Here is a 72,089-nt window from a genome sequence, read left to right as displayed (position 1 = left end):
TTGGTGGGGAATTGTAGTGTACAATGATGTATCAACAATCAATCATTTAAAAACCTAATACTACACAAGCATATGATTGATTGGAAGGAACAAGAATTTCAAACACAACCAAATCCAAACCATCAATGAAATGTTTCATTAGAATTTGATAAAATATAAGGTTTGTTTTGGAGATGCCTCAGTCTTGTTATGTGGTCGGCTTCACTTTTTGGTCATTGGAACTTAATGACTAATTTGTCCACAACACAACAAATACACCCATTGCTTACAATAATTTTGAATCCAATTGGGTCGTGGTGTTGCATTCTTGCTTTACCAATATTTTCAAATGCAAATTGGCCGTGATACTTGATTTTCTTGTTGGCCCACTAGTATGACTATGAAGAATTTGTTCATCTATCATGATTCGTTATCGTATTATTTGCTTACAAGTGTGCCATGGATTGGTTGCCCATTGTTGTTTTCACTTTATCTTCATGGTCTTTCGTTGACATGTGAAAGGGAGTTTATGAGGTTCAATGCATGTGAGCCAACCAATCATAACTCTTTGACCATCCTTATGGTTCCCATAAACAGCTTCACTTTGCCCATTTGGACACCAAGATGAATGCATTCTCCTTTTGTTGTGCCTTAGATTATGACATGACGACCATATATTGTTCATCAATATGCAAAGCGAGTTTATACATTTCAAGGTCAAATTACCGATTGATTACAATATGATAGTCATATTAGTGCTAGAATTAGAATTAGAATTTTTTATCATCCATAAAGAGGCCAATTTTGACCTATGGGACTAGAGTATACATTCATTGGTGTCTTAAGTATGGCACTTAAGCTATCACTCCCTCTTAGTATGTTAGCATATCTTGAAGCTATCACTCCCTCTTAGTATGTTAGCATATTTTGAACGAAATGCACTATATGTTGAGCATGTGAAGAGCAAGTAACATTCATCCTCTACCATGCCTTCATTGTATATTTTGCATGTCTTCAAATTAGTTACATTTTGATACCATGATGCAACTTCAATACCTAACTTGTGAGATCGAGTGTGAAGTAGTGTAAGGGCTCTACGAGCATTACTACTCATATTGGTGATGAGATAAGGTTGGATATGATCAATAGGCACGAACCCATGACCTTATGTTATATGGGTCGAGCTCTTGACCATTATACTATCTATTGTAATACGTAAAATATTATTTTCATTTAAGTTTTGTAATAGGAAATTAATGTATATTCTAGATTTCTCTAGAACATTCTAGAAGCTTCAGGACTACTCTTGAGAACACTATAAAAGGAGACACAAGGCATTATTTCGAACCAAATTGATTCAATGCCTGGCTCTTTCCCTGGTTGTAAATCGATGGGGCAATCATACGATCGATGGTGAGGAAGCATATTGGCTTGTACTTTATCGAACACATCAGCATAATGATGATACTTCTTTGGAAGTTGAACGGTGGACTCCTCTTTAATGGTGTCAGAGGGTTTTACTGATATTGCGAAGAGAAACATTTCTTTCTTGCGTCCTTCTTCTCGCAACTGATGTAGCAAAATGGTTGCAATCTTATGAGTAGATCCTTGGGCTTTTCGATACCGGATTTCTCTTGTTCTCCAATCTATGTCTGGGTTATGTAATTTGAACCATGGTAATCCTAAAACAATGGGATGTTCTTGGATACTAATTATATTAGATGATACTACACATGCTAGATTATCTAGGACAATATTAACGGGCTCTCACTCTTCTATGATATTTCCGGAAGCAATGGGACGACACCGGGCTCTCACCCATGAAAATGCTAGATTATCTAGGACAATATTAACGGGCTCTCACTCTTCTATGATATTTCCGGAAGCAATGGGTAGAGCTCTTGACCATTATACTATCTATTGTAATACGTAGGATATTATTTTCATTTAAGTTTTCTTATAGGAGATTAATGTATATTCTAGATTTCTCTAGAACATTCTAGAAGCTTCAAGACTACTCTTGAGAACACTATAAAAGGAGGCACAAGGCATTATTTTGAACCAAATTGGTTCAACACCAGTCTTAAGCCTCATAGCTATTTGTCCTCACTATTCCTATAATATATCATCTGTTATCATCCTTCTCTCTCTCTCTCTCTCTCTCTCTCCCCCCCCCCCCCCCTTTTCTCTCTTTTGCTCTCTCGTGAGTCTTACGTAGTCCCCTCCTCTTAGTACTAATAGTACTATCCTCTGTTTTAGTACTAATCTTGACAGGTTGCCTATGATGATTGGCATAAAAACGCGCTCTATCTTGAGCCGTTTTTGTATTATATCGTGCAATATGCAACATATCTCCCATATCCTGAAGAAAGTTTTGTGTACTTCGCAACTCATCATAATGTATATTAACATCCATTAGGGCTCGTGGCTGAAAACCATACATTAACATAAAAGGACTATATCCCGTCGATATATGCTTGAAGTTGTTATATGCAAACTCCAAAATTTGGGAGATAACGTTCCCATTCTGTTGGGCTATTAGTACTATTAGGACTATCAGATATTCCTACTGAAATAGACTCGGGTTTAGTACAATTAGAACTAGCAACTATTTGGTTTGCCTGTATTCTTGGCCTATGGGGACAATTTACTACAATATGCCCTGGTCCACCGCAATAAAGACATAGTCGATTTGCTCGGTGTCGCTGCCCATTACCTTATGTTATATGGGTCAAGCTCTTGACTATTATACTATCTATTGAAATACATAGGATATTATTTTCATTTAAGTTTTATTATAGGAAATTAATGTATATTCTAGATTTCTCTGGAAACATTCTAGAAGCTTTAGGACTACTTTTGAGAACACTATAAAAGGAGTCACATGCCATTATTTCGAACCAAATTAGTTCAACGCCAGTCTTAAACCTCATAGCTACTTGTACTCACTATTCCTATAATATATCATCTGTTATCATCTCTCTCTCTCTCTCTCTCTCTCTCTCTCTCTCTCTCTCTCTCGCCCTCGCTACCACCGGAATAGAGCTTCACTATGTATAATGGATATACAACACAGAGAATGTTACAACACTCCTACGAGTGTATCAGCCACACAGGGCTCTTGGCATCTGCTGCAACAGATATAGTTATGGCGCTACTCTCTCACTCTCTCTCTGCACAACCTCACAGTCGTGCTCTCTCTCTTTCTGTTCTACACTCTCTCTACACGCACATGCACTAACATTTTTCCCTAATTGTATTTATACTTATACACAGTATGGGCTATTTACAACTGTAGCCACTGCTACATATCATTATTATTATTACTATAATAATAATTAGTCTCTTTAGACAGTCGACTCTTTGTTGTCGACTCTTCGAATGTCGACTATTTCCGAACAATCAGTTCTTCCGATTCTTCGATTGTCGACTCTCCTTTGTCCGAACAGTCGATTCTCCCTTTTGTCTTTGACTATTGGCACATTTCCGACAGTCAGCTCCTCTCAGTCTTCGATTGTCAACTACTTTCCGGCGGTCAGCTCTTCCGACTCATCAACTGTCAACTACTTCTCAGCAGTCGGTTCCTCCCATTTGAGGGACATATTCCTAACAACAAGAAGGTCGAAGACCGTCCGCACGCTGCTTGCCACACCCAAACGCACCCACATAGATGAAACCCTAACAGAGATAGACCATCGAAGAACAAGACTGAGGGCAGAAACTGATCTTACACACAAAGTTTATTAACATCAAAATGGAACCTCAAACAAGGAACAGAATGGAATCTTGAGTAGTTGTTGGTCGTATGGCCTAAGCAAGGAGTGCGAGCGAATAACCTTCGGCGGTTGAATAATTAGGTTAAATAGTATGGTATCTAAAGAATAGTTCAAAAGAGAATAGTGGAGGAGGAGAAGAGAGAGAGAGAGAGAGAGAGAGAGAGAGAGAAGAGGAGAGAGGAGTTTTGAATCTGTATAAAGGAGGATGTGGGAGTTAGGGAGGTAGTTAAAGTAGAGGGATAGCTTAATGAGTTTGATGGGAAGGGATGATTTTGGGGATTTAGTTATACTAAATAGATACCAATGATAAGTGTGACGTTTTAATGGGGATTTGGGGATCCAATATATTTAGTTTTGACTAGATAAGAATAGAGTGATTTTGACTTGGTCCAACATATAAAAGGCTTAGGGATGTCTTTTAGTTGGGGATCTAGCCTAAGGTCAGCATGTAAGTCTTGTAAAAACGAGTGGATGCCTAATTTAGGGGAGTTTTTCGAGTACCTAAGCTTGAATATGGTAGGTGTAAGGGAAGATTTGTTTTTATGCCTATGGATGAGAGTATTCCTAAGGGAGAAATGATGTTTTTTAAAAGCCTTAAGGATGAAATGGAGCAGGTAACCTCGACTAATGAGTCTAAAGAAGAAACGCTTTTTCATTTCTAAGTACCCTATAGGTGTGCTTTCTCTAACTAGGTAGCGTTTTAATTCATTTGAAATAAAATTTTGTTTAACGTGTATGGGATGGTCTGAAGAGAAGGGAAGATATTGATAGGAATTTAATGGTTTTTGGAAACAATTGAAAGAGAACTTAGAGTTCTCTAGATTAATCCAAATATCCAAGAAAGGGAGCCTAGTGGGGGACGTATGGATCACAAGTTTAATGGAGTTATTGGTCATACGGCTATAGAAACCGAGGTATTCTAAGAGTTGAGGTTTCGTACCAGTCCAAACCCCGAAGGCATCATCTATGTACCTAGTAAAATAGAAGAGATGGGGTGTGGTTTGTGAGTTTTCTAAGTGTGATAAGAAAAGGCATGCATAGACAACTGAGAAGTTGATGCCCATGGTTGTTCCTTTGATTTGTTGGTATACTTGATTATCGAAGGTTAGGTAGTGATACTCTAGGGTTAGAGCATTAAGGCTATAGATAAGATTAGTCTTTGCTAAGGAAAAATGGAGGGAGATGATATGCCAAAGTGCTTCGAGTCCTAACTTAGGGGGGATGCTAGGATAAAGGGATTCTACATCAAAAGAGAAAATGAAACTATTAGGAGGGGGGTTTAGTTGTTCTAGTTTTTGGATGAGGGAGTGTGAGTCTTTTAGGTATTGTTTTTGGAGTACTAGGATGGGTAAAAGTTGAAAATGTAGCCATTTCGAGGTTTGCTCGAATATCGAGTTATTATAAGAACATATGGGTCTAAATCCAATGGGTGTTTTATAGAGTTTAGGAAGGAAGTCAATATTAGATACTTGATATCCCTTTAGGGGTTTATGGAGTATATAATTAACTTCTATAAAGGAAAGTGTTCCTAGATTTTTATGTACTATACTATTAAGGTGATATAAGAGCTCTTCTAACGGAAAGAGTTAGAGGAGGGGGGTTCAACAAAAGGGGTAGGAAAAGGTGGGGGGGCTGAATGAAAATTAGAAAAAGGAGGGGGAAGGGTAGTATGTGAATTAGGGGCAAAATAAGGGGGGACATGAGTTAGATTATCGGGAAGTAATGTAGGGGCATGGGGGAGATATGGATATAAGTGAGAGGGAGAGGTGAGGGGGGGAGACGTTTGTTCGTACAAGCTGCCTCCATATGAAGAGAAAGGGGGATGTGAGGAGCGAAAAAAGAAAGGGGAGAAATTAGGGTTCTGAAAACATGAGAGGTGAGGTTGTTGTGAGCATGGCTCTGAACCTACCTGCATAGGGGAACCTATGGAACCCAGAAATGGGAATAAAACTGTTTGGGACCCAAATGAATGGGAATCCTTGTACAAGGGGCACGCCCTCCCTTTTATAGAACAAGGAGAGGGTCGCGTAACTATGTGGGATAAATCCCGCTTTACATGGGATCCTCTGTCCCAACTTAACTCCTATTCGGCGCCATAAAGGTGCCCCAATTATCTTACACTTTTATACAAGGGTAAGTGCACATGATGCACTCCGCCGATGCCATTAACATCTCCGGTTTTCTCACTATGGCCGTGAATAAACACGACACCGTCTTTGGGTAACATGCTGATGGAGACCAGGTTCCATCTCAAATCAGGTATGTGTCGTACTCGGTGCAGGGTTATTGTGTTGCCATTTGGCAATATGATGGGAACCTCTCCATTTCTGGAAATCTTGCACTCCTACCTGTTTCCTGTCATGAACAGTACTGAGACAAAGAAGAAACTAGTACTAAACGAAGGATTAGTACTATGAGAGGTGTGGAACTTCTTCGAGAGAAGGAAGAAGTGAGCGAGACAGAGAGAAAGAGGGAGATTGAGAGAGAGAGAGAGTGAGTGATGACAAGAAAGATATGTATTATATGAAGAGAATATACAATGGTGGCTAAAAGGCTTAAGACTGGCGTTGAACCAATTTGGTTCAACATAATGTCTAGTGCCCTCTTTTATAGTGTTTTCAGGAGTAATCCTGAAGCTTCTAGAATGTTCCAGAGAAATCTGGAATATACACTAATTTCCTATAATAAAATATAAATGAAAATAATATCGTACGTATTACAATAGATGATCTAATGGTCAAGAGCTCGACCCATATAACCTAAGGTCATGGGTTCGAGTCTTGCCATATCATGACTCTATCCCCCCTTTAAAACGACGAGTGTCACGAGTCGTCTTGGATTGAGGACCTGGTTTGTGTGGATATTGACGATGGAAGTCTTCAAGAAGAGCACGAGCATTGATCACATTCTCGATCGGTTCCCAAGTACGTTCGTTGGGGCTATAGCCTAACCAATCGACTAGATAGTAGAGCTTGTTGCGAACAATCTTGGAATCAAGGATGGCGGCAACCTCGTACTCCGGCCCATCTTCAAGCTCGATCGGGGGTGGAGGTTGGATAAGGCGTCCTGGGATGGTGCTCTCGTGGTAGGGTTCGAGGAGAGAGCTATGAAACACCGGATGTATCTGAAGTTGAGGAGGTAGGATATATCTGAAGTTGAGGAGGTAGATCGAGACGAAAAGCGACATCATTAATCTGTCCAATAATATGGAAAGGACCTAATCGCTGATAATCTAACTTCTCACATGGACGAGTAGTCTTGATGTGTCGTCGTAGCAGCCACACCCAATCTCCAATATAAAAACTGGATGGAAGTCGATGACGATCCACGTAGACCTTGTGTGCTTGTTGAGCTTGTTGGAGATCAGTTGATAAATCCGCTTGTATCTTGCGTAACTGCTCCAAACGATCCTCCGCGTACGGATTTGTGGACACCTCTGGGGTTTCAAGTACACTCCACCGTGGGTGACATCCCGTATAAGCATAAAATGGCGTAACTTTCGTGGATGCGTGGATAGAGTTGTTATAGGCAAATTCGGCGAAGTGGAGAATATCTGCCCAATCATCCTGATGATAGCTGAGAAAGCACCGCAGATACTGCTCCAACATTTGATTGGTTCGTTCGGCTTGGCCGTCGGTTTGTGGGTGGTAGCCGGAGGAGAGGTTACAAGTGACCTTGAGCATGTTAAAAAGGTGCTTCCAGAATTTTGACACGAACTGGGGTCCACGGTCACTGATGATACTATCGGGAAGTCCATGATGCCGACATACTTCACGCATGACAATTTCGGCAGTGTCTTCACTGGAGATCTCCTTAGTACATGGCAAGAAATGAGCCATCTTCGTATATCGATCGACCACCGTTAGAATCGCATTGAACCCCTTAGAGACTGGAAGATCTGTGATGAATTCTAGAGCAATGGATTGCCACGGCTTGCTTGGAATTGGTAATGGTTCTAATAAACCATATGGATGATGCCTTGGCATTTTCGCTCTGCAACATGTATCACAAGTCTGAACAAAATCCTCGACAAATTGTCGCATACAGGGCCACCAGAATGTTCGTTGTACTAAATGTAATGTTTTAGTACTACCAAAATGCCCATCTGTATATGTGTCATGACAGTTTTGTATTACTTGAAGGCGGCAAGAACCATTAGGAACATACAAAAGTTCTTTAAAGAAGAGTAATCCATCATGGTATTTGAATTGCCGATAGTCCGTACCTGGTGGTTGCGACTGTGAACACGACGCTCGAGAGGGATCAATTTGTGCTAGTATAGCTTGGGCGAACGCATCTGTCTTCAAGTCTTCACGTATGGTATCGATAACGCGGGAATCCATACGCATGTCAAAGATCTGTGTTGCTTGTAGTCGTGTCGGTCCCAAGATGACTTGTTTTTGGTTATCGAAAGTTGGCTCGCCGGGACGGGGTGCTAGATACGAACGTCGTGATAATGCATCTGCCTTCCCTTGGTGCCTCCTCGGACGATATGTAATTTTGAAGTCGAAACGCATGAGGAAGTGGGCCCACCGAGCTTGACGTCGATTCAACACACGAGCATCCTGAAAGTAGGCAAGATTCTTGTGGTCACTAAATACGGTGACCGGATGAGAGGATCCCTCCAGAAAATGCCTCCATTGCATAAAAGAATCCACTATTGCCAATAGCTCCTTATCATGAATTTCGTAGTTGATTTCGGTGGCGTCAAACTTGCGTGAGTGAAAAGCCACAGGATGTAGCTTCTCATCATTCCCCTGTTGTGACAGAATGCTCCCCAATGCAAAATCCGATGCGTCAGCTTCGATAATGAATGGTTTTTCCAGATCGACATGAGCTAGAATTGGAGCCGATGTAAATGCCTTTTTAAGACTCTCGAAAGCCATGTCCGTTTCTTCAGACCAGATGAACGGTTGTCCCTTCCTGGTATGTTGTGTGAGAGGTAGAACGATCTTTGAGTAATCTTGTATAAACTTCCGGTAAAAATTGGCAAAGCCTAAGAAGTATTGCACATCCCGCACCGAACGCGGAGTCTGCCATTCTACCACCGTTTTGACCTTAGTTGGGTCCATGGAGATGCCTTCTGACGAAATGATGTAGCCGAGAAATTCCACTTGGTTGCACCTGAAACTACATTATTCTAGCTTTGCATACAGACCATGTTCTCGAAGTCGTTTTAGTACTAATAGTACATGAGAATCATGTTCTTCTTGGGTCTTTGAATAAACCAGTAGATCATCTAAATAGATGATCAAACAATCATCCAATAGATCTCGGAATATATCATTAGCCATGTGCTGGAAGACTGTCAGCGCATTAGTGAGGCCGAACGGCATGACCGTATACTCGAAGTGCCCATATCTGGTGCAAAACGCGGTCTTCCATTCGTCTCCTGGTCGGATCCGTACGAGGTTATATGCTCCCTGTAAGTCGATCATCGTGAAGAACCTGGCACCATTGATCCGTTCTAAAAGACTTGAGATAAGGGGAAGAGCATAAGTATTCTTGATTGTAACCTTATTCAAGCCACGGTAATCTACAACGAGACGAAGCGATCCATCTTTTTTTTTGACGAAGAAAATGGGCGCGCCGGCTGGAGATTTCGAATGCCGAATGAAACCATTTTCCAAATTCTCCTCTATATAGGCCCGAAGGACTTCCAGCTCGGTTGGTGACAAATTGTAGATCGGTCCCCATGGCGGCTCTTTTCCCGGTTGTAAATCGATGGGGCAATCATACGGTCGATGATGAGGAAGTGTGTTGGCTTGTACTTTATCGAACACATCGGCGTAATGACGATACTTCTCGGGAAGTTGAACGGTGGATTCTTCTTTAGTGGTGCTAGAGGGGTTTACTGATATTGCAAAGAGGAACATTTCCTCCTTGCGCCCTTCTTTACGCAACTGACGTAGCGAAATGGTTGCCATCTTCTGAGTTGACCCTTGGGTTTGTCGACACCGGATTTCTCTTGTTCTCCAATATATGTTTGGGTTATGTAACTCGAACCACGGTAATCCTAAAACTATAGGATGTTCTGGGATACTAATAATATTAAATGATACTACACACGCTAAGTTATCTAGGACAATATTAATGGGCTCTGACTCTTCTATGATATTTCCGGAAGCAATGGGACGTCCAACAATGACTACTACAGAGGCTGGACATTGGAGTTTTCTTAGGGATATCTTATGAGCTTGAGCAAATTTCTTATCCATAAAGCAAGAGTTAGCTCCGGAATCTAGGAGTGCTAGGACATGTACTGGAGGGGTACTTTTAGTACTAACTATTACTTGGGCTACGAACACATCACTAACTTGCTTAAAGGGAATGGAACCACTAATGGGTTGCACAGATCTAGGGTTGTCCAACCAAACGGCTCCTATTTTGGCTGGACTTAGTCGTTTAACTCTTCTTCTAACTGACTAAGGACATCAAATTTGTTTGCTAGATTTGGGATATTAGTACTATTAGTACTATTAGGACTATCAGATATCCCTACTGAAATAGGCTCGGATTTAGTACAATTAGAACTAGCGACTATTTGGTTTACCTGTCTTCTTGGCCTATGGGGGCAATTTATTGCGATATGTCTTGGTCCACCACAGTAAAGACATAGTCGATTTGTACGACGTCGCTGCTTTTCTTCTTCGGATAATTGCCCTCGATGACGTGTAGTGTCAATCTCCATCGGAGTCGGAGTATTCGCTCGAGGCGCATTATATGACTCCCTCAGAAAAGGTCTTGCTACCACTGAGGCATAGGTGGGCTCTGATCTTGCCCTCGGCATCTGTAGCTGTCGTTCCGAACGTTGCTCAAAGAGGCGGTTGTCACATCTCACCGCGCAACTAATTGCTTCTGTTAAGGACTTTGGCTCTTCGGGGAAGGTCAATAGTAAATCCTTGACATCGATGCGTAAACCATAACGGAATTGCTCCATCAACGCTTGGTCATCCCAAGGGATATCGGCGGCGAGTAGGCGAAAATCTGCAGCGTATGCAGAGGCTGGACGGTCACCTTGGCGTAATCGCCGGATTTTGTTGATTGCAGTCCTGATGCTGTCAGTATCTCCGAAACATGCTTTAAACTCACCTAGAAACTCTTCAAAATTGTTGAGTAACGGAGATTCCTTTTCTAATAGTGGAGCGAACCATGACAACGCTGAGCCACTTAACAAAGTGCTTACTAAACCCACTCATGAGGCATCGGTGGGATATCGGGAAGGATGCATTTCAATAACTAATCGTACCTGGTTAAGGAACCCTCTAAACTGCGATCGCGTTCCATCGAACTTCGTGGGAAGGCCAATCTTGGGTTCTTTATGAATCCCTTGTGTTCTGGGCCCTTGTTGTTGCATCGCTACGATGGTTGCTTCGAGTTTTTGCACACGTAACGCAAGTTCCCCATGTTGTTGTTGCGTTTGCTGCTTTTCTAAGGAGATTTGCTGAAGATCCCCCAGCAACCGTTGGTTTTCTTGTTCCAAAGCATGGAACTTCTCCTTCAAGCATTGAAATTCCGAGAAAACAAATTGATATTCTTCAGCACTAACAGTGGCCATGGGATGAAAGAAAAGAGGAATAAAAGATTAGTAGGAAATGAGAGAGACAAAAGGTAGGGAAAATTGGTTGAAACTGTCATGAACAGTACTGAGACAGAGAAGAAATTAGTACTAAACGAAGGATTAGTACTATGAGAGGTGTGGAACTTCTTCGAGAGAAGGAAGAAGTGAGCAAGACAGAGAGAAAGAGAGATTGAGAGAGAGAGAGAGAGTGATGCTAAGAAAGATATGTATTATATGAAGAGAATATACAATGGTGGCTAAAAGGCTTAAGACTGGCGTTGAACCAATTTGGTTCAACATAATGCCTAGTGCCCTCTTTTATAGTGTTTTCAAGAGTAATCCTGAAGCTTCTAGAATGTTCCAGAGAAATCTGGAATATACACTAATTTCCTATAATAAAATGTAAATGAAAATAATATCGTACGTATTACAATAGATGATCTAATGGTCAAGAGCTCGACCCATATAACTTAAGGTCATGGGTTCGAGTCTTGCCATATCATGACATTTCCCAGTCAGATTGTGCCATTGGTGTCGGCCGAATAGTTCGAAAACCATTTGATGTTGGGGGTCACGTGGAATGTGGCACTAGAGTCCAATAATCACGTGTGTGCATCTTGTGCACTGTAGAGAACTTCTCCGATCATCGAGTCCTCTAAGGGGAGGATTTCTTCAGATCTGATTTTGGCAATGTTGATTTGGTTGCCGACTAGAGAGTGGTCCGAGTCAGATCGTCCTCGATTCTGCTTGGATCGTCGACCACTCTCTTTCCTCTTGATCGACTCGCAGTCTAAAACATTGTGGCCAGCTTTTCTGCAATGCCTGCAAAACTCATTTGATCGGCCTATTCTCGACTTCTACCGCTATCAGTCTCCCCTCGTTTTCGATCGGTTGGTGTTCCGACCGGTTCTATCAGCTTGTTCTCTTGTTCGACTCTGTCAGTCGAGTGGTGGTCTTCTACCGACTCATCAATAGTTAGTCCCACCGATTTTCGTTGAATGTCCTCTATGAGGAGTTGGCCGATTGTTTCATCCAGATTTAGGATCGGTCGGCTATTGGCGTATGTCATGCAGAATACCTCCCAACTCGCTGGCAAGCTCGATAGGAGGGCAAGGGCTTTAACTTTTTCTTCGAAGTTGATCCCTTGTGAGGAGAGTTCTGACAACACCCGGCTGAAGGGGTTGATGTGGGAGGCTACTGGATCAGTCTCTCTCATCTTCATGTTGAAAAGTTCTTTGATCAAAATCGGACTTCTTTGTGTAAACGGCCTGTAGCTTCTCGCACAATGAGAACGTCGTCATCTCCTTTGCCATGCCGAAATAAACGTTTTCAGCCAGATGCATTCAGATGGCGGATAGTGTTATTTTGTCCATTGATCTCCACTCTTCTGTTGTCATCGTAGTAGGCTTTTCATTGTGCCGAATAGCGTTGACCTGTCTTTGAATGATCAACACATCCTGCATCATCTCCATCCATAGGGCAAAGTTTTTGTCGTTGAACTTTCTGATTTCAACTCTTGTCCTGGATGTTGAAGCCATATTCTTTTTGAAGTGAGATTTACTGACCTAGTCTTTTCTTTCAGCTTCTTCTGTTGTTTGTTGCCGCGAAGAAGCAAGGTCTCTCTAATACCAGTTGATGCGTATGTGTATATCCGAAAATGTTATTGATGACCTGTATTCGGTTCTGCACAGCAAACAACACACATAGAGAATGGAAGAGACAGAGACTTTCACAGATCGAGCTTTAATGGAAAGCTTTATTACGTTCTCTCTTTTGCTCTCTCTCTCATAGATACAATACAATAAAACAAGAGGATGATGTGTTTTATAACATTAGGTTATTGCTTATATACTAAGCCTTAACTTATGGACGAGTTCACACTAGGACGGATACAAGTTGGAAAGAGTCGGCCTTTTATGCCAACAATTTTCAAATAGGTAATACATCAGCATGTGCATGAACAAGTCAATTTCATTAACAAGAGGATTAAAGCATTATGGGAATGTCCTGACCAAGATGAGGAAGTAGGGGCCAAACACATTGTTTATACCGCGCAATTTCAAACAGCCTCCCATGAGCTAATTCATCTGTTAGTTGATGAACCCGGGAAACTTATTGATCTCGATTATTACCATCAAAAGGACCCTACAATTGTCGGTCTCTCTGGTATCGATAGCACTGCAACAATATGTGAAGTTCTCAACGAGATGAAGATGATAATGATGTAGGCACCTTAATAGCTATGTAAAACTTTAGTCACCAATGTATATTGACATTTGAATCTAACCGTTGCATGTTTATATTGTTTCTTTACATATGTCTACCAATGTTTATATTGTTTCTTTAATTGTTTATATTGTTACATTTGTGTGGTTGCTATCGACGTTATAACTTGAGCTACATGTTTTAATCAACATTATAACTTTTGATCATCACATATGTTCTACATTTCGGACCCACCGTACTTTTGGGTGTGACCATAATGAGTGTCCAAGTAGTCCATTAATTATATGATATGTGTGTATGGGTGTCTTCTTTCATGGGTGTGTATGGTTAATCTCTAGATGATATTGTTCATGGAATTTATGTCCATAGTGTCCATATGTTTCATTAATATGCTTCATTATTACTAACGTACATGGTCGCTCACGTCTCTTGATGTTCTAGCCTCTAGTGAGGACAGCTAATGGTCACTCACTCCTCAGCCATCTCCGATTTTCTCTTTCAGCTTACCCTACACCACGCTTCCGAAAAGGCGACCATAAAAGGGAGGATAATGTCACGGACATGACAATAGTCATGCCAAGATTTGAACTCTTGACGATTTGTATTATAGTCAAGTGTTATGTTCTAACCAATACATCCAAATACATGGTTATGTTATGTATATGTCCGTAGATTATCTATTTTAAGTTCTAGTAGTTTGTAGAAAGTTCTAGAACTAGAAGGTTCTAGAAGAATCTAGAATATTCTCTCGAATATTATCCAGAATATTGTAATACATGTACTTTGACGCATAGTATAAATACTTATAACCTCCGTGGTCCCTTTCAAGGGATTCAACGCCAGTCATGGACATATCAATCTAGTATTCCCGTTTCGCCCATCTTCTTTCCTTAATCTTCATTTCTATCTTTATGCTCTTGTGACGTTCCCCGTCTTAAGTTTCTCGCCTCATCGCTCCATTGTAGCCTCATCATCCGTGTTTCGTCCGAGTCCGCGATTGGTGTGGCCGTGACAGTTTGAATCACTATATATATATATATATATATATATATATATATATATATATATATATATATATATATCCGTGTTTCTTATCATCATCATCCCTATATTTGCGCTTTTGTCATTGTCATCCTTCCCCCTTTGTTTCCTACCATTTTCATTTCTATGTGTTTCGTATCATCATCCCTATCTATGTGTTTCTTATCATCTTCGTCCTTATCACTATGTTTTCTATCATCCTCTATATCCATGTCTTCGTGTTTCTTTTTATCCTCAACATCTTGATATCTATGTTTCTTATCCTCTTCATCTATTTCTCAGTTTCCAGCATTGTCATACTCATAGTCATTACTTCCAAAGTCACTTTCAGAACATCATTATCTTCATTGCTTTATCTTTGACATCATCAATTTTAGCACCTCTTAGTGTTGTCATCAACACTACTTTGCCTAGCCTTCATCGACGTCAAGTGTTCCAGTTCCTAGTGAGGGCCCCACATGGTCACTCACTCCTGTTCGTGTTCGTGTTCTAGTTCCCGATGAGGGCCGCTCACTCCCGTCGATGTTTGTGTCCCCGGTGAGGGCCACACGAGGCCGCTCATTCCCGTCGGTGTTCGTGTCCTCGGTGAGGGTCGCACGAGGCCACTTACTCCCATTGGTGTTCGTCTTCCAGTTCCCGGTGAAGGCCGCACGAGGCCACTCATTCATTCCCGTTGGTGTTCATGTTCTAGTTCTTGGCGAGGGCCGCACATGGCCGCTCACTCCCGTTCGTGTTCGAGTTCCCGGTGACGGCCACATGGTCACTCACGCTCGTTCGTGTTCGAGTTCCCGTTGACGGCCACATGATCGATCACACTCGTTCGTGTTCCTATTCCCGTGTTCCTGTTCTCAGTGAGGACCGTACATGGTCGCTCACGTCTCTTGATGTTCTAACCTCTAGTGAGGACAGCTAATGGTCACTCACTCCTCAGCCATCTCCGATTTTCTCTTTCAGCTTACCCTACACCACGCTTCCGAAAAGGCGACCATAAAAGGGAGGATAATGTCACGGACATGACAATAGTCATGCCAAGATTTGAACTCTTGACGATTTGTATTATAGTCAAGTGTTATGTTCTAACCAATACATCCAAATACATGGTTATGCTATGTATATGTCCGTAGATTATCTATTTTAAGTTCTAGTAGTTTGTAGAAAGTTCTAGAACTAGAAGGTTCTAGAGATAAAATATTCTCCAATATTCTAATGCATGTACTTCGACTCATAGTATAAATACTTGTAACCTCCGTGGTCCCTTTCAAGGGATTCAACGCCAGTCATGGACATATCAATCTAGTATTCCCGTTTCGCCCATCTTCTTTCCTTAATCTTCATCTCTATCTTTATGCTCTTGTGACGTTCCCCATCTTAAGTTCCTCGCCTCATCGCTCCGTCGTAGCCTCATCATCCATGTTCCATCCGAGTCCGCGATTGGTGTGTCCGTGACATGACGTGGTCACTGCCCGTTTGCGCTTTTGGTAGAAATGGCGGAACACGCCTATGGTGACACAAGGAGGAAGTGGCTCGAGGTGGAACTACCAGCCCCCACGCTGGCTATTTCCAACACACCGGTCACCCTCCCTTCGTTGTAGGCCCTAGGAGTTGGCTCGTACTAGCCAACACTGAATGGCACCGTTTTTAGTTATGGGTATCTACTTACATTAAGTTTAATGTAGTCAGTCTGAAAGGCTATGTAAGTAGTCTCATTTTCTTGAACTTGATCGGAGGGAGATTCCCCGATTTGTGTATTAGCCTCATTGTATAGTCTCTTTGTAATAATCCTTCCTAACTAATGAGAAAGTAGCTCCATTTTGGAAAAAAAAAACTACATTTTATGTCTACAGATAATGATTTCCTCAACATTTCAATCAAGTTGAACTTTGCATATTGCATAATATTGTTTGAAAGTTTAACTTTTGTCAAATGAATAAACAATTGTCATATTCTTAATTTTAATTACATTTCATATTTCGAGATCACCAACTTCAAATGTTTTCAACTTTGAAACTTGTTAAATATTAATAATTTAGTAAATTTTGTATGGGTTGACGAACGTGTGATATTGGTGTAACAAGTTTCTATATATTGCATAAATTTGCACAATTATAAAAGGAATCTAAAAGTGGAATGGGGGATCCTTCCACTTCTGAAGTGAACGTGTTATAAATATTACTTTTGAGTTCTAGCAATTTTTTAATCGGCTCTCAGTCAATTTAGTTATTTCAGTCGATTCAACCCTTGGTTGAATCGACATTCAACCGAATTCCAATCGGTTGTATGCTCTTAACCAACTCCCAATTGGCCGTTGACGTCGCTCATTGCCAGCTCTGTCCTTAGCCCACACTCGGCTATCTACTGGCTCTCGATTGGCTCTTCAGCCTCAGCCGACTCTCAATCGGCTATTCGGCCTCAACCGACTCTTAGTTAGCTCTTGACTCTCGGTTGGATATCAATCATCTCTCAGTTGTCTGCCGCTTGTGGGCTCCACTTGAGTGGATAGACCCAACACAATCCCCTTAAGAACTAGAGAAACTTTTACACCTCTACACACCATGAGAAAAAATTGGTCTAGAGCATGTAAACCACAACCTCGTGGTGGATATCCAAACAGAAATCTCAAGAAATAGTTGACCCTCTAGTGGAATGTAATGATGCTTCATCTCACATGCAAAGTTCTCTAAAAAATTTTGGGCTTAACCTATCTCCTACTATTGCATTGCAAGGTGAACCGTAGAAATCCTAATAGGTGTTTTATATGGTAATGATGTTAAGTCTAAACTTCTTTTTTAGGTATAAGATTAATTTGGTTATAGATGTTATGACCCAATGGAAATGAAATTTATTCGAAGTTGCGGTATAGTGTTCGTCGAGGAGAAAACCATTGGAGACATCGAAAAGGTAAAAGAATCAAACACTTAAATAGAAGGTAAAAGACTAGGCGCATGTTGGTGAGCCACATATTATAGATAATAGGATTGAGTCTAATGATGATGTTATTTTACCACATGTAGGCATTGAGCGGCGAGAGCACATTTCCTTAGGCGAGGCAACTAATCAACAAGTGTAGAAGGTCTACTAGAGAATGACAACCATCTATAAGATATCCTATTTCACATTATATCTCGATCTTTGATGGGGGGAAGGAGCCAAAGAGTTTTGATAATGTGGAAAACCATAAGGTTAAGGATAATTGAATAAAAGCCATGCATGACAAAATGAACCCTTCAAGGAAAAATAACACATTTGATTTAGTTGAACTTCCAAAGGGAAGAAAAGCCTTGAAAAACATGTGGGCATTCAAGTTAGAAACAAGATGATCATAAGCTTGTAAACCATAATGTGTGTTTGGTTGTGAAGGGTCTTAGACAAAAGAAAGGTAATGATTTTGATGAAATTGTCACCATTTATGAAATTGAGTTTCATTCGAGTTGTTTTAGGTTGTGACTAGTTTAAATCTCGAACATAGCTTGATGTGAAGTCTGTTTTGGACTTGGTCCTATGGTTTCTTATCCCTCCCAAAAGGTTTTCCAAGCGAAATTCTGGTGTAGTATTGTGCATGATTTTGTAGGTTTTTGGTCTCTAATGAAGTTATAAAGTGCTATTGTGAATCCCAACAAACATATCATAGCTATGCTTTTGTATGTACAGTGAAGATGATAATTTCAAAAGCATTTCTGAGGCTCTATTTCAAAAAGAACTGAGTTCATTTTCTTGATTTCTCTTTGGGAATATTAATGATTCAACTTGAATCTATTTTTTTTATCAAATTTATATAACTTGCATTATCATTCACTCATATTAACCATCTACAAATGTTATAAAGATCTTCAACAAGTGATGGGCAATTGTCAATTGTAAAGTGTCGAATCTCAACCAAAGTTTAGGCAATTATGTTGTATCTAGAAAACACTCATTAGTCATCCACACAATTAGCACATCACTATTGCATCTTTGAAACACACTGTCTTCAAATAGTGCATTAGGATTGTAATACACAATGCATGATGAATATATATAACCAGAGACATCAAATGTGTCAAATCCATCAAACACGCAACTAATGATGACCAAGGATGTGGGATAATGATGTTTAGAAAATTGATTAATGATGAATGAATGTGATGGTTAAGGAATTGCTTTGGGAGTTTTAAGAGAGAAGAGAATCATAAGAATACTTCCCTTTCCTACTACACTCCAAAGCATACCCTTCAAAATTGGTGATGACATTAGGGGAATTCTTCCATATATACCAGGAAAGGTCTTCCTCCTACTTGGTTACAAGTTCAGACCAGAGAGATGAAGGATAGGTCTCCATCTCTAGGGCTATGTCCATGGATAGCTTCTCAGCCTTCTCATCATGCCCTCCTGCAAAATTATGGACCCTAAAGGCTAGTTGAAATGCTTTATATAGCATTTGAAAATTGACCCTCACTTTACTCATATCCTTGGCACAAACATTCTCTTCCTCAACGCTTGCCTTGGATCTCTGGCTCTCCTGATAACATGACAAAAACAATACACACATTTAGACATCCTTGTACAATTGAGTGTCAGTCAGTAGTATAATCAATGAGTGGTATTAAGCTATCAATTGACAGTTCAGTCATCCTTTTGGTGTGTTAAGATTGCACTCTACTAACTGCATAGATAGTGTAATGAAATATATGATTAGTTAACATAAAAGTGTTGGTCATAGAGAGGAATTCACAGAATAATGTTGCCCAAAGTGGCTAGTTGAAAAAGATCTTGTGATGGATCCGTCTCAACCTAAATTCAATCCTTCTGTGCGGTGTGTTCCCCTCACAAAAGTGTTCTTCGAACAATGTGTGCAGATTTGGCCATTGTATATGATAATCTTAATGCCTCAAGTTAACACATTACAATGTATTTGATTGACAATGCCTCTTACTAGAACCTGTAAAGAAGGCATTCATTTTCGTCAATGTGTATGATAATCCTAATGAGCTTTTTTTACACTTTGTCAGACAAGAAGTTGTCAACAACCACCCTTTTCCAGCCAACAAATGATTCTTTGCCAGATTGTCATTGATTTCTGGGTCACTCAGATTCAAGCCAGTGTACATTTTGGCAATACAAGAGTTTTGTATCAGAACCCAATATATTATACCAAAGAGGTCTTGCTACATTAGCAATGCATTTCCATTCAAACACTAGGTCCGACCCATGCTTGAGAGAGTCATTTATATATTCATAAACCCTAGAGCAAATGGCCCACCTTAACCAATACCTAATAAATGTAGCTATAACTTGTGCTTAATTAACCCCCCCACCCTACAATGGCAGAATCTTTGTTAAAACCTCTCACCTGTAATGCTGATGCCAGACATCTTGATGATAAGTCAACCGCAGCTTCTTTGATGCTATTGATTATCTCAAAACTGAAGTAAATCTTCTGATTTCTAAAACGCTGAAGATCGTCATCCTTTGTTCTCTCTATGCCTTCTACTTCTGCCTTAACCTTGGTTTTTCAAGAAAATAAACCAATAACAATGAGCCATGTAAAATAGAATATCAAGCATAAAAAAAACAATGTTAGCAAAGCAAATAAACTATATAAAAATGTTAACAAGTAAATTTGGAGCGTTTTGCTAGCATCAAATAAGAATAGTGTATAAAAAAACAAAAGAAAACTGATGAACAAGCATCTTTTCAACAAAATGAACTGAACATATGCATGCATATATATACATTCCCGAAGAAAGTAAGTAGCTTTCTCAAAACAAACCACGTAGAAAAGCTAAAAAAACATCTTTCCATTGCAATGTGAATAACACACATTTTATGCTATGTATACCTTCTCAAATAATGAAGTGGCTTTTTCGATCTGCTCCTGAACAGGAGGTTCAATTGCAAAGCCCTTTATTTGTTCTAGCAAAGAGTTCATTCTACTGTATAAAGATGCTGCTGCCCTCAAGGTCTCGAGCTTTTTAACTGGAAATCCATTAAAACGTGCAAGCACCTATAAAAATCATAATCACAAAGAAAATAAAGCTTTATAATGAGGCCTGAAATGAGGTCTAGAATAATCCAAAACATATGTATATAGCTCATTGTTGAATGGGTGGGAGCCAATGTCAGCCAAATATGTTCACATATTTTGAAATTTAATACTCCAAGCTTTGGAGGTATATGCAATAATATAAGGACCTGGGACTCATCGGTTAATTGCTCAAGCCGTGACTCGATGCTCTTATGGAATTCCCATAGTCCCCTCATATCATCGGTCGAAAATGCCTCCAGTCTAGATTTCACCTCCATTATAGAATCTGCGTGTTTCTGAACATCATCTTCGATTTTCCTGAAGTACGAAGACCTGCGAATTCATTTCTTGGAGTTAGTATATGTACTCTACCCATCATAAAAAAAAGATATAAATAAAATGTCATATATAAACTTCTTCAAATTCCCAATTGTGTAGAACTAGAACAATAAGATAGTATCTGATAGAGAGTGAACCAAAATGACCTATACGGCCAGCATCAATGCATCTCAATTTGTGCAAATCTAACATAATGGATGGATAGACCCCATATAATAGAGTAGACCAAATGACCAATGAGACTAACATTTATGCATCCCAGTTGTGCAAATCTAACTCAACGGATGGATAATAATTATATAGGGAAAACCAGGATATTATATATGAATAAAAAGACAGGGCACCTCCATGCATAGATATGTGGGACCCTGGTCGCCTCGACATAAGTGATTCTAGTGCTCTCTCTGTATGCAACACCATGCTTGCCCTCTAGATGATTTACTTATTGGTCATTTTGTTGAAATCATCTTCTGTAGGCATTTGATTCCCCAGCAATACGAAATATTGAGAAAAAATGCATAGTTATCAAGCTCTTATACGTAATATCATACATTATCAAATTTAAAATGATGACACTTTCATGGTAGGATGATACCTTCTTGTGATTTCTGCAAGAGCTTCAGCCATGCCTTCCCGTGTACTCGTCGTCGGTAGCAATGATGACCGACGTGTTACATTGATTTCACTAGAAGAAGCAGATGATGATGATGATTGGACACACACTGCTCCCTCCACCTTCTTCTTCATCCCTATATACAATTTGCTGATAGTTGTCGATCTCTTTAGCTTAGCTAGCTTACTAGGCTGTGGTTTTTTGACTCCACTACTAGTGGTACTACAAGGTGGTGGAGGTGGAGGTGGAGGTGGAGGAGGTATCCCTATTGGTAAAACCATGGGTGTTTTTTGTGATGGCGGTATTGGTGAAATCAAGGGTGTTTTTTGTGATGAAGAAGGGTTTGTTAATGGTTGAGGAGGTGGTGGTGGTGGTGGTGGTGGTGGTGGAGGTGGTGTTTTTTTTGGAGTGGAGGTAGATACTGGTGATGGTGATGGTAAACCCATAGTTAAAGATTGAGATGAATGAATTTTGGTTAATTGTTGTGGGGATGGATTTATTGTTGTGCCTATCCTAGATGGAGCTACTGGAGTGGAATTAGTAATGGCTATATTGTTGTTCATTATTGGTAACAATGGCCATCTTCCCCCAACACCAGATGAAAAAGAAGAAGATTTAGTACTTTGCATCTGTGTTTTGCTGGTTGTTTCATGTTTGTAACTGTAAGATAATGAATCCGATGGCCGATTCAATGTCTTCGCATAACTGCTATGATTTGAACCCTCTGGTTTAAGTTTATCTTCACGCCCGTCGTTGATTTGCACCTCTAACTGATGGGTTGATTCTTGTTTGTTACTACTATGAGATAACAACTCGGACAGTTTATCTACCTTAACATTACTCGATTCTAAAGAACAATTCCGAGCTTCTGACAAGCTCAAATCATCTGCATAGCGACAATGGTGATCGTCGTCTGTCTCTCCTTGAGCATTTGATGAGCTAATACTGCTATCTGGAGTTTCCACACCTTTAATGGATAAGACAGAGGTCGGTGTTTCAACGTTTCGGTCCTCCAAGGGTTTTTTGCCAATGGCCTTCGCTGAACATGGAGGAGAATCTCTATTCTGAAAGCAAAACATGGAGGAGGCGTCTACAACTGATTGAGTTAGTGATCCTTCTACTTTCTTGTTGAATTCCTCCAACTTTATCAAGACTTTATGGCCTGAGAATCAAGTGGAAAATACCAATATTTAAACACATGAATTCGCAGCTTTGGATTAATGCAAACGGGGAAAAAAAACTTTCAAGTGTCTCCCTGAATTTTTGGCCCGCCGAACACCAGATGTGAGATAAAATGGACGATTTGGGCAATATATAATCCAATTGAGGAAATAAAGAGAAAAGAAAATCAAGAGTTTTTGGGAAGTCATTCCAAAGTTTAGAATCAATGTTTTTTGGCTCTGTGGACTAGATAATATGTACTTACTGAATTGCTCCAACACAGCTGCCTCATGTGCATAAACTTTCACGTTACTGCTGCTAACTCCAGTATTCTTGTTAGATCGCCTAGAGCTATAGCTAAGAGAGCTCTTGGAGGGCGGTGATTCATCATAATCTTCTCCAGACAGTGCATCAAAACTTCTTTTCCTTGCACCTACATTGTTGTTCTTCTTCCCCAACTCTGCAAAACATCGAATTTCCAGAAGGATCATAAGACCGAAAAAAAGGTCTTACACAAATTTGAGGTCACGATTTGTCATCTTATTTATTCATAGCAAATTCCTTCCAAATTCCTGTTACTACCTTGGGAACGTTGTTGGCAATCATTCGATCCCGAGACTTTGTTAGATATCTCTACATCCTGCGAACAGCATTAGAGAACATAATGCATGATATATGCCCACACGCACATGTTGTATATACATATATAGATAGATAGATATAGATATAGATATAGATATGTTTTCAAAGCCAAATCATTTACTTGGAAGCCCACCTTAGTACCAAAATGGTCTATCAAACCCTTCTCCATTGCGCGAAGTATTTCATAGAATTGGTGCAAACGCTGTATATGGATGGAAACATATTGAAAGATGATGAAAGGTGAGGAACTGACCATAAATAATATCACCACCAGCTGAAGTATATACTATGACATAGATTGATAGAGCTGTTTTGTGAGTGGATGGGGGGGGAAAGGGTGAAAGTTCCAAATTAAGCATTGAGGAATGGAATAGCAATGGAAGTTGTGAATATAAGAATAGATGAAAAAATTAACAGTGAGTTATCAAACAAGGGAAGGCAGCTTCCTACTTGAAATATGGGTCTTTCTTCAACCATTGGCAGGCCAATTATAGGTTGAATGGGTGCCACTTTTCCTGAAGAAAGATTGCTAAGCCCTTCGATTGAACTGACAAGAACCTGCAAAGGCATTGCATTGATGGATTTGCTTAGAAGGAAGACATTCACCCATTCAAACCACAAAATGGTATGTCAAATACATATGATCTAGTTGGTGATATGGAGATTTACCTCTTCAAGATCTACACTATTGCAACCAGGAAGGTTTAGCATCGCCCTTAGCACTAAGATTTGTTGCCGTAGCTTCACCAACAATACCCTAGACCCTCCTACCAAACTATATCCATCCACGCAAATACTCTCCAGATCTCTCAATCGAGAAACATTTATGTTGAATCTGGCTCGTAAAGGTAGCTCTTTCGGTGCGACAATCTAGTTTTTTTTCAGTGAAGCAAAGTTCAGATGATGAATTTGAATGTGATCATAATAGCCAAAAGAGGAAAGGAGAAGAATCGAATGGAACAAAAGGTTGTGGTTGCATTAGAATTGAAGCATTATCTTTGTTTTTAATCAACAAATTCACCTGCAAATAACCAAGTCCTAGAAGCTCTTTTAATTGAGTCTCGGTCTGGGCTACCTTCTCTTCTAATTCTAGCTTTTGACAATGGCAATCCTCCAAAACCTGATGCATTTATAAGCCCTAGTTATTTTACACACACAACAAAAAATTAAGCAGACAAGGATTAAAAAGGGAAAGAATTAAGCTACCTTTCTGTAGATCACATTCATAGCACTCGATACCATGTGTGAGAACTCACCAATCTTCTTCAGTTTATCTTCACCGATTTCCTGGTTTGAGTTAAAAACCACAAAATATATACATATCGCACATGAGAATGGGAATCTATTCCATTACAAACGCTCATTGGTTCAATTATGTCATAAATGAAGCGCTCTGGAGTTTTCCCTCTACATGTAATAACTATCCGAAATGGCGTTCTGCAATACCTTGCCAACAAGGATTTCCCAATCATCCATCACTCTCTAACAATCCTACTCAGTAATAATCTTGTCAATGGGATTCCCGAATTGTTAATCTCTCTCTTTCAAAACCCTGCTAATAATGGACCCTGTCAATGGGATTCTCAAACCTTACTCTTTCAACAATCTTACTCAGTAATAATCTTGTCAATGGGATTCCCGAATTGTTAATCTCTCTCTTTCAAGATCCTGCTAATAATGGACCCTGTCAATGGGATTCCCGAATTGTTAATCTCTCCCTTTCAAAACCCTGCTAATAATGGACCCTGTCAATGGGATTCCCGAATTGTTAATCTCTCTCTTTCAAAATCCTGCTAATAATGGACCCTGTCAATGGGATTCTCAAACCTTACTCTTTCAACAATCCTACTACAAATAAACAATCGATAACAGTATTCTCATATCATATCGTAATGTTGAACGATCGAGCTAATGATAAAATCTATGTCCATAGAACTCATTCTCACTCATTTCTAATCGTGACAATCCTACTAAATCGATGAATAGCCTCGTTCAAATGATTCTCAGACATGATGATATGTTATAATGGGTGAGATTGAATCTTGGTTTTCATCTTGCTCACTACCTTCCAGATCGATTGAAGCTCTGTCTGGCGATCTTTTGGAAGCCATGAGAAAGAATCAGGGAAGTTGGGCGACGTGGATGATGAACATGCACACTGAGACCTGTAGAAGAATCCAAACAAAAGATAAAACGATTAAAACTGAGCGAAAAATAAGGTTTGAATGAATTTTTTTTTTAAAAAGAGAGAAGATTTCCCGTTTACATGTTTGAAATGTGGGTTAAAATGGCGAAGTTTTCTTATACATAGGATCTCCTTCGTTCTCTGGAGAAATTACGCATACGCATTTCAGTCTTGTGGGAATAGTTATGGAAGCTCAGAGCTGCATAAATTCTTAAGGTAACCTGCGCCTAGGCACAATAGAGATTTCTGTTTTTGTCTTTCTAATTGTCTAATAATACTTTTGCTTGACCGGCCACATCCATGTTGAAGAACAAATCATAACAGTAGTAGAAGGAGGAGGAGGGTTTTGTATTGAGGAGAGATTAAGAAAAGCCATTAAAGCTCGGCATCTGTGTAGGAGATTGAAGCTTCCATGGAAATATCTCAGAAAACGAGCACATTCAATCATGAATGTCTTTGTCTTTGTTTTCTGATTTTGGAAGAAGAAGAAGAAGAAGAAGAAGAAGAAGGGAATGATGATGGTGTTAATAACGCAAAGATTAGCGATAAGCTTTCCATGGAGTTTCTGGAGGAATGGATGGAAGGAAAAAGAAAGAAAGAAAGAAGAAGTTGCTTCAGAACGCCATTTCAAAGTGTGTGAACTTCTCAGAACAGAAGAGGAAAAGAGAAAGGAGAGGGGGTAAAGTAGCGATGGCCGCCATTAAAGCTCTGAACTTCTTCTCCTCCGAACGAGAGAGAGAGAGAGAGAGAGAGAGAGAGAGAGAAAGAGAGAGGGATTTCAGAAGAAGGAGAAGAATTGTGTTTCAGAACGCCATTAAAGCTCTGACCTTGAAGAGAGAGAGAGAGAGAGAGAGAGAGAGAGAGATTTATGTCAGAAGAGAGAGAAGGTCTGTATGAATCTCTGTGCGTGTGTGAGATGGAGATGGAGATGGAGAATTTTTGAACGAAAATTCAAAATCAAAAATGCAGGAAGTAATGTATACAGTATCAGTATGTATGTAAAAATTAGTATTATTCGCCCAAAATATTGGTAAATAATTATTAAAAAAGGGAAAAAAAAAAAAAAACATTTTCTCTGTATTTCTACCGAAAAATCGATTGAAAATTAAAAACAAATATGTATGTAGAAATTTCCCTTTATTATTTGTTTGTTTCTTTTCAGTTTTTTGCTTTTTTTGCTTTTTTTTGGGGGGGGGGGGGGGGGGGGGGGTAGTTCCTCATTAGTTTTTAGCACTGATAATAATAATAATAATAATCAAATCAAATTCGATTCAATTACATATGTACATACTGGTTTCGGATTAGTTTCTAGCTCTGATAAATTATAATAATAATTATTATTATTATTAATAAAATCAAATTCGATTCAATTACATATTTAATAGTAATGTAACACTGTTTTAAAAATAAATAAATAAAGGAGGGCAAATTCTTATTTTGTTTTATTTACTATATTTATTTATTCATTCATTTAAATAAATTCATTTATTTTATCCATCTATCTATTTTAGCTACAATTGTAGGAGTATCTATCGTTCGAATGAATGTAGAAAGTAAAAGCTTAAAAGCAAGCTTCTTTTTTTTCAACAAAACAAAAATAAATAAGACTCCTTCTCTCTTTTTTTCATCGTAAGTAGTAAGTACCTTACCCTAGTAGTGGTAAGTTTTTGCACTACCAAAGTGTCTTGGGTTCGAAACCTAATTATCTCACTTACTTACATATATACTACTTCATCTACATATCTCTTTTAATTCACTAGATGCCACTATGAAGGAATGCAGGGGTTGAACCCATGACCTCCTGCTCTCCATTGGGCAACCTTACCTCTTGAGCTACATCCATCTAGGCAAGATACACAGAAATGGGATAGCATCACATCACATCCGCTTCTTCATATGAGATTCCTATGTGAATCGGGTTTTCTTCCAACACCCAGCGTACCACGAATCGGGAATATATATGTCATGAGGCTCGAGTTTCGCGCATTGTATTGCATATATGTTGCCACTAACTATCGAAACCATCTTCGACAAGTGCATATTTTGCCCTACACCCAACGTACCACGAATCGGGAAAGAGATGTCGAGGCTCTAGTTTCACGCATTGTATTGCATACATGTTGCCACTAACTACCGAAACCATCTTCGACAAGTGCATATTTTGCCCTAACACAAGCTCGAAGTGTCTCTCGTTCCTCTCGCGATCATGACGCGTACTACTCTAGATTGCAATTTTTACTAGTAAAATGTACATTGACTACATAAAAATGTTTCACTTTTGATTCCATAAGTCATATCTAACATTTTGAGGATGATAATAAAATCTATTTAGCTACCTATCTCTCATAAGTCTCCATGTAGTAGTAGTGAGTGGCTTATTAGGCTCATGTAGCAAGGTAAACCCCCCCTACTCCTTCGAGGACAAGGTGTTCGTTCATAAGGTTAGTTGTGATAATAAAAAATAAATCAAATCAATATTCCTTTCAACCGGCATACCTATGTTGCACTTCTTGCATGCCATCAAACAATATCCCCTCTCTCATACTTCAATCGTATCATGTACTTAATTACTCATTGCAACGCTACCCAAGAGAAATGAGTCCATCTTTGTCACATCAACCATTAAAAATGTCACGCAAAGTTGCATACATTTTGTTGTAATTTTTTGATTACGCAGACATGGAAGACAAAAGTGCATGTGTGTGACATCAAAGATATCCATAACTTTCACATTATACGATGTTGGCCCAACAAGCAACCATATTTGATACAACCTTACATAGTCAAAAGCCAACATAAATTGTTGGTTTCCATTCAAATATGTACCACTATCATAAAAGTAGTGCCTAACTTTGAGGAGGAACAGTCGAGCACTTTCAAATGAAAATCAATGCACGATGTGACGATTGATTTAGAGATCTTGTTATCGTGGGACAAGGCATGTCACATATAAATAATGTGATTAAACCTAAGGATTATGAACATATATTCCATTTGATTGTGTACGAAGATTTTCCTCCGCCCAGATCATGGTGTTCCACTCCAAGTGATAGGGGATGACTCTTATCTTTTAATAGTTATTGCTTCCTCCAAAGGAAAGTCGTGGTCGTTATAGAATGCAATGCTAGGGTTTTCTCTATACTTGTTTTTATTATTTTTGAGGGGAAATGAAATGCTACTAGTGTAAGCACTCTTTTTTCTTCTCTCGAAAAAGCTAGACTTTCTCATTAAATTAAGCTTATTAATTAATTCATGTGCACTAAGGTCATTAGTAATTAGCAAAAGGATTACTTGAGGTTGTGCATTTCTGACATTAGGGGAGCGTGGTTTCTCAATTGACGGTTATTAATTAATTACTTCAATATTGCTCATGGGTAGCATGTTACTTAATTGAGCCATTTGCTTCATGGCTTTCAACAATGAGTTTAACAATGCGTGTGGCATTCTGAGAACAAAATTCTGTTTCCTTTTTTTTGTCTAAATATCCGTGTAGTAATAATTTGAATATATATTTTATTCGATCATTTGCATACAACCTAGATGACAAAATATTGAGGATTAAAGTAGTGTTTTATTTGCCAATAAGTAATCAAATGAACCCTTGCTTGATTGTCTTAGTCGGTTGATTGCATTGCAATGGCACTAATCACATAAAAGCGAGTTTGTGAGAGATATCGAGCTCCACGAACCATTTGTTGGGAACATGTGTTCTTGAGCTTGTCTATGATGTGGGTTCAAGTCTCAGGGCTTTCTTGCTCCACCAAACGTTTTCCAAAAACATATATTCAAAATCCATCTCATGTATATTAATCTAGCATTCTATGTGAAGGTCGTTGTGGCGAATGTTGTGATATTTTACTTTGTTTTCCTTGACTAAAATCTCATGTAATGATTTCAAAATATTTCGTGTAGAGTCTACTCTTGCAAGTAGGAATTTACCTTGAAAATGTCTTATCAAGCATCAAACAAGCCTTCGCACTCTCCGTTTTTCGTACAATGAAATTCTTCTTATCACATACCCCTTTTTTAGAGGTATAGTAGACATTCGGTTAAGTGTGTGCCCACTTAAGTGCACCATTTCTATTAAGTGCGTTTTTTTTTATAGATGTCAAAATCCAGATGAAAAAATTTACATTGTTTAATGACGAAATTACATTAAACCAAATTGAAACTATGTTCCAAACATTCAGAAACAACAAAAGGAGTTTATGTGTGTGTGTGTGTGCGCGCGCATGGTTACGAGTCTGTGATTTTGATTCTTGATTAAAGAACATAAGCAAAGAAGGGTAAACAAATCTTGATGATTGTGAATAGTCAAGTTTTTGCAGCGATCAACCGTGCACGCGAGCTCTCCTTCTCCATGTGCAACAAAACTTCCGTCTATTGTCCTTCTGTTTCTATGTGTGCATGTGCCATGTGCGTGCATGCTCTTTTCCTGCATGAAGAAAGCCCCTCTCTTTTTGTGCATCTTGTTTATTCTCAAAGATGACAAAAGTTGCAGCCTGTGATTTGTCTATTGCTCCCCCACTCTCTTTTCCTATCTCCTCCATCAGCATTTCGATTCCTCAAACCTGCCACCACTAGGAAGAAAATGCAAGAAAAAAACTCATCGCAACCAAGAAAGTTCATTAGTTTTGTTGCATAATGGATGTATTCCTCAAACGTAGTAAAAAGGTGAAAACTAAAGGTAGTCTAGAATCGAGAAAGAAACTGAAGAGTATGTATGCTTAAACCAGAAACATTTCAGGTCAATTATATCACGTAAATTGAGCACTTTTCTTATCAAGAATTGTATGATTAGAGCACAAAAGGAAATATAATTCAGGAAACCCTAAAAGTTTCCCAAAAAACCTAAAATGTTTTAGAAAACCCTTGAGTGCGTAGATCGGTTAAGTGCGCACTCCTTCCTTTGCGTTCAAAGTGCGCACTTAATCGAATGTCTATTGTATCCAATTGTTTTACTTGATGCTCAAAATGTGACAAACCTTGATGCGCTAAAATACGAAGCTTCATTAAAACAAAAAGGTTGCTACCAATTATGTATCATAAGTGGCTTTAAAATGCATATTTTCTCTTCCGTCAACTTAAAAATTTGTTCGAAGTAAAGATGGTGTTCTTATCAATGTCAAATTGATAGTTTTAGTGGCCAAAAAACTATTTTTCTTCCGTTAGTGATATGGTTATGTATGTCTTTCTAAAATCTAATCCTTCCCATTGGATAAACTCTTTTTCGTGCCCTTTGAAATTTATAAAGCTAGAGGCTAAACAACACACAATTGGATTTTGCATTAGCCAAATAAGGTTGATATCCTCCCATTCAAACTGTCTTTCTTCCACAAAATTATGTCCACACTTCATTCATTAATTGAATTTGTGTCCATGCACTGCATTGGTCTACTTGGAATCCATTATGTGAAAATTTGGTCTAGTAGTTGTCTTGTGCACATACATCTCTAACTTCAAGAATATGTAAGATTGCCACTAACAAGCATGTGCATTCTTTTTTTTATTAGTTATTCATACCATCGTTAAATGTGACTTCATGCATGCATTTCTGTGTATGCACCCACAAACTTCCAGTACTTTATTGCCTTTGAGTGAATTGCATCAACAATGTCTGCCATGTTGTATTAAATCGGAGCTCACCACAATGAAGAGCGTTTAAAGCAACACAAACAAACTTACATTACCATAATACCCTTATGTTGTCTTAATGAACCACAATGGACCTAATGTTTTTTCAAAATACCAAAAATATAACTACTTTCTAATTCATTCAAATTTGATATTGGCGATTAGAATCTAGATTACTAATGTTAATGTTGCAATAGCTCGCAATATTGAACATTGACAATCTAATTAATAGTGTTAATTGAGCTAATTAAAAAGGAAGGGTATATTGGTAATTAAAACAACATAGGGGCAAATCGGTAGTCTTCTACAAAGAGAGGGGTATTGAGTCTTGACATGTTTTTTTTCTTAATAAGTTGTGTCAACATTTATTTTTTCTTAATAAGTCACTCACATATGTTTTGAAACATACATTAGCTACAAAAATATTTACATATCCATTACCCATGAGGTGTATGAAACCAATATTGATATGAAACCCTTAGCTATTATAAATGATCAATCCACACATCATCCAAATTATTATTATTATCTAACATGTTATTTTTCCAAAAGTAAGTCCCTTGAGGCACAATCATGTCTTGTCACATGGTGATTCAAAAAATTAGCCATATGATTATTTTGAATCATTTTCTCAGGTAAATAAGAATGGGATTATTTTGATTGAAGTAAACCACATGAACAATCATGTGGTTACCCTTGAAATGAATTGTGTTCTCGAGTAAAAAATAAAGATGTGAATATTGTCGTTTAATAAACGTACATATTTTTTAGAGTGAGATAATTGTATTTGATGAATTTGCTGAAAGTGGGCAATCACTCTAGCATGTACGATCATTTCCTATTAATTACATTCTATTATCTTCTTTGATGCTTATGGCAATTGTTCTCCATTGGAAGATGGTGCAATTTTTTTTTTTCCAAAAAAACACTACTTCGCATTAGTTAGCAAATAGAACAACAAAGTTTACTCGAAACCACAATGGGATCAACTATACAACTTGGAGGAACAACTCCAAAACTATCAAATAAAAATAGCAAAAACTGACCCGACCCTTAACTCCAACAAAACTCAAATAAACCCCATTTTACCTCGACTCTACATCTCCCAACTAACTCTTTTCTAGCAACATTATCGGGTAACATGACTATACTTATTAGAGACATGTACTAAAGTAAGCATTAGATAAGGATAGATCTAGGTAGATAGAAAGAAAGGAGAGAGAGAAAGAAGGGTGCCGATCCACCTGACCACCCCCGAGCGAAGGGATCGAGACGGACTCGAGCCTCGATCGGCGTCCCATACCATCGCTGTGGCGTCGAGTCGTACCTGGTGTTGGCGCGCTCGCTACAAGAGTTGACCCACCACAAGACAGAGTCTCGACGTAGTCAACAAGATGATCAAATGAGGGTAGCTAGGCCTCTATTTATAGTGATACCCAAGGCCCCCAACCATGTTCACACTTGGCCTAATGGGTTGTCTCAATCCCGAGGATTTAAAAGTAATCCTCCCCTTCTTTACACTCTCGTTTAACCCTCACACTTATCCATGTGTATAGAATACTACGGTAAATTCTCACCACGGGATATTATATGGTCATGCCCGTAACAATACTAACCCACTTTTGCTTCAGTTATGCATACATAATTACAACCCATGTACAATATTGGGAGCCATCGGTGGAAACAACCACCTAGGTGCCTGGTAATTCCACCTAGGCCTTGCCGAAGATTTGACTATCATGGGAGAACCACTCCATTTCAGCAAGAACTTTAACCTTGCCCTTTTAGCTTCTTCTGATTCCCCCTGAATCGAATCATACCGACCCCCCAACCAAGCCACAAGCTCAAACCAGATATTTAACATCACCTCCCCGCATGAGAGCTTTTGCTACTAAAAAACAAACTTACAACGCCTGATCCATATTTGCCAGACCGTTAAACACGCCACCATAAGCCAAATCTCCTCAAAAAATTCAGAATTTGTGCTCAGTCTCACCCCATCATATTGGAACATGCTACCACCTTGCAATATAAATCCATGTCCTTGTGGGTTTAATTGTTCACCCCAGCTTTCCCCTTTTAGAGACAGTCCTTGTATGGAGCCCCACACAATGTTCCCTTTCACACCACAAGCAGCCATGATTCGAAGGCTTCTACTCCAAATGGTAATCGCCTTTGTACAATTCCAAAAACAATGAGAGATGGATTCCAAAGCATGTCCACATAACTTACAGACAACCTCGCCACCACGGGAACTCAACCACTCGCTTACCGGTACCGCCTTGTGGCTAAGAAGTCACAACCAAGCCTTAATTTTCTCTGGCATATCCAATGCCCATAGCCTCCTCCAAAACGACTTCAGATCGTCGTTTGAAATGCCTTTATCCTTCCAACTATTGCAAATCATTACAACACCCATTGTTTTGGATCCAATGATTCATCTTCCTAGCTTGGTATTCTACTCAAAAAACTTTTTCAAGTTGTTTGTTCCTGGTGTTTGCCACCATACCTCCAATGGATCCCACACCAAATCATATAAGGGTTTGTTATCGAAAAACCATATTTTACAATCATGATCAAGTGTCTTAGGGTCTGGGTTCAATTGCCACCTCCTACCCTCCAACACTGCCAACCACCTGCCATCATTTGTCAAAGAACTTAGGTTACCCCACAAACAATCCTCGTTAGTTGAGCACCTACCACGGATAAGTTGTGCATCACCCTCTCACCTACAAACTAGCCTGACCAAATTGCCTCTTCTGCATTCAACTTACCTAATCCATCAACAACCTCATCTATTAGTTGGGTCACCTTCTCTAGTCTTCTAGTAAAACCTACAACTAACAGCCTGGCCCTCCCACCTCTTCATGCTTAAGACCTCCCAATCATGTACCAACCTAATCTTGTACCCTAGCGTCCTCCCCCAAGGCAAGTACTTTTGTTGCCCAAGCATCATACCCTCTTCACTTCTAATCCTAGGGTTCCAAAACAATGGTTGTCGTAGCCGTTCATCCAATGTTTTTGGTTGCATTAAGACCAACCCTTCTCTTAAACTTGACCACGCCTTCATTATGGCGCGAACCACCCTATCCTTTGTGTTAGCCAGTTCTTTCAACTTTAGAGTTGGATTGAACAACCACCATGTATTTGCCTGCCAAGGACCACCATTTCTTGGACACCAAAGGTCAACTCTGTTCCTAAGGAGCACCTTCCACAATTTTGGTCCGGGTTGCAGACTTCGCACAAGAAGCTTACCAAGTAGAGCCTTACTTTGGTGAACCGGATCCACCAGTCCAAGTCCTCCCTGATTCATCGCCTTAATTAAACAACCCCACGCCACTTTACCTGACGACATCTCATTGTCTCTACCCGACCACAAGAACCCTCTCACCATTACCTTAATATTTTTTATGCAGGCTTAGTCTAACATCCAACATGCCACTGAATGCCACATGGTGGCCAACAAAATATGGTTCACCACAACCACCCTACCTGCAAGGGAAAGCTTTACCGATTCCCATAGCCGAAGCTTTTTTCTAATTTTGTCTCTCACCTGCTCAAGCAGCTGATTTTTAGGTGTCTCAACTCCCACCAAAAAGCCCAAATACTTAACAACCATGCCAGTGGGGACCCATTCAAAATCAACATTAGGTAACAATCGTGGCTTTGAACTTACCCATAATCCTCTACTTTTGTTCCAGTTAAATTTCCCCCATGACGCTTTGCAAAACATCTCAATCCGTCCTTCAACCTTTTGTAAATTAGCATCATTGCCTTGCAAGTAAAGCATAATGTCATCTACATACTTAGAGTCCAGCAGATCCTTGCTCGCCTGCGGAATAACTAAACCCCTTATTCCTACCTCCGATCTGTTCAAAAAGAAAGATAATGCCTCTGTAATAAATTAAAAAAGGTAGGGGGCCAACATGCACCCCTGTCTAACAGAACTGCGTAATGGAATCGATGGGCCACGATGCCTTGTCACTAACACCCTACTCTAACTTCCTTTGTAAAGGGCCAACACAACCGATCTCCATTTTAAAGGTAATCCCAACCTTTCCATGACTTTATGTAAAAAAGGCCACTATGTCATATGCCTTCTCAAAGTCAAACATGAGATAGGAAATGTGCGGATTGGTTTTCTTTGCCAAGGCAATCGCCTCCCAAAATGTCAACACATTATCAATTATGCATCTGTTTTCCATGAACCTTGTTTGTCCAACATGGATTAGCTCATCTAGGTACGATTTTACCCTCTTGGTTAGTATATTGGCAAATATCTTATATACTGTGTTGAGCAATGTGATCGCTCTCCATTGCCTTGCATAAGTTATTACACCTTGTACCTTAGGAATTAGAAATATCATCCCCTCTTGAAATTGCGCAGGTAAGCACCCAACAACCCATGCCTCTTTTAGCCCATCAACCAAATCAGCCTTGATCACGTCCCATAATTTTTCAAAAAAATCTCTTGATAGTCCATCGGAGTCGGGACAGGACGTTCTGCAAATACCTGCCAAAGCATCAACCACCTCCTCTTCCAAGAGAGGCCTCGCAAGATTACCTTGAGCCGCATCTGAAATTTTGTGCTTCATTCCCTAACACATATTCTATCAGAGTAGGTTGTTCGAGGATATTGTTACAACTATCTGAAAGCAACTCATGACAATGTGAGGTGACCGCCTCCAAGATCTTCGAAATATCCTCCGACATAGAGCCATCTTCCTTAACCAGCTTCGAATTGTAGCTATAGTTTGTTCTAGGTTGTTTATGCATGAAAAATTGTTTATTCACCTTATCCCCATTTTTGCTTCACCATGCCGCTGAACTCCTAAATAGCATCGTATTTCTGGATGCAATCAAGCGCTGCAACGTTTCTCTGGCAGCCTCAAGGCCTACCCTGGACCATTGGCATCGGGGATCTTTCTGTAATAGCCTTTGGCCAGCCACTATTGATCTCCTTAAACACATTTCTTCCTCCTTAGACCTCACAATTCTACTTTTAGTTGCCCTGTGGAGAAAGTTGAAGTTTCGATAATCTTCTCTCGAAGTTTATCAATTGCACCACACCCAGCCGAATTGCTTTCACATATATGCCTTATGTTTCTACTCACCTCCGCATCCTCAAAACGTTTTTTGTTGATCCTCACATTGCAGTCCCTTGCTGGCCTCCTCTGCGTTTCTAGCGTTATCTTAATCGGCATATGATCGGAGTAGGCTGAACCTGCAATGATTTCAACATTGATTCCAAAATTTTCTAGTTCTAAACTGATGTATATTCTGGCTATGCGAGACATGCAAAAGCCATTCATACTGCAGCCTGCTCTCGAAAAGTTTAGCGAACTTCGAGGCTTTTTTATTACATGCTAGACATCTTTCACCCCCATTCGACCCATCAACAAATCTCATGCAACTAGCTCAGCCCCCTGTACCACCATTTGCATACCCCCCACCTTATCCTCTTTGTACAAAGTCATGTTAAAATCCCCTGCAAGGATCCATGCATCTGCAATCGGCTGGCCATCGGCCAATTGCCTCCAAAAAAGGGCCCGGTTCATTGACGAATTGGGCGCATACACATTTATTATGCCAATTATGCATTGGGACCATCTAATAGTCATATAGATGACATGTCCCTCCATTATGGTGTCATGTCCCACCACAACGACATCTGAATACTTCCTTATAGATGCACATACACCCGCTTTCCTATCGTGCTCACCTTGAGCTGGGGACCAGAACGTCTGCCAATCCCCCTCAAGAGGATTGCCAATATTCAAGATCTTGTTCACACTTAGATGGTGCTCTTCCAACAACAATATATCTGAGACCCCCTTGAAACTTGGGGATTTGAACTCCTGTCGGAAGTTCTTCCTCTCCAACATACATTTGCTACCCCCTAGACCTTGTATGTTCCACGTGAGTAATTTCATGAAAACATGAGTGAAGTCCCCCCTCCCCCCCCCCCCCCCCCCGAGTCCACGCCCAACCTCCCTTATTGAGCCTCTCCCATCCCAACACAACATCCTGCCTCATTGCATCCTCCATTTCCTCCTCATGGAAGTGCAACACCTCATCGAGGGAGTCTACCCTCTCTTCTATGCATAGTAGCAATTGTTTTTTAATCCATGAATAATTAACCCTCTCACAAATCATTTTAACATTCATCCACATCACTCTCCATTTATCCCCATTCGAAGTGATGGGCAAATTGTTAAAGCACTTGTTCGCCCTACTGGTTATGGAACTATTCCATGTTATTGGCTTTGGCAACTTGTTGCGTTCATTGACAACCACGTAAACCCTCAGCCCCGAGCCTTCCTCATGACACAAGTCAATCAATCTCTTGAGAGCTTGTTGGCTAAACCTGCAGGCCCCTTGTCGAACCTATCCCTTAGGGATCTTTTGGACTGAACAAATTTGACTGGGACTCGAACATCTACCCCTATAATTACTTGTCTTGTCTCATGCAACTTCTGAGTTTCGGAACTGATTGGTGAGCTTTCTTGCCACCTCCCAGTGCGTAACCACTCTTTCACCAATCTTAGCCTGATACTTCCACCTCTTCATCATTATTTGACCTTTGATCCTGTAATAGATCCTCTATTCTTCCAACAATGTTTACATACGATTTGGGTTTACAAGGAATCGAACCCACAACCTTGTTATATACGTGTCGAGTTCTTAACCATTGTAATGATATATTTATGTGTAAAGAATTTATAAACTATATAGAATATCATAAAGTATTCTAGAGTACTCTATGTTCTAGAATGTTCTAGAATATTCGAGAGTGCCTATGTTCTAGAATGTTCTAGAGTATTTGAGAGTGCTCTATTGTTTAGAACATTCTAGAATATTCTAGCATAATCTTTATTCTAAGATTTTCTAGAATACCCTATTAAGACTTATAAATATGCATCTAATAATAAGAGGGATGAACCAATTTGGTTCAAACTGTCATTAATCGTAGGCGATTTGGACCCAAAAGGATTTGTTTTTTATGCTCAATAGCTAGTTCTCCTGGATGAAGTTCCATATAAGAGCGTCGAGAAAGAGCATTCGCTTTTCCTTGTTGCATCCTTGGGTGATATATGATTACAAAGTCGAAGTGAGTTAAAAATTGCGCCCAACAATCTTGTCCCCAACTTAAGACTCAAGCATTTTGGAAATATGTTAGGTTCTTGTGATCATTGTAGACCATGATCTTCTGAGAAGAACCTTCCAGAAAATGTCGCCATTGTTGAAAAGAATCCACAATTGCTAGAAGCTCTTTGTAATGGATCTCGTAGTTAATCTCTGCAGCTTCGAATTTTCGGGAATGAAAAGCAATAGGATGTAGTTGCCCGTCATCTCCAATTTGTGATAGAACACTTCCTAATGCAAAGTCTGACGCATCAGCTTCAAGGATGAAGCGTTTCTTAGGATCAACATGAGCCAAAATAGGTGTTGTTGTAAATGCTCATTGTAAACTTTCGAACGCCTCGGTCGCCTCTGAATTCCATATGAATGGTTGATTTTTGTGTGTGAGTCGGGTGAGCGGAAGCATGACCTTGGAATAATTTTTAATGAATTTCCGATAAAAATTTGCAAACCCGAGAAAACATTGTACATCACACACTGAAAGGGGTGTTTGCCAATCTAAAATTGTTTGAACCTTCATTGGGTCCATAGAGATACCAGTTGATGATACAACATACCCCAAAAACTCCACTTGATTCTGGCCGAAACTGCACTTTTCTAATTTTGCGTAGAGACCATATTCTCGTAGTCGACGTAATACCTGACGAACATGTTTATCATACTCCTCTTCAATCTTTGAGTAGATCAAAATGTCGTCCAGGTAAACTATAGTGAAGATATCGAGAAAATCTCGAAAAATATCATTCGCCATATGCTGGAACACTGCAAAGTGCATTTGTGAGACAGAATGGCATCACAATATACTCGAAATGTCCATAACAAGTGTGAAAAGTAGTTTTCCATTCATCCCTTGGACGAATCCGAACTAGATTGTATGCACCGCGAAGATCCAAATTTGTGAAATATTTTGCTCCACTGAGACGTTCCAAAAGGTTCGAGATAAATGATAGAGCATATCTATTCCGGATAATCACTTTGTTCAGGCCTCGATAATCCACAACCAATCGAAGAGACCCGTTTTTCTTCTAAACAAAGAAGATAGGTGCACCAGCAGGGGATCTAGAATGCCGGATGAATCCGCTTGCCAGATTCTCATCGATATATTCCCGCAAAGTCTCTAGCTCTACAGGTGAGAGATTATAAATTGCCCCCCATGGCGGTTCTTTCCCTGGTTGTAAGTCAATGGGGCAGTCGTATGGCCTATGCTCTGGCAGTGTATTTGCCTTCACATTATCAAAGACGACTGAAAACTCTTTATATTTTTTTGTTAATTGGATGTCCGGCTCCGGTAAGATGGGTGATGGGGTTGATGGAGTTGCTACGATTGCAAATACGAACATGTCCTCGTTCCCCCCTTCCTCACGTAACTGATGGAGAGAGATGGTTGATAACTTATGGGATCTAGTATCAAATATTGGAGTGTTGAGGGATGTGGGTGTAGTTCTTTTTTCTTGGGATTCCTCAATTGTTCTTTTCATCCAATCAATCTTCGGGTTATGTAGTTCAAACCAAGGGAGACCTAGAACTAATGGGTGTTCTGGACTACAAATAATGTTGAAAGAGATTATGCTTGCCAAATCACCAAGAACTACACGAATTGGCTCGAGCTCTTCGACTATATCACCTGATGCTATGGGATGGCCATAGATGACTTCTACGGATATTGGGTTAGGGAGGCTATTCAAGAGGATGTTTTGTGTCAATGCAAACTCACGATCCATGAAACAAGAGTTGGCTCCAGAATCTAAGAGGGCAAAGGCTAGGACTCGATGACAAGTAGATGTGCTAAGTTCAACTTGTGCAGAAAAAACTCGACTAACTTGATTTGATGAAATGGAACCATGACTAGGAACTAACTCTACATATCTAGGGTTGTCCAACCAAATGGCTCCTATTTTGGCTGGACTTACTCGTTTAACACATCCTCTAATTGGCTCAAGACATCGAATTTATTCTCATGGCATGGACTACTAGGCTTACTCATGTTATTAGAAGTAATAATGGAGCTTGAAGTAGGGTTGTCTTGTGCACTTACTTGGTATACTTGACGTCTAGGTTTATGCGGACAATTCACGGCTATATGTCATGGACCCCCATAATATAGACATAATCGGTGTGCTCGACGTCGTTGCTTCTCAACATCCGATAAGGGCCCCCGACGTTGTGTTGAATCTATTTCCATTGGAGTTGGGCCATCCCTCGTGATGGGTCTAGAAACTTGTGGAGGCGTTGCGACTATAGAAGCGTACGTTTGTTCCGGTTGACAGCGCAACATTTGTTGGCGCTCCAAGCATTGCTCAAATAGGCAATTATCACATCACACAACTCGACTAATTGCCTCTATAAGAGATTTTGGATCTTCATGAAAGGTAAAAAGAAGATCTTTGACATCATTACACAAACCTTGACGAAATTGATCCATTAGAGCCGCCTCATCCCAAGGGATATCGCATGCCAAGAGATGGAAATTGGCTGCGTAAGTCGACGTGGGACGATATCCTTGTCGAAGCCTTCGAATCTTGTTTATTGTCGTCGTAGTGTTGTCGGTATCTCCGAGGCTAGCTTGAAACTACTTAACAAACATCTTACAAGTCCCCACCACCTGTAGAGTTTTTGGAAGAACCAGAATTTGAGGTTGCTGCCATTCTCGATTCCAAGATTGCGCGCAATGAGTTGTATTACTTGGTCGATTGGTTAGGCTATACACCCAATGATCGAACTTGGAAACCTGCAACAAATCTTGTCAATGTTGTGGACATAGTCACCGAATTTCATTGACAATATCCTCATAAGCCAGGTCCTAGTTCAACCCATACGACTTGTGATACGAGTCGTCAAAAAAGGGGGGTAGTGTCATGATGACACTTACACGCGATTTGGGTTTACAAGGAATCAAACCCACAACCTTGTTATATATGTGTTGAGTTCTTAACCATTGTAATGATATATTTATGTGTAAAGAATTTATAAACTATATAGAATATCATAAAGTATTCTAGAGTACTCTATGTTCTAGAATATTCGAGAGTGCCTATGTTCTAGAATGTTCTAGAGTATTTGAGAGTGCTCTATTGTTTAGAACATTCTAGAATATTCTAGCCTAATCTTTATTCTAAGATTTTCTAGAATACCCTATTAAGACTTATAAATATGCATCTAATAATAAGGGATGAACCAATTTGGTTCAACGCCATTCTAGAGCTCCCTTGTTGTTTATTGTATTCCATCTTCCAGTGCAATACATTATCTTTACAATATACTCTCTCTCTCTCGACACAATGCCTCAAAGCTATTCCTCAGCCTTACATGAGGCATAGTTGTGTTTCCTTCTTGCTACAAGCGTTTTTTTCATCCCAAAACCAGAGAACACCGGGTCATTTGAAACAAGTAATATGTCGCATTCTCTTTTTCATATCTTAGTGAGATGTTAAAAAATGCCTTATTTAAGCAAAATTTCAACAAGGCACGACGCATGTGTATGTGGTTTATGAAAACATAGCGAAAAAAAGAACAAACTAATATCACGTCAACAAAATCATCCGACGTATATTCTATGTACCATGTTTTTGTCCAAATCTTAGACAGGGGTGTATTTGTCAACACAAGTATAATAGTAACACGGCTCCTTGTGCATATTCTAAAAAGCATGCCCCATTGAATAAGTGAATTCTTCTAATTCTGTGTGTATATTTAAATATAATACATCTTAAAGCAAATTGTGAACCTTGCAATTAAGAGATACTACTATGTCAAGAGAAAATTTCCATTGACACGTGATACATGACACTATCAATGTATAAATAAACTAGTCTACAATAACATTCCAATCATACGAGTAAATGATAGAGTATAAACTTATCTCCGATATACCCCAAATGATAAAGGAGAGTTTAGATAACATGTACACATACAAGTATACTTAATTTCTAAGTTCAATGATTGTTACACGAAAATTATAAGTAAGCTCAACTTATATATTACGTCAAAATTTAACAATTCATATTGTTCAAAATTTACAATAAGCCATAACCATTCAATCGAATAATAAGTCTGGTAAAGCCGTCTACTCAGGATTAGCTCTTTCATCAGGATTGTCCTCATTGGCTTCGTCAGTACGCTAAGTTGAATTGTTAGTATGTTCAGATTCTGAAACGTCTTCTAATTCAACAAGTTGCCCTGCGTCTTCATCTATAGTTCCATAAGTTTTCTAAAAGTCATCTGGAACATCTAAGTTTTATTGATATGCTTTGCCCCAACTTCTTGGTCTTGATCAGGACAACCCCAGATACCTTGGATCCTCATTTTGATGACATTAACTTGCTCAAGGTCCTTCTCTAATGCAACAGAGTTCCTGATAATCTTTAAGGCGTATGTTTTAGTAGTACATGACAGTAGAATGAAATTGCACAGGTAACATCAAACTGAAGAATAGAATATAACGTTAATCTAAATTGATGTAAGTTTTATATTATATACCTGTGTCAGAAAACTAATCTAAAACCCATTGAAAATTTGAAACAATAAAATTTGAAAAAATAAAAAATCTTGGATTTTTAATTGGAATCCAATGCGATGCACTAGATTTCAGTTGAAAATCCAAGTTTTTTTTCTTTTTGTAATTTTTAAAAAATTTTCCATTAAAAAATAAAAAATCGATTTTCAGCTAAAATACTATGCACTACATTATATTTTAGAATATATAGCTAGAATCTAATGCAATGCGTTGGATTAGAGTCGAAAATCCTTTTTTCTTTTTTCTTTTTCCAATGTTATTTATTTATTTATTTTCCATATAAAAAAATAATAAACGGCTTTTCAACTGAAATCCGATACACTACATCAGATCGTAGTCTATACAGCTAGACATTGATGCATTGCATCAGATTTTAGCTGGCAATCCTCTTTCTTTTCAATTGTTTTTCATTTTTTCAAAAAATAAATAAAAATATATTAAAAAAGTGAATTTCCAACTAAAATCTAATGCACTACATCGAATTTCAATTAAAAATCCAAATTTCTTTTAGGTTTTTCATAAAACAATTAGATAATAAAAAATTATTACATTTTCAACAAAATCTGAACCATTGAGTCGGATTTCAATTGCAAATTAATGTTTTATGAAAAAACATAAGAAAAATATTGGACTTTCAACGGAAATCCGATGCACTACATCGGATTTCTACTGAAACTCAGTGATTTTGAACGGAAATCCGATGCAGTGCATCGGATTTCCATTGAAAATCTTGTTGAAAATGATTTGTTTTCAACGGGAATCCGATGCACTCTGCATCGGATTCCCGTTGAAAACACATCATTTTAAATGGAGAAAATCACAATTTGTTTATTTTTAACACTTTTTTAGAGAAAAATATAAACAAATAAGAAAATTTGTAAACAAACAAGAAAAAGTGGACTTTCAATGGAAATCCGATGCAGTGCATCGGATTTCCGTTGAAAATCCATTTTTTTCAATTCCTATATATTTATTTATGATAAAAACAAAAACAATTCAAAACAAATACAAAAACAAATTCAAAATATCTGAAAAATTGGAAACAAATAAGACAAAATGGATTTTCAATAGAAATCCGATGTAGTGCATCGGATTTCTGTTGAAAACCCATTTTTTGCAATTTTTATTTATTTATTTATGGGAAAAAATGGAAAAAAATTTAAAAAATACAAAAAAATATTTTAAAATATGAAAATATACCACATAGCAAAAAGTGGACTTTCAATAGAAATCCGATGCAATGCATCGGATTTCCTTTGAAAATTCATTTTTTCAATTTCTATATAGTTATTTATGAGAAAATAGACAAACAAAATACCAAAAAAATTCTAAAAACTATGAAAATTTGGAAAAAAATAAGAAGAAGTGGATTTTCTATGGAAATCCGATGCAGTGCATCGGATTTCCATTGAAAATCTATTTTTTCAATATTTATTTATTGTTTATAGAAAAAATTCAAAAAAATTCAAAAAAAAAAGCAAATTTGGAAAAAAAATACGTAAAAGTGGACCTTCAACCAAAATCCGATGCAGTGCATCGGATTTCCGTTGAAAATCCATTTTTCAATTTTTATTTATTTTTTTATGGGAAAAATAAAAACAAATTCAAAAACAATTCAAAAAATAAGAAAATTTTCAAAAAAATAAGAGAAATTGGATTTTCAATTGAATCCGATGCACAGAATTGGATTTCCATTGAAATCTAAATTTTCAATTTTTATTTATTTATTTACAAGTAAAATAAAAAATGTTTATTTATTTATTTATGGGAAAATGTTTTATTTTTTCAATTTGTATTTATTTATGTATTTTCGGGAAATCCATGCAATGTATCATATTTTAGTCTATGTAGCTAGAATTCAATGCAATGCATTAAAATGCAAGAGTATTTTTTTAATGGAATTTTAAAAAAAAATTCCAAGACTTACAGGAATTTGATGCATTATATCCAATTCTAGATGTATAGAGTAAAATTCGACATGTTGCGTCAAATCTAGATGGAATGAATCGGATTTCTGTACGACATGAAAGGCTTACTATGAGAATCTAAGAAAAATGGAAAACATCTTTAAGACATTTTTTAGATTCTAATGATTTTGGTAGAAAGCTTCTCTCACATAATCTAATCTTGTAAATGGAAAGTACATAATGAAATATCATAACCAAAAAGTGAGGAGGAAAGATGCATCAAGCACATCTACTCTTACATTGGATAATGTTTATATATTAGTGTATGACTTATCTTTGACCAAAACAAGTTATCTGTGACAGACCACAATGAAGATACTAAAAGAGGATCTGGAATGTGGCTTCAGACACAACACAAAGACAAACAAGAAGCATGACTCATAAACTCGATGAGGTTGGATTGCCATTGGATCAACACAATGCATTAGTTGCCATTGATGATGAAGATGAGACCTCATAAACTCGTACTAGTTCATCTAATGGGTATGAAGATGATGACATAAACTTGAAAAATGATTGTCCTGATACGTTAACTATAAATATTGTATTGCACATCAAGATTTGGATTCAGAATTTCTATAAATATTGGGGTTAGTCATTTTGGACATTCATTTGTAAGTTTGGCATGTCCATTATTTAGGCATTTTTTTGAACACCTAAATTTCCGTACATGTTAAAAATCAATATATTTTTGGGTCATTTTTAAAATTCCTTTACGCATGCGGCACCCCTTTTTGTGAATCACCCTAATTTGTGTCATTTTTTGATGAACAGTTCTCAAAATGCGACATATTACATGTTTCAAATGTCCCGGTGTTAGAGTCCAAACGTCTGTATTAGCCTTCTCCTTCTCTACCCCATTAAGGGTGTTATGATATTTCACCCCTATATTCTCGTGCTTAGCAACCTGCCCTTTGTCCTTTCCCACCCTCACATTACCATTGATCTTCCTAGGGCATTCCTTAGCAATGTGGCCCTTCTTTTTACAATAAAAACATTGGTAAGGTAAGCCCTCGTATTCCACCGCCACATCTATCAATCCCATTTCCACATCATGAACCCTGATTATAGGGGGGAGTTTGGAGGAACTTTGCACAAGCACTCTAATCTTAGGGTATTCCCTGATTCTATCTACCATCATTCCCTTTGAGGAACAAACTATGCCAATCTTATCCCCAATCTTCGGTATCAAGGGGTATAACTGCCGAGGAAGATTTGGGAATATCATAGAAATCACCCGAGGGTTACCAATTTTCTTGTCTTCCTCCATTATTAGCATTGAAGTTAGCATGCCACTCCAACAAAAGAGCTCTTCCATATTTGAGCTCTACAAATTTCATATCCACAATTTGCGATACATCACCCCCCTCTACCACTTCAACATGGAAGAAATTTCTACCCATATTGTGCACATTTAGTATTTGCGGAACCCGATCCATAAGAGCTACTTGTAGCAAGTCACGAACCATACATCAATTAGGTCTACCACCAAGTAGCTCACAAATGAACGACCATTTCCTTAATCTTTCAATCTCCACATTCAAAATTTTACTTTCATCCTCAAACAAAAAAACCTCTAGTAACTCAGAGCTCTCTGTCTTGTCCATATCCTTATCATGACCCCCTCTCGGGCATGCATTATGCGTCTGACCACATTCCTGCAAAAAAAATTCTACTTGCAACATGTCGTCTATGGCGTCCAACTCCGCAACAACATCCAACCCCTGTGACGATCCGCCTGCCTCCCCTCACTCATCACTTGCCATAATGCATGGCTGGAATTATCCCTCCCAACCGTTTGCTTCCCAACCTCTTTATTCCAAACCTCTGGCACTCCCCACACTCTCGAATCCTCTAAGCATTCAATGGTGAAGACCATTGCCACCTTGCTATTGAGAGGAGCCCTATCATCCTCTTCCATCCAACCCACCTTGTCTGATAGATTGATTGATTCCTTACTTATCCCCCTATCTCCACCAATAATGTGTTGCCATGTTTCTTTCAACCTCTCATCTACTTTCCTACGCCCCCATTTGCCACCTGATGCTTCTCCCTATCCTTGTTCCTACCTTGCAATGTGTACCTTGATTCCACCGACCTCACGACGGGCACCCTTGCCATTGTTACCTTAATTGCAACCGTTGATGCTTTAACTCCCACTGTTGGATCCTTTGCCCACATGTTCATGTATTTTGTGTACCCTACTCCTACCCTACACCTTAATGGGCGAGACATACCTGGCGTTTGAGGAGGAGAGGAGCTTTGTCTCAATTGTCTGCATTCAGAGTAGTCTCTACAACCCTAAACCATGTTCTCTTCCTTGGTTGCAATTAGGTATGCATTCATATGGCAAATTCTTTTGAGATCCCACTTTGAAATGTTAGTTAGGAAGATGGTGTAATTATGTTCTTTGATAATGAATGGATGGAAATTGATAATCTAACTTATTGCATGGCCTAGTGGTTTTTATATTATCTTGTACTAGCCACACATGAACCCAACACAAAATATAGTTTTTTTTGGGAGAAGAATCAACGTGATGAAGATTAGCAACAAATTTGTATGTGGTTTGAGTATCACATAAATGGTGAAAGGTAAATTTGGAGCTCTTGGGGTTGAATCAAATTATTCAAGCCTTCTCGACACCGAAGCATTCGTCTAATGAGGATGATGACATGTGTTTGCAAAAAATAGAGTATGTTTGTCTAGTGAATGAATGTATTAAATTATTGTAAGGAAACTCCACAAAATGTCGCAATTCAACCCTATCATCCCTATGGTTGTCAATGAAGGAATGAAGATATCGCTCTAATATCTTATTTGTACAATCGATATACCCCTCACTTTGCGGATGATTTCTTAAATACTTAGGAGTTTGAGAAAGTGCTTATAATAAATACTAAATCCTAAACCCTTTCTAGATAAATTGTGGCCCACAATCATTGATAATGTCATTTAGAACTCCGATACTTCTCCTGTAAACAAATAAATCGCCTTTTTTTTAATATTGATAGGTAAAATGGAAGAAAATGTGTCATACTAGTAAAATGATCCACCATTGCTAGAATGACACAAAAAACTTTGGAAAGTGGAAAATCCAAACATCTAGCATAACATAGCGAATTAATGTGTTGGCCTTGTGGCCCTCCCATTCTCCATAGCATGTGGCTAGGAGTGGCCAACCATTTGAACAATATCACTATACCAACACGACCAACATTCATCGAGGAAATTAGTCTATTTGTCAACACACACAAAGGTGATTGACACTAATTTGTTATAGAACACACTATTCTATCTAGAGGTTGTTATTCCATCCCATCCGGTAGATAATGACATGCCAAGGTACTTTTCATCTTGAGTTAAGAAAGGCAATACATATGCTAACAAGATGGGGTCTGCTTTGTTGGGGCAACCACTTGGGACATTGTGCTTGGCCGTAAAGGGCTTTCATCTTTAGCTTTTATCTTTATTGAAGCATGCTATATTCTCCTTTTGTATTTTCTTGTTTACTAGTTTGTTAAGTCTATTGATTAAGTTTTCAAAACTGTGTAATGAAATTAAGTGTAATATAGATGTTAATGAGTTGTTATACAAAGTGGTAAGCACTTCGCTAGTGGGCAAAGAATGGTTGACCATTGACACTTCCTTTGTAGACAAATTTAGGGTAAATGCCATTCACGATCTCAACAAGGGAATCCTCCACCTAGTAAGATGTGCCTTAAAAGCATGTTTTCAAAAGACACACATCCTAGATGGGTAGACGTTTTGAAAGCCCACCACTTAGCCAAGTTTAGGGAATAGAAAATACCATGATAACATTACATGTACGAGTTGATATGGTAAAATAAATGTGCAATGGTTGACACAGGGCTAACAACATAAGAGAGATCAAATTTAAAAAATACAACTAATAAACGAAGTTGTGGCCCATAATCACTTTGACCGTGAAACATGTATCCCACACTAAGCTTTAACGATTAAGGGTGGAATTTGTGGGTATACATTGCAAATTATAATACGATCAACTGATACCATAAACAAATGATGTAAAACTCTTCAACTAGGAATAATATCCAATTGATTGCGTTGTCCCAAGGCTTGATTGAGTATGTTAGAAAGTCTGACTCCTCCTTTAGAAAGTTGTTCTTCGACAACAGGCAAGCGTGTCAAGAAGTAACCATCTACATTATCACCAATGAAAAAACACTTAACTGTTTTTAATCATAGATTATCATATTCGGAAAGAGTTTCTCATAGTCATAACAACATTTTATAGTTGGTCCCATGTAAGTATTCATTAACTACAAATATACATGTAATTCTCACCTCCAAGAGTTGCTCCATTCGAAACATCCTTGTAAGCCCATTGGCATGCTGCTTTTATACTCTCCCTTGCATACCTAAGATTACAATTATGTAGAATTTTAACATCGTCTCCAATATGAGCATAAAAATGGATATTACGTAATGAGACGGTATCTTACGCATCTGGGCATGCAATCTCACTAGATTGACAATATTCCCACTTGGATGCATAATCCCAATTATCCTGGCAAATTATATGTTAGTAACATGTATGAATTTATATAGTGAACAAAAAGAACTCAATGCATACTTCAACTTCCATGTTATAATCTTACTGTAATATTTTTCACTAGATTGTCCACCATCACATCAATGTCCTTATTAAAATATCTATTGATTGATGTGTCGATAATTGAACTATCCCAAACCTTTGAAAAGAAAATATAGTTTTAGAATGTAAACAAAACAAAATTAGTATTGCATTCGAAGACAATTCAAGGAAATTCTAATGAAAACTTATGCAGTGTTGAAATTGTATACTTACATGGTGTAGATTTTCCTTTCTCTTATACCAGTTTACTTCAATAGTGTTTCCTCCTTCATCTCCGGTATAACCCACATGCAAAGGCTAAATGAAATATTGATATATGTTTAGATAATAACCCTACACGTGATTTAATTTTAAAAATAGGCAAAGAATCAATAAACCTGATGAATGTCCCCGATAAGATGTGCTAAAAAAAGGAGGGACACTGTAAGGTTATCTGTACGTTCATTCCATTTAAAGAGTGTGAGTGAACTCAACAAAGAACTACTCCAATCGTGTAGTTCTAAACAACATTATATGTTAATCAAACTTCTTTAAAAATATTATAACTTAGTATATTTGAATATTGTTGGTTAGCAAGATAAATGGTACATTGAGATTGTCCTTTCATTCCATATGTAGCGAGTTGAGATGTGAAGTTGGCAATGCCACCTGCAACACACATTTCGGGGTCTCCATGTCTTCCATGACAATCACCTAAGCAAAATACATGCAATCGTATATGCAGTCATGTCAAGTGTCCACATGTAAACATGTGCAAAGTAATTACAAATAAATGTTGTTAAGTAATTGAATGTCATTCTTTTGCACCACTCAATTTGCTATTAGTAAATAAATGTTTTGAGTATCACTTAAAAGTATTGGCATCTTGTAAAACATGAGGCATTAAACAAAAAACCATGTACAACCAAGAGAAGCTAGAAAGGAGGTACACTAAAATTGAACATTACCTAGAAATGTCACAATCCACGTTATGTTGTAGCAATACCTATGTATGTGTCATCGTCTAAATTAACAAGACTATGTCGTCTTATCCATATCAAGAACTCAAATCTATGATGTATCCTAACATAATCCTCGTAGATTTTTGTATTGGCTTGGTGGAAGATTAAATGTATCATTTGAAGGCATGCATTTTCAATCAAGGAACATGCCTAGTGGTGGAGTTTGCTTGAAGTATTAGCTATAGCAATAGTTCTTCAAACTCAGAATATGATCTAGATGCCACCTATAAACCATATCACAATAATGAGAGCATGCTTCATTTATTATAGAATTGGCCAGACATACTCAGTTTTGCTCGCATAAACTACAACATTGCTTGCAATTAAGGTATGTTGATTATAGTTTTGGCAATAACTTTTGGATTCTTGGTTTTCCTATATATGACTTTGTAACCATATGGATTTTTTTCCCAATAAGCCATGTTTGATGTCCTTTAACCAACTTCTCTATGGTAGATATCATTGTGATAATGTTTACATGCCTGCTATATTATAAAGCATTTCTATGTTTTTTTTATCATATTTCTTTAGTTTATTGACTATATGACATCTCTAGGTCCATATATTGCATCCATCCATCCACTGTGAATTGGGCTTCCCAATTGTAATACAATTTGTTACAAAGAAACAATATGTATTGACATATGCATGTATAATACATATGTAGGTTTGTCATAGGTGCAACGATGTATACATATATTGGTGAATCATTTATTTTTCTAGAATCATTCTATTGAAGATAATTTATACCTCCCTCTTACATGACTCTGACAAGAATAGAGGTATTACATACGAAACTTTTAGATTTCTAGACATAGCCTTATTATAAGTTGGTGGCCCATTGTTAGGTTTTGCTTGTTTGTCCATCTAACCTACACAGGCTAAAAAAAGATTGTACTAGAAAAACAAATACTAATGTTTATACTTATCTCATGGTATCATAAGTCGATGAGCTTTTGTGATAAGATACGGGCGCCACTTACGTTTATGGTTGTAGTTACATTGGAAGTCTGGAGTATTTATGAAATGAAGGCAACCGCTCCAGCAAAATTCCTTTGTTCGACGTATAGTGTCCGGCCATCCACAGAGAGGAGCGAGTTGTCCATCTGCATAACTTGGAAGAATTTCCCGTATAGCAGTGTTTGCCTCGTCCGTTAGGAGAGACTACCATACACAACCAAGTTTTAGACATACCTTAACCACCCTAACTTAATCTTCAACTTTCTAACAAAATACATTGCAAAATTTCTTACTAGGTATAAAACATATAAATGTAGACAACATCGGCACTCTAATTAATCATTAAGTTTCTAATTGGGCCTCAAACATAACATTTTTAGACCATATCTTAACAACTCTAACTTAATCATTCAATTTTCTAAGAAGCCATAAAACATATAAACTTTGACTGTATCTTAACAAGTTTAGCTTGGTTATCAATTCCCTAACAAGGTATTCTATACAAGCTTATACATTTTCTATCTATCCATCCTTTATATACATCCCCATCAACACACACACACACACACACACACACACACACACACACACACACACACACACACACACACGGTCACATCTGTTGAGAAAGAGACGAGGCGAGAGTATTTTTGAGAATTTTGAAAATAAAGGGCCAAAAATTGGAGAATTTTGAGAATAAGTGGAAAACCTAGGGATATACATTAACGAATCATGAATTTACCTGAGCAATGGAGCAAGTGATGTAGTGCCCTTCTTTACCCCACCCATTCACTAATCCAATTTGAGGCATACCAATGCCCACAATAATAATAAGGAACAATCCACTAATTCTACCCATCTCAATAATTAATTAATGATCAATAACTTGGAAGTAGTAATTAATTAAAACTAACTATGGATAATCACTATTTATTAGATTACTAAACACCCAAGGAGTAATCAATCCAATTAATGTTATGTACACACACACACATATATATTGAGAGAGAGAGAGAGAGAGAGTTGAACTTGTAAACATTGCTTGCAAGCTAACAAAACTACCCAACATCTTCATTGAATTGTTCATTAGTTCTATTCACAATTCATAGATAGATAAAAGCAATTTACATCATAATTCTTCTATTCAAGATACATTATAATACATCGCATATTGGGCACCAAGTATACTTCAAGGCAAAGATGATAGTTAAACAAGTAGGCTAAAAGAGGTCGCGTCTTTGTTCGATGTTTTGGTAGACAAGTAACGTAGCTATAAGAGCAAGAGGATTTGAACATATATATTCTACGGTTGAGTGTGCATAAGTTTAGATTGGGTAAAGTTCTTTCGTCGGTGAGGGTACAAGTAAGTCACGTGTTCCATCATCTCACTATTTATATGTATATATATTTGAAACGATGAGACATCAGAATGTTGGATGGAGCTCATGTGACGGGATAATATGTGGCTTCTATGACCAATGACCATATGTATGTTGGTATGGTATGTATTTGTGTAATGTTATATATGTACATATATTGTATGATGTGTGCAATGTTACGTATGTAATAATATTAGGAATCAGCAACGGCTCGATTCAAGCCTAAACCAAATCGTTAAATCGTTAATAAATGGTTTGGCGGTTCGGTTCAAGCTTGAGCCTCCTTAACCAATTTGAGCTTGGTTCGAACAGTTTAGGGCCAAGCCGGTTGAGTAATCGGTTTGTACCAACCGTTTAAGCCTTAACTGGTTTGGTTCAAGTTTGAAAACTCTCAAAACGGTTAAGGTTAACCGGTTTGGTTGGGACAAGGACAAACCGGTTAAGCCGAAACCGAACCGTTGCTGATGTATGTATGTTATGAATACATATTGTAGTTGATTAGTTGAGGCACTTCTTCTACTTCTTCTTCTTCTTCTTCTTCTTCTTCTGATGCGCCCGGGTTCGAATCTGCTGTCATGGCTTCCTTTGGTGGAGGAGGTTTCGCCCCCGTCCTCAGCAGCGATCCTCTCCTCACCACTCAATCCCCTCTGCAATTAGAGCTCAGGAGATCGAAATCTCAGGTATTCTCCCCCCCCCCCCCCCGTTTTCCGAATATAGATTATAATGGATTCTCCAAGATTTCCTTTCCTGTCTTCTGTTTCCTCATTGACCTCCTTTTGGCAGTAATCTGTAACATAGTCATTGTAATGCATGATTTATTCATCTCCTCCCCAGCTGTCGTTAATCTTCCTCCTCCATTGGTGCTTCAAATTCCTCCCTAGACTGGCGGTTCTGCTCTTCCTTTTTAATGTTTGCGAGAGTAGGCAGACAAAGTCCTCGACCTCCTCCAATCAATCCTGGACCCATGGCCCGAGCCCATCCCATTGTAATTGATGGTTCTATGGCCTCTATTTGGCTCCTGTTGTACTTAGAATTCTAGGCTCGCTTCACCAGAGTCTCTGAGGCCTTAGGTTGGTTTTCTTGTTTTTCCTTCCCCTTTCTCTCTGGTGAGTCTACCTCTGTTTCTAATGTAGACATGCCGTCTGAAGTCGATTCATCTGGTTGTGCTTCAAACTTCTCCCCGGGTTTCGTCGTTGGAACATCACATTTCCTCCATGATTATTTTTATAAACATTCTTTAATAAAATGAAACATACATAATGGGCATAAATAGAGCATACTTTAATAACCATTGCAACTATTTACATGTAATATGTTGAAAGAATTTTGAATGAATCGCATGTCTGTTTCTCCCTTTAATTTCTGCAAGGGTTGGTATAGCCTGACAAATTCATTGGCCTCCAATATGTTCTTTTGAGAGAATTGAGTATGGACTATTCGTAGTTCTCAGAAGCAATGGTAGCATGAATAGCCATACTGACATCGGTATATGATGATGATGACATCGAGTTGAACTCCAACTATTTGGAGGGACCGGGAAGACATCTAAATTGCTTTAAAGTCATTTTGAATATTTTCCTGCCAACCTTGATAAAAATGAAGTGATAGTGTTCAACATTACCCAACCATGGGCAATGAGATGAGAGCAGGAATACTTTTTTTGGAGGGGAAATGGTAGCATACACATGATCCTACACATATATAGGAATGATTTTCATAGGGCGCCAGTTCTTCTTGTCAGAGGCTGCCTATGCCTGGGTTTCTCGTGGATATGCAACCCTTGGTGCCCTTGAAAGAAGCAAGATCAACAATTGCGGCTTACATCCGACATGGGTCCTGCCCATTCTCCCATCTGGCACCCTCTCATAATGTATCACTTGTGTAGCCTGCACGAGTTACGAGAGGGGGATGGGACATAGGAATGACCATCTGCCTTTCCTGTACTTTGCCCTCGTCAAGCCGATGAAACGGTTCATTCACGTGGAGCCCGCATGAGCCCTCTCACTAGGCGCAAGCGGACTCTCGATCCTATCTCACGTAAAAAACAAATGCTAGAACAAGAAGAGTTCGACAACTAAACAATGAAAGTAATGGTTGTTTGTGCGACCGCCTAGATCGGTCCTGAAGCACTAGTCCGGTATCTGCTGCAATCAGTCCCTATGGTACTTGCTGCAACCAGTCCTGAACCCAAAGGTTTGTTACACACAATGTGCATGTATATAGTTTTAAGAACCATGAAACTAAATTTATTTGGAGAGACCTCTAATCTCAATGGTTGCCCAGCTAATAAAGAACAAAGCATTGGTGCCCTACGGTATAATCTGGGCGGAGATGGGAGCAGATCCAATAGCAGCAGAGGAATTATTCCAATCAATGATTGGGATTCAACTAATTTAGGAGTTCCCTAAGAACAACTATGCAAGAGTAACACTAATGTCATCAAGACAGGTTGCTGACCATGAGTATAGTCATTGTTGGTATGCTGAAATGCAAGAATAATTCTCTAGTCCCATGGCAAAAGTATAAACAAAATATCCCCGTTCTAATATAGCTTGGATTATCCATACTTGAACATGACCAAAGTGGAAAAGAATAGAGCTATTCAATATGATATCATTAAGTTGGATAATGAAAGAACATGGATCAACCCCACAAGATATCTTGGGAAGAGGATGACACACTATAAGGCACTCGTTTTTTACACATGTCACAGGATGTATTTATCATCAGGTTTTTTCATGTGCTCCACAGTGTGATAGGGTAGCTTAGGACCCCATCAATTATAAATTGAGATGAGCTGATATGCACTTAAATAATTGGAAGAATGGAGCTGCCAATTGTGCCATTGGAGGATGGAATTACCATTGTGCTACTTTTATGAAGTAAGAGGAAGATACTATTGCCTCTTTGAATGAGGCTTTGGTCCACTACACAAGGTAATGGAATACGAAAATCAATGGTGCTTGGGACTTTTCTTGCTAGAACTGAAGAGACATAGAGGAAACTTGTTGGATGAAAACAATAAAACCACAACAAATCGTCAATATCGAACCATAATGACTTTCTTTAGCTCAATCTCTCCTCATGCTACTACTCAGTCAAGGTGCCACACAAGTGGGGTCTTGATTAGGATCCTCCAAATGGGTTACAACAGATCATGCAATAACAATGTGTAATGCACATGGACCATGGCCATCTGGATCACGGCCTTATCACCCTTGTCATCATCAAATAAAGATCATTATCACCTGATTCTGAAGGTGCTTTCCATGCTAAGAGTTCTCACCATATGGAGTGGCCCATGTTGGAGATTTTTTGAAGGCTGAAGTTTCAGGTTATCTAACACCAGAATCTTAAGTGCATATGTAATTAGATTCTTTAGTACCCTGTGTTTAATTATATTTATTTTGGTTTGTTCTCAAAACTGATATAACATTTTAAGATGTTTCGATCCTTAAAGGCATTTCAGCCCTTAATTAAAAGACGTAGTAAACTTTCTTTTCGCTATCTTCTTCAATAACAAAGATTTCTCTAAACATACAACTAAATGATACCTCACACATATAGAGACACTAGTGTTTAGCTTCAGCTCAAATATAGACTATATTCTCTCATTGATGGCGCTTCTTGCTGTTTACATAGCAGAGGAGATGGGAAAGTGTCTATTCTTTTTCTTTCCTTCCCAAAGCACATAAGGTATTTTTATCTGAACAATCTCTCATCTTGAATTTTCTCTTAAAATGCTTCCTTTTCTATTTCCATTGTTTGTAAGTGGTCTGCATTTTTAGGTCAAAACTGAGGAATGAGGTGGGCTTATGTTGCTCTCACTATCTGGTTCCATGAATGGAACCATATGTGGCACTACATCATCAAGAATCTCTTGTTGAGCTCACTAAGAGTGAATCAAAATCAAATACAAAGTCTTTGATTTCAAGGGTAAACGCGCATTTGAGGATAGTCAAGGTTCACGAGTCAGAACTATATTGTTGAAAAAGGTCTAGAATTTGATCCATATGTGATTTATTAAATCCTTAAGGATCTTTCATTCTTACCGATTTAAGATCACATACGGATCAAATCATATCGAGAAAGATCTGAAAAAGTGTGAAGCAATATACGTTGATAACTTTTCCCATATCACTGTAATTCCCTCATAAGGATTTGAGATTCTCTGGATTTCTCCTCTTCTTTTTCAGAGATTTTGCTAACTTATTGTACAACTGAACGATACGTTTCACAGAAAGAAATGCTTGTGTATAGCTGGGGCCTAAATGTAGACCTATCTTCTGTCAGAGATGGAGCTTCATATTATTTACACAACAGAGGAGATGAGAAAGTGGATATTCTGTCTCCTTCCATCTCAAAGCACATCGGGTAATTTTTTTATCTCAACAACCCATCACTTTGAAGTTCCTCTTAAAATGTTTCCATTTCTATCTCATTGTTTGTTAAGTGCTCTATTTTGTTTAGGTCAAAACAGAGGAATAAGGCGGGCTTACATTTCTCACATTATATGGTTCCATGTAAAGAACCAGATGTGGTTTTATATAACCAAGAGCCTCTTCTTGAACTCAATATGAGTGAATCAAAATCAAATAGAAATTTTTTGATTTCAAGGATAAATACATGTGCAAGCCCAGAAGAGGCTGTGGATAGAGTTCACAATTGTACTGTAGAGCATGAACATGTCCATATGGAATTCAATGAGAGTGAATCAAAGGATTTGGTTTCAGTGTTAGGGACGTGTTTGAGCGCTGATGATGTCATAGATCGAGGAGGATGGGCTCATAGCTATATTGTTGAGAAGGGTCTAGAATCTGATCCATATGTGGGTTGCTCCCTTGTTCACATGTATGTTAGATGTGGGAGCATTCTGGATGCCTATTGTGCATTCACAATGATTGGAATTAAGCCAACCGAAGCATGGAATGCTATAATTGGAGGTTTCACAAACTGTGGGAATTTTGAGGAAGGTCTCAAGCTTTTTGATCAGATGCAGAAGGACGGAGTAAAGCCGACTCGGGTCACTTTCCTTTGTGTTTTGAAAGCGTGTTCTAGTGCAAGCAATTTGCTGAAAGGTCGGCGAATCCATGCTTTTTTGATTGAATGTGGACATGAATTTGGGCTTTTTGTGGGGAATGCACTTATTCACATGTATGCAAAATGTGGCACAATACAAGATGCACACAATGTGTTTTGTAGGTCTTTGACCTGTGATGTTGTAACATACAATACTTTAATAGAAGGGTATGCCCAAAATGGGTGCTTTCAAGAATCACTTTGTCTTTTCAAGCAAATGCAAGGTCTGGGTATTGAGCTAGATCAGGCATCCTTTGTGTGTGTTTTAAAAGCATGTCAAAGTTTTGAGGCCCTTCCATATGGTATACAGATCCATGCTGATGTTATCAAGAATGGACTTGAGCTTGATGAACTTGTTGGCCATAGTCTTATGCATATGTATACATCTTGTGGGGATATGGAGGGAGCTTGCATTTTGTTTGAAAAGTTACCAATCCCGAATGTGATATCGTGGAGCACATTGATTTCAGGTTATGCTGAAAATGGTCAGGGTGAAGTTGCTCTCAAAATCTTTGACGAGATGAGACACCAGGCCGTTAAACCTAATCAAGTTACATTCATGAGTGTTTTAAAAGCATGTTCCTCTTGTCTAAGAGCATTACAGAAGGGAAGAATGATCCATACCGATACTGTTGTATGTGGTTTTGAGTTGGATACATGTGTTGGAAATGCTCTCATCGATATATATGTGAAATGTGCTAGTATGGACGATGCTATGGTCATATTTCATAGAATGCCTTTCAAAAATGTTGTTACATGGACAACATTGATTGCAGGGTATTCTTCTCAACCTGGATATTATAATGAAGCAAACATACTTTTTGAGAGGATGCAAAATGAGGGTATAGAGCCAAACTCTGTCACTTTGGCATCCCTACTCAAATTATGTTCTAGTAACTTAAACCTAAGTCGAGGTAGAGAGATTCATGCATCCAGCATTCATTTGGGTCTAGAATTTGATGATCCATTTGTGGGGGCTATATTAATAGGTATGTACTCTCATTGTGATTGCTCACCTGATGCATCCAGACTATTTAATAGAATTCCTCATAGAGGAGTCATAATGTGGAATTCACTCATTGCTAGTTATGCACAGCATGGATTTTGTGTTGATGCTATAAATTTATGTCAACAGATGCAAGCCGAAGGTGTCATTCAGCCAGATTCGGTTACGTACATAAGTCTCTTGAAAGCTTGTCGAACCAATGGTGGGGACGTTGAACAAGCCTTTTGGATCCATTCTCAAATTGTAGGAGATGGGTTATTATCTGATCTTTGTGTTAGCAGTGCTCTTATTGATTTGCATGCCAAATCAGAATTTCTTGAAGATGCTAATAGACTATTTAATAGCCTACCTGAACGAAGTATCGTGACATGGAACTCATTGATGGGTGGGTATGCTGAGGGTGAGCATTTCAAGAAGGTTCTTGAGCTATACCAATGCATGAAAACCGAAGGTCTGAATCCTGATCTAGTAACATTCCTTTATACCGTAAAAGCATGTTCATATATCACAGCTCTACAACAAGGCCGGTTTATGCACACTCAGATCATTACCTTAGGACTTGAGTCAGATGTTTCTCTTGGCAACACACTTGTTGACATGTATGCAAGTTGTGGGAGTCTGGAAGAAGCTCATGTGGTTTTTGATGGTTTGCCCATGCAAGATAGTGTGAGCTGGACTTCTTTAATATCAGGACATGCACAACATGGTGATTACTTGGGGGCGTTGAATTGCTTTGAGAAAATGAGGCAAAATTCTGGTCTTCAACCAGATGAAGTTATGTTTATTTGCCTTCTTTCAGCTTGTGCTCATGGTGGATTGGTGGACAAAGGATGTCAGCATTTTAAGTCCATGATCGAGAGTTGGAGTATACAACCAAAAGTTGAGCATTACAATGCAATGCTAAATCTTTTTAGCCATGTAGGATTGCTGCCTGAGGCCGAAGATCTTTTGGAAACCACTCCATTTCCAAGGAACATAGTGGGATGGACACAGTTACTGTATTCAAGTAGAGTATACTTAGACTTGGAGGTTGGTAAAAGGTGTTTCAACAACATGGTTGTGTTGGATCGGTCGAATGCTGTGAGCTATGTTCTCTTCCACGATATCTATATTCACAGTGGTCGATGGGAAGAGGCAAAGGAACTTGATGAGTTGCGAAAAGCAGCAAATGCATGGAAAAAGCCGGCGAGATCATTCATTGAGATTGATGACCAGATACACGAGTTTGTTGTCGGGGATACCACACATGAAAAAAGTGCTGAAATCTATGCCAAGTTAGAAAGCCTGAAAACTCAAATGAGGAACAATGAAAGCATCAAGCCACGTCTTGGATTAAGTTTGGAAAATAATGAAGATGACAAAGAAAAGATCTTATGTGGGCATTCTGAAAGATTGGCTATAGCATTTGGTCTCATTAGTACTGCTCCATCTGCAACATTACGAGTATCAAAGAATCTTCGGATGTGTGATCCTTGCCATGAAGCTGCGAAGTTCATATCAAAGATTGAAGTACGGAATATTCTAGTGAAAGATGCATATTGCATACATCGATTCCAAGATGGGTTGTGTTCTTGTAAAACTTAGTTATTTGTAAAATAGGATATAATAGCATTGTCTATACACGAATTTGGAGGTAAATAGAACATCTGAAAACCCAGAACTGGTTTCTTGTAAATTAGTGTTTCTTTTGTTGGGAAAGTATGCAACTCAAAATTGTGTCATTTATTTGTTTTCCAATAGAGTAAGTAATAAGGGAAAAATTAAAAGCTATCTGCAATTAATTAGTGAATACATTTTTCATTTCATTGACCTTCTATGATTGTATCGAGTTGACTCTTGTGACATGTGATGGGATGAAGACTTGTTACTGATTATATTCAATGTTGTAATGCATCGGTTAATTTCATTCATGCAGACATCCAGTGTGTGGAACTCTATTTTGATATTGCAACCCCTTTTTGTTACCTCTCAAGAAGAGTAAAGTCTAAAGTAATTTTGTGATTAAATTTGGATCCTCCATATTGTAATGAATATGATTACGTGAACTTTTGGGGAAAATACCTTCATATTTTCCACCCTTGATTTTTAAAACCTATGATACTACCCCTAAGTGAGGGCCATTTCAAGAAAGTTAAGAGAATTTTGCTGTTTTCTTCAAAAATTCTATCACGAACAATGGTCTTGGGAATGCCATAAAATTGCCTCTTATTAAAATTTTAATTTCAAGTATGTTAATTTCAATCGACCAATTGTGCAACATAATGGTTGTTGCATATAAAAAAAGGTGCAATGCTAGTAGTATCATTGCTAAGCATTGGATGGTTATCCATTTCAACGTCAATACCAAATGTTTATGCTACAAATGTTGATGAAAAACATAGATAAAAAAATCATTGCTGATCTCACTCTCATAGTAGATATACACGGATGTATGGCACGAGGTTATGAACACTTACTAAAAATATGGAGTATGTGTTAGGAATATGTCCCTCATGTGGGAGGAGCCGATTGTTCAACTGAGTAAGAGCCAACAGTCAATGACGAGTAGCCGACTGGTCGGGCTAAGAGCCGATAGTCAAAGACATGGAGAGTCGACTGACTTGAGAGTTGACAGTAGATGATCCAAGTCGAGGATAAGATCGACTAGTCGAGCCGACCGAATGGTCGACGACAAGGCCGATTGGACAGTCAACACAAGAGTCGACTGATTAATAGATATAGTTATAACTATAATAATAACAGTAATAGTAGTAGTCGGGACTACATTTATAAATAGCCCATACAATGTATAAGTATAAATACACTTAGGGAAAACATTATGGTTAGATCATAGAACAGAAAAAATAGAGTTTCTGTAGTTGCGTGCAGAGAAGAGAGACGCAAGAAGTGTGAGCGGTGCCATAGCTGAGTGAGGTTAGACACCAAGAGCACTGCGTGGCTGATACACTCTGTGTAGGAGTGTTGTATTCTTGTCTCCTTTTGCATTCTCTGTTTGTATAGTGGATCTCTGTTCCCGTGGTTTTCCCCGTTCAGGGTTTCCACGTAAAACTTTGTGTATCTTGTGTATTTGTTGTTTTTGTGTTCTGTCTGTACATTTTTGCATATAGTCCTCACAGATCTACGATTCGATCCCATCAAACTGGTATCAGACCGACATTGTGAAAGATTGAAGGAGGTGTGAGTGGTTTTCCATGAATGATGGTGTCAAGACTGAGAGAGAGAAAGAGAGAGAAAGAGAGAAAGAGAGATAGAGAGATAGAGAGATAATTGAAAGAGAATTATTATATTGAAGAGTAAAATGGATTACAAAGAGTAGGCTACAAAATGGCGTTGAACCAATTTAGGTTTGGGATGGGTGGTAGATCCCTATTTATAAGTAATAGAGAACACTCTAGAATATTCTAGGTTATCCTAGAATGTAGAGTAATCTAAAAGATCTCTAGAGTATTCTAGAAGGTTCTAGTGGTATTGAACACTCTAGAATATTCTAGGTCATTCTAGAATGTAGAGTAATATTCCTATGATATTAGATTTCTTATTCTAAAAACTATACATAAAAGAATATTAATACAATGGTTAAGGATTTGACATGTGTACAACAAGGTTGTGGGTTCAAATCCTTTTGAGTCATAATGTGAGTGTCATGATCCTTTTGATGCATGATGTGAGTGTTATGATGACACTATCCCCCTTTTCGACGACACGTCTTACGGGTCATAGGGTTTGTATTAGGACATGGTTTACAAGGATATTGGCGATGAAATGCATTGACGAGTTCTGCGTCATTGGAAAGATTTGCGGCAGGTTCCCAAGTTCGATCATTGGGGGTATAGCCTAGCCAATCAACTAAGTAATACAACTTGTTGTGCACAATTTTAGAATTGAGAATGGCAACAACTTTAAATTCAGGCCCGTCCAAGAACTCGACAAGTGGTGGGGGTGGCGTAAGACGGCCCGGAATTGAACTTGTAGTATAAGGTTCCAAAAGGGATACATGAAACACCGGATGAAGATGCATGTGCGGAGGGAGGTCAAGATGAAATGCAACATCACTTATCCTACCAGTGATCATGTAAGGGCCAAAACGTTGGTAATCCAATTTACTGCAAGGTTGAGTGGTCTTGATGTTGTGTTGGAGAAGCCATACATGATCCCCAATGCGGAACTTTTTTGAGGAGTCTAGACGATGATGATTGGCAAGACTCTTGTGTGTAAATTGAGCATCGTGCAAATTGTGGAGAATGTTAGCTTGAATTTCTTGGAGGCGACTAAGATGATCCTCGGCAGCAGGGTTGGTAGGAACATCTAGATGTGCATTCATCGTCCATTGAGGATGACAACCCATATTTACAAAAAATGGGGAATATCCTGTAGAAGAATGGGTTGAGTTGTTGTAAGCGAATTCCGCCAAGTGCAAAAAATCAACCCAATCATCTTGTTGATAGTTGATGAAACAACAAAGATATTGTTCCAATGTCTAGTTGGTACGCTCAATTTGGCCATTTGTTTCAACATGATAGCCCAAAGAAAGCTTAACGGAAATGTGGAGAAGTTTGAACACGTGCTTCCAAAACTTTGAGATGAATTGTGGACCACGATCACTAATAATATCATCCGGCTAACCATGATGCTTAAATACCTCCCGCATAATGAGATCAACCGCCTCTTGACTAGTAATCGACTTTGTACATGGCAAGAAATGTGCCATTTTGGTAAATCGATCAACCACTGTGAGAATTGCATCAAAACCTTTTGAAACTAGGAGATCAATAATGAAGTCCAAGGATATAGACTTCCAAGGAGTTTCCGGAATGGGAAGTGGTTGTAGTAAGCCATAGGATCGGTGACGAGGACTCTTTGATCGACAACATATATCACAGCTCCGAACATACTCCTCAACAAAATGACAAAGGCGAGGCCACCAATAGCGTCGAGAAATTAATTCTAGAGTCTTGCGAACTCCAAAATGACCAGCCATTGGTGAGTCATGGCAATGTTGTAAAACTTGTTGCCATGGGGGACCATCAGGAACATACAATAGATTTTGTTGAAATAGAAAACCACCATGCCAATAGAACTAACAATAGTCATTACGAGGATTTTTCGACTGTGAGCAAGAAGCACGATCCGGGACGATATGATCCAAAACATCCTTGGTAAAATCATCAGGGGCCATATGATCTCGAATGGAATCAAGAAGAGTCGAATTTTCAAGAGTTGTTATGGCGTCAACTACCATTAATCGTAATCGATTAGGACCCAAAAGGATTTGTTTTTTATGCTCAAATGCAGGTTCCCCTGGACGAAGTTCCATATAAGAGCGCCGAGAAAGAGCATCTGCTTTGCCTTGCTGCATCCCAGGGTGATATATGATGATAAAGTCGAAGTGCGTCAAAAATTGTGCCCACCGGGCTTGTCGCCGACTCAAGACTCGAGCATTTTGGAAATAAGTCAGGTTCTTATGATCATTGTAGACAATGATCTGCTGAGAAGAACCTTCTAGAAAATGTCACCATTGTTGAAACGAATCCACGATTGCAAGAAGCTCTTTGTCATGGATCTCGTAGTTGATCTCTGCAGCTTCAAACTTTTGTGAATGAAAGGCGACAAGGTGTAGCTGTCCATCATCTCTAGTCTGCGAGAGGACACTCCCTAGTGCAAAATCAGATGCATCGGCTTCGAGGATGAAGCGTTTTGTTGGGTCGACATGTGCTAAGATAGGTGTCGTTGTAAATGCTCGTTTTAAGCTTTCGAATGCCGCGGCTACGTCTGAACTCCATATAAATGGTTGATCTTTATGTGTGAGCTGAGTAAGCGGAAGCACAACCTTGGAATAATCTTTAATAAATTTTCGATAAAAATTTGCAAACCTGAGAAAACATTGCACATCACACACTGAAAGGGGCGTTTGCCACTCTAAAATTGCTTGTACCTTCATGGGGTCCAGACCAATACCATCTGATGATACAACATACCCCAAAAATTCCACTTGATTCTGGCCGAAACTACACTTTTCTAATTTTGCGTAGAGACCATATTCTCGGAGTTGACCCAGTACCTCATGCTCCTCTTGGGTCTTTGAGTAGATTAAAATATCATCTATGTAAACTATAGTGAAGATATCAAGAAAATCTCGAAAAATATCATTCGCCATATGTTGGAAAACAGCAGGTGCATTCGTGAGACCGAATGGCATCACTGTATACTCAAAATGTCCATAGCGAGTGCGGAAAGCTGTCTTCCATTCATCCCCCGAGCGAATCCAAACTAGATTATATGCTCCGTGAAGGTCCAACTTCGTGAAATATTTTGCACCATTGGGATTTTCCAAAAGATTTGGGATTAATGGTAGAGCATATCTATTCCGGATAGTCACTTTGTTTAGCCCTCGATAATCCACAACCAACCGAAGAGTCCCATTCTTCTTCTTAACGAAGAAGATAGGTGCACCAGTAGGGGATCTAGAATGCCGAATGAATTTGTTTGCCAGATTCTCATCAATATATTCCCGCAAAGTCTCTAGCTCTATAGGGGAGAGATTATAAATTGGGTCCCATGGAGGTTCTTTCCCTGGTTGTAAGTCAATAGGGCAGTCGTATAGCCAATGCTCCGGAAATGTATTGGCCTTCACCTTATCAAAGACATCTGAAAACTCCTTGTATTTCTCTGGTAGTTTAAGGTCTGCTTCACGTGAAGTGGATGATGGAGTTGCTATTATTGCGAAGACGAACATGGCCTCGTTCCCCCCTTCCTCCCGCAACTGTCGTAAAGAGATGGTCGATAACTTCGGGGATCTATTATCACATGTAGGAGAGAGGGATGCGGGGTTTGTGCTTTTTTCCCGGGTCTCCTCAATTGTTCTTTTCATCCAATCAATCTTCGGGTTATGGAATTCAAACCAAGGGAGACCTAGAACTATTGGGTGTTCCGGACTATGAATAATGTTGAAAGAGATTATGCTTGCCAAATAGCCAAGAACTATCCTAATTGGCTCGGACTCCTCGACTATATCTCCTGATGCTATGGGACGTCCATCAATGACTCCTACGGCTACTGGGCTGGGAAGCTTATTCAAGAGGATGTTTTGTGACAAGGCAAATTCATGATCCATGAAACAAGAGTTGGCTCCAAGATCTAGGAGGGGCAGAGGCTAGGACTCGATGTCATGTAGATGTGGTAAGCTCGACTTGTGTTTAAAAAACTCGACTCACCTGATTTGATGAAATGGAACCACGACTACGAACTAACTCTACATAGCTAGGATGGTCCAGCCAAATGGCTCCTCTTTTGGCCAGACTTAATCGTTTAAAACATCTTCTAATTGACTCAAGACATTGAATCTATTCTCATGGCATGGACCATGAGGCTTATTTATGTTATTAGAAGTAACAATAGAACTCGATGTAGGGTTTTCATGGGCACTTACTTGGTATACTTGACGCCTAGGTTTATGTGGACAATTTATAGCTATATGTCTTGGACCACCACAATACAAGCAGAGGTGATGCGCTTGACGTTGTTGCTTCTTAGCATCTGATAATGGCCCACAACGTTGTGTTGACTCTATTTCCATCGGAGTTGGGCCATCCCTTGTAATGGGTCTAGAAACTTGTGGAGGCGTTGCGATTACGGAAGCGTAAGTCTGCTCAGGTTGGCAGCATAACATTTGTTGGCGCTCAGAACGTCGCTCAAATAGGCAATTATCACATCGCACGGCTCGACTAATGGCTTCTGTAAGCGACTTCGGATCTTCAAGGAAAGTAAGAAGAAGATCTTTGACATCATTTCTCAAACCTTGACGGAATTGATCCATTAGGGCCGCCTCATCCCAAGGGATATCGCATGCCAAGAGACAAAAATCGGCTGCATAAGCCGACGCGGAACGATCTCCTTGTCGGAGCCTTCGAATCTTGTTTATTGTTGTCCTAGTGATGTTGGTGTCTCCGAAACTAGCTTGAAACTCTTTAACAAATGCCTCGAAATCCTCCAGCAATGGTGATTTCTTCTCGTGAAGTGGTGCGAACCATGCTAACGTCGTACCCATAGCAAAGTTCCCACTAATCCCACACGAGCAACATCAGTTGGATACCGATTGGGATGTAGCTGAATAACTAGACGAACTTGATTCAAAAAGCCTCGAAATAAAGACCTCATACCATCAAACTTGGCGGGGAGACTAATCTTTGGCTCTCTAGGGGAGTTCTGAGCCCTCGACACTTGCTCTCGTAATGACAATATAGTCGCCTCGAGTTGATGAACCCGCTGTGATAACTCTTCATATTGTTGAGCTTTTTCGGCGCTCACGTGTTGTAGATCTCCAAGTAGCCTTTGATTCTCATGCTCTAATGCCACAAATTTATTCGTGAGCATGTCGAGCTCAGAAAGAACACGCATGTATTCTTGTTTGCTCATGGACTCCATAGCTTACGAGGGGAGAGGAGAAGGAAGAAGAGAACTTGTTAGGGTTTGTGGAAGATGAAGAGATGAAAGGAAAAAATTGGTTCAAACTGTCAAGACTAAGAGAGACAAAGAGAGACAAAGAGAGATAGAGAGATAATTGAAAGAGAATTATTATATTGAAGAGTAAAATGGATTACAAAGCGTAGGCTACAAAATGACATTGAACCAATTTAGGCTTGGGATGGGTGGTAGATCCCTATTTATAAGTAATAGAAAACACTCTAGAATATTCTAGGTTATCCTAGAATGTAGAGTAATCTAGAAGATCTCTAGAGTATTCTAGAAGGTTCTAGTGGTATAAAACACTCTAGAATATTCTAGGTCATTCTAGAATGTAGAGTAATATAGAATATTCCTATGATATTAGATTTCATATTCTAAAAACTATACATAAAAGAATATTAATACAATGGTTAAGGATTTGACATGTGTACAACAAGGTCGTGGGTTCAAATCCTTTCGAGTCATAATGTGAGTGTCATGATCCTTTCGATGCATGATGTGAGTGTTATCATGATAGATGGCCCTGAACTCACAAAACTATGCAGACTGGAAGATCAAAATGGAGGATCTTCTCATCATCAAAGATCTGTATGAGCCCATCGATAGAGAAAAAATACCCACGGGGGTATTAGAGTCTGAATGGAAACTCCTCAACCAGAAGGTGATGGCCACCATCAGACAATGCGTGTATGTTAGTGCCCTTCAGCATGTGGCGAACGACACAAATGCCCACGAGATGTGGTAGAAACAGTCAGGGTTGTACGAGAGGAAGAATGCCCTCAACAAGATGTCTTTGATGAGAAAGATAGTCAGATTGCAGTACAGGAACGGAGAAAGCATAGTGGAACACATCAACACATTCATGGGGCTAGTAAATCAACTTGCGGCAACCAAGTTTCCCTTGGATGATGCTATGCAGGCCTTGCTACTGATGTGTACTTTGTCAGACAGCTGAGAGGACCTGGTGGTGACTCTTAGCACCTCGTGTCAAGAAGAAAACTTATCTTTAAGTGGTAAAGACAAGTATCCTGAACGAGGAGACAAGAAGGAAGGACAAGGGTGTCCTATTCTAGTCGGAATCAAATATGGCTCAACATCCTGGTAGAGGAAGGAACAAATAGAGAAGTCCACAAAGGAGAGACAAATCCCAAGTCAGGTCCAAGTCCAGAGGTAAGCTCACATGTTTCTATTGTGGAAAGCTTGGACACTTCCAGAAGAATTGTCGACACCTTAAGAAGGACAAAGGTGCACCAAAGGATGTTGAACCCAGAAAAATTTCTGAGGAGGAGCACATCAGCCGTGACTACAAGTGAAGAGGAGATCTTGTTCATTTGTGAGCAGACAAGCACAAATCTTGCAAGTGAAGAGTGTACCTAGGTAATCGACTCGGGTGTATCTTTCCATATAACTCTGTCGAGAGAGTGTTTCTCAACTTACACAGCTGGGGACCATGACTATGTAGAGATGGGAGATAATGGTGAGTGCAAGATAGTTGGCATTTGAAATGTATGTCTGATAACGTCGACTGGTTGTCGGTTGATCCTAAAGGATGTTGGACATGTGCCCGATATTAGGTTGAATATGATATCAACTGGAAGAATGGATGACAAAGGCTATAGTGGTAGTTTTCGAAATGGCAAATGGAAGTTCTGTTGGGGAAACCTCATAGGGGCCTGAGCACAGAAGCAGGGCACTCTGTATATGATGCATGCCCAACTGTGCAAGTTGGAAGCAAATGTGGCAGCCAACTCGAGTGGTGAGTTATGGCATAAGAGGCTAGGCCACATGAGTGAAAAGGGAATGCACATCCTAGCTGACCAGAAACTTCTCTCAGAAGTGAAAGGAGTACACTTGGAGAGTGTGTCGACTGCTTAGTCGGAAAATAGAACAGAGTTGCATTCCACACGAGACCACCAAGGAGAAGAGAAGCTGCATTAGAACTAGTACACACAAATGTGTGATACGTACATGCCCCATCGCATCAAGGTGGGCAGTACATTGTGACATTCATAGATGACTATAATCGAAAGTTGTGGGCTTTTGTACTAAAGTTGAAGGACCAAGTACTGTTGTTCTTTAAGGAATTCCAGGCAAGGGTTGAAAGAGAGTCGGGTCGGAAGTTGAAGGTTGTCCAAACCGGCAACAATGGTGAATATAGAGGGCAGTTCGAAGAGTACTGCAAGGCCCAAGGTATTCAAATCGAATACACAGTGCCGAAGACCCGTGAGTTGAACGGGCTTGCATAGAGGATGAATCCGACGATAACAAAGAGAGTAAGGAGCATGTTGTCGCATGCTAAGCTGCTGAAATCGTACCAGGCTGAGGCGATGTATACAACTGTTTATCTGATCAACATGTCTCCCTTAGTGTCATTGAAGGGTGATGTCCCACAGAGGTGTGGATAGGAAAAGAGGTCTCCTACCAAAACTTGAGGGTGTTCGGATGCTTAGTGTATATGCATGTGGCTAAGGATCAGAGGTCGAAGCTCGACAATAAGTTGAAACCATGCATATTCCTGGGGTACTCAGAGGATGAGTTCGGGTATAGGTTGTGGGACATAGTCGAAAAGAAAGTAGTGAGGAGTCGAGATGTAGTCTTCTTGGAAGACAAGACAATCGAGGACTGGAAACAAGAGAAGTCAGAATGGACTTCCTAGTCGACTTCCACCATCACTGACTTAAAGACTACTCAAACAGACACAATCGGCTATTTGGAGACAACTAGTCGGCACAATAGAATTCGAGTTGGTCGACTCAGAGCAACCGACAAATATAGATGAGTCGGAGTCGATAGACCTATTGAAGTCCATAAAAGAATACGAGTCAGAGTCAGCTAACCCTAAGCAACCGATCGACATGTATGAACCCAAGCCGACTAAAGAGTCGGCGGGAAAATCCGAACCGGAGCTGACAACGGGTGGAAGGAGATACCCTCTAAGAGAAAGGAGAGCACTGACTACATATGCCAATAAATATATCCTCTTGACTGATGGAGGTGAGCCTAATTGTTATGATGAGGCCACGACTGATGAGCACAAGGAGAAATGGTTGAGTGCAATGCAAGACGAGATGGACTCCTTGCACAAAAAATATACTTACGATTTGGTGGAGCTACCAAAAGGTAAGAGAGCACTCAAGAATAAATGGGTCTACAAGGTAAAAACTGGAGAAGTCGATAATGCACCCAAATATAAAGCCCGCATCGTGGTGAAGGGTTTTCAACAAAAGAAGGGTGTCGACTTTGACGAGATATTTGCTCTAGTTGTGAAGATGTCATCCATCCGAACTGTTCTACGCATAGTTGTTAGTATGGATTTGGAGATCGAACAGTTGGATGTCAAAACAACATTCCTGCATGGAGAGCTAGATGAAGAGATCTATATGTAGCAGCTTGAAGGTTGAGAGAACTTGGTGTGTCAACTGAAGAAAAGCTTGTATGGTTTGAAACAAGCTCCACACCAATGGTACAAGAAGTTGATTCCTTCATGCTGGAACATAAGTTTTATAAAACACAGGCTAATCATTGTGTGTTCATCAAGGGGTACTATGAAGGCGACTTCTTGATTCTATTATTATATGTGGATGACATATTGATAGTCGGACAAGACACAAAGAGGATCGTGACCTTGAAGAAAGCACTAGGGAAGTCGTTTGCCATGAAAGATCTTGGACCAGCCAAGCGTATCTTAGGGATGCACATAGTTCGAGATACAACAAAAAAATGTTGTTGTTGTCACAAGAGAAGTATGTGACAACGATCTTAGAAAGATTCAACATGTCGGAAGCAAAACCAATCGGCTTTGCGTTGCTGACAAACTACGGGTTGAATGCTAATTAATGCCCAAAAGGGGAGAAGGACAAGGTTGAGATGAGAGAAGTATCGTATGCCTTGGCCATCGGCAGTTTGATGTATGTTATGGTTTGTACGAGACCAGACATAACATTTGTTGTAGGAGCAGTAAGCCGATATATGTGTAATCCAAGACGAGAACATTGGGCCGATGTCAAATGGATACTCAGGTACTTAAAAGGCACCTCAAGGGTATGCCTTAGGTTCAGAGTCGAAAAATCTATGATCAAAGGATTTACCGATTCAGACATGTCATGGGATATAGACACAAGTCAGTCCACATGTAGTTATGTGATGACCTATGCAGGGGGAGTAGTGTTGTGGCAACCAAGACTGCATAAGTCAATGGCTTTGTCAACCACAGTGTCAGAATATATGGCAGTGGTAAAGGCCGGCAAGGAGTTGATATGGATGAGAAATTTTCTCAATAAAGTAGGAATGAAGCAAGAAAGATGCTTACTTCACTCCGATAATCAGAGTGTCATACATCTAGCCAAGAACACTACATACCACTCCCGAACCAAGCATATACAGAGAAGGTATCACTAGTTGCGGGAAAAAGTGGATGACGGGGAGTTTACCCTTTTGAAGCTCCACACCAACGACAATGGATCTGACATGCTCACAAAGAACCTACCAATGGATAGACTCAGAGTCTGTCCACAAAAGACAGGACTAGTTGACTCCCTCCCACAGGAGTGAAGGGGGAGTTTGTTAGGAATATGTCCCTCATGTGGGAGGAGCCGACTGTTTGAGCCAACAGTCGAAGACAAGGAGTCGTCGACTGTTCGATTGAGTAAGCGACGACAGTCAATGACGAGTATCCGACTGGTCAGGCTGAGAGCTGACAATAGATTATCCAAGTTGAGGATAAGACCGACTAGTTGTGACGATTGGACAGTCGACACAGGAGTCGACTAGTCGAATTGACT

At 39.1% G+C, this 72,089-nt stretch overlaps 3 protein-coding genes across 5 annotated transcripts; 1 reads left to right on the top strand and 2 right to left on the bottom strand.

The window, feature by feature from the left end:
- Positions 1-18,659: 18,659 nt before the first annotated feature.
- LOC147857178 (uncharacterized) lies at positions 18,660-25,780 on the bottom strand. Of its 3 annotated transcripts, XM_087328697.1 has the most exons (15): positions 25,606-25,779; positions 25,405-25,504; positions 24,546-24,626; positions 24,361-24,459; positions 24,009-24,209; positions 23,790-23,897; positions 23,461-23,541; positions 23,280-23,328; positions 22,963-23,157; positions 21,874-22,698; positions 21,519-21,837; positions 20,752-20,917; positions 20,399-20,563; positions 19,910-20,062; positions 18,660-19,078 (listed from the first exon to the last, which is right to left on the bottom strand). In XM_087328697.1, coding segments are annotated over exons 1-15 (2,772 nt in total). In that variant the 5' UTR covers positions 25,608-25,779; the 3' UTR covers positions 18,660-18,850. The 3 variants fall into 3 exon arrangements, with proteins under 3 accessions (XP_087184823.1, XP_087184821.1, XP_087184822.1); XM_087328695.1 differs by having other exon boundaries at positions 21,519-22,698; positions 25,606-25,780; XM_087328696.1 differs by having other exon boundaries at positions 21,519-22,698; positions 23,280-23,337; positions 23,473-23,541.
- A 22,873-nt stretch (positions 25,781-48,653) lies between these two features.
- LOC147857177 (endonuclease 4-like) lies at positions 48,654-52,360 on the bottom strand. Its single transcript, XM_087328172.1, has 9 exons — positions 52,124-52,360; positions 51,405-51,585; positions 50,009-50,113; positions 49,798-49,853; positions 49,634-49,717; positions 49,425-49,517; positions 49,269-49,333; positions 49,111-49,184; positions 48,654-48,965 (listed from the first exon to the last, which is right to left on the bottom strand). The coding sequence occupies exons 1-9, from the start codon at positions 52,238-52,240 to the stop codon at positions 48,841-48,843; spliced, it is 900 nt and encodes a 299-aa protein (XP_087184298.1). The 5' UTR covers positions 52,241-52,360; the 3' UTR covers positions 48,654-48,840.
- Positions 52,361-53,276: 916 nt separating this feature from the next.
- Positions 53,277-60,570, top strand: LOC147857176 (pentatricopeptide repeat-containing protein At3g49170, chloroplastic-like). The gene is made up of 4 exons (XM_087328249.1): positions 53,277-53,440; positions 56,403-56,456; positions 57,001-57,134; positions 57,231-60,570. The coding sequence occupies exons 1-4, from the start codon at positions 53,336-53,338 to the stop codon at positions 60,427-60,429; spliced, it is 3,492 nt and encodes a 1,163-aa protein (XP_087184375.1). The 5' UTR covers positions 53,277-53,335; the 3' UTR covers positions 60,430-60,570.
- Positions 60,571-72,089: the final 11,519 nt, after the last annotated feature.

Source organism: Azolla caroliniana, unplaced genomic scaffold (assembly GCF_043228905.1).
Source record: "Azolla caroliniana isolate FFs.n. ecotype wild unplaced genomic scaffold, voAzoCaro1.0.p SCAF_12, whole genome shotgun sequence".
In the NCBI taxonomy this organism is placed as follows: Eukaryota; Viridiplantae; Streptophyta; class Polypodiopsida; order Salviniales; family Salviniaceae; genus Azolla; species Azolla caroliniana.
Note: the sequence above shows the minus strand (reverse complement) of the source record. Positions and strands in the feature narration are given on the sequence as shown.

Coding starts and splice junctions, on each gene's coding strand:
- LOC147857178 (XM_087328695.1), bottom strand. Junction 24,627..25,404: donor AGCTTCAATCGATCTGGAAG/GTAGTGAGCAAG, acceptor AACTCAAACCAG/GAAATCGGTGAAGATAAACT. Junction 23,898..24,008: donor ATAGTGTAGATCTTGAAGAG/GTAAATCTCCAT, acceptor ATGCCTTTGCAG/GTTCTTGTCAGTTCAATCGA.
- LOC147857177 (XM_087328172.1), bottom strand. CDS start 52,240: ATGGGTAGAATTAGTGGATTGTTCCTTATTATTATTGTGGGCATTGGT. Junction 50,114..51,404: donor ATGTAACTACAACCATAAAC/GTAAGTGGCGCC, acceptor TATTTTGCTTAG/GTGATTGTCATGGAAGACAT. Junction 49,518..49,633: donor GAAAGGAAAATCTACACCAT/GTAAGTATACAA, acceptor TTCTTTTCAAAG/GTTTGGGATAGTTCAATTAT.
- LOC147857176 (XM_087328249.1), top strand. CDS start 53,336: ATGGCTTCCTTTGGTGGAGGAGGTTTCGCCCCCGTCCTCAGCAGCGAT. Junction 53,441..56,402: donor TCAGGAGATCGAAATCTCAG/GTATTCTCCCCC, acceptor CTGTTTACATAG/CAGAGGAGATGGGAAAGTGT. Junction 56,457..57,000: donor TCCTTCCCAAAGCACATAAG/GTATTTTTATCT, acceptor TACGTTTCACAG/AAAGAAATGCTTGTGTATAG.